The 57320-nt window shown below is 49.1% G+C and overlaps 2 protein-coding genes across 2 annotated transcripts; one reads left to right on the forward strand and one right to left on the reverse strand.

Annotated features, from left to right (window-relative positions):
* Nucleotides 1–5853: 5853 nt before the first annotated feature.
* On the reverse strand, nt 5854–6288 carry LOC117887577 (histone H2B.2-like). The gene has a single exon (XM_034790222.1). The coding sequence runs from the start codon at nt 6286–6288 to the stop codon at nt 5854–5856; it is 435 nt and encodes a 144-aa protein (XP_034646113.1).
* An 11281-nt stretch (nt 6289–17569) lies between these two features.
* ZNF692 (zinc finger protein 692) lies at nt 17570–53206 on the forward strand. The gene is given in 11 exon segments (XM_034789573.1): nt 17570–18094; nt 18598–18629; nt 22308–22802; nt 24255–24306; nt 24694–24828; nt 26347–26475; nt 47747–47809; nt 48727–48805; nt 49552–49666; nt 50460–50559; nt 52367–53206. Coding segments are annotated over 11 exon segments (1770 nt in total). The 5' UTR covers nt 17570–17906; the 3' UTR covers nt 52749–53206.
* Nucleotides 53207–57320: the final 4114 nt, after the last annotated feature.

Consider the following 57320-nt stretch of genomic DNA (forward strand, 5'->3'; position numbering starts at 1 on the left):
CAGTATAAATCTCCTCCTAAGTTGATTTGTACTGAATCTCCTTTCAAAAGTCCAGTATCATCAAATCCTTCATCATGTTCTTCCACCTTTCCCACTAGGCCCATCATGGCTGCCATGCTGCAGCTGAAGAAGTTGTTGGTCTGTGTTCCTTTGACTGCTCTGAATGCACAGCCTTTGTCTTTTTTGGTTGTTTCTGTGGTGAACTGACCCATGTTGATGTAAGCAGAGTCAGAATGAGCTCTACCCTGACATGTGGTGGTGAGCTGTGGAAAAGGACTTCAGGGGCTGATCTTGTTTGCATGGGCTCACCTACCCCACCTAGCATGATGGGACTGCTTGCTCAAATGGTCACTTTGGCTGCTTTGGGATCCCCGGTCTCTTTGTTATTGGGGCAGGAGTAATAAAGTGTTGTTATCCTGGTTATGTGAATAGAGGACACTAGAACTGTACTTGGCATTTTATGATGGAGGAACTCACCCTCAACTGAGTAGCACTCACTAGGCAAGGGACATGGGTTCCAAAACCTAGTGAACTGAGAGAGATTGGGGATATATATGTGTATCTGGCAGTGTAGGGTCCTCTCTGAGGGTCTTAAACACCATTTTGACCCTGCCTTGCTCCACAATGTAATAATAGAGCTAATTTTGACTCCATTAGGAATCCTGTAATATGCTGCAGAGCTGAAATCACTGATCTCTAGGTCTAAACATTAGATCTACATTGGACTAGTGGTTCTGAGTGCATCAGCACTGAGGCTCCCCTGCTAACAGCTAAAATCACAAAGAGCTGAAGTTACTAAAAGCTGAAATCACTGGGTGGGGGGGCTGAATACATATTGGTGAGTGGCTAGTGAAGAAGAGTGGCTAGCAGGATGGCTGGCGCAGAGGCGCGGCCAGCAGGATGGCTGGTGGAGAGGTGTAGCTGGCGGTGAAGCCTGCAGCAGAATCCCATGGAGAGGCGTGGCAATCAGCTGTTGACCGACAGTGGAGCACGTAAGATGCCTCCATACCTCCCCCCACTTCCACCGAGGCTGGGAGGTAAACTCTGCAGATGAACTTCTGAACTCTGGGGGCTGCACTGACCAAGGACAGAAACTGTGGGTGAGGGACTGATGGGTTGGGTTGTTGGGTTCCCTGAGTGGAAAAGGACATTGCCAAACTTACTTGGGGGTGGGTCTTTTGCCCCTAAGGGGTTTTATGACAATGACTTTTGACAATCAAGTGTCTGTTTATAGCTTCTAAACTAGTTTCTGGTTTTTCAAGTTGCTCCTGCCTTTTGTTCTATTGTTTGACTAATTCTGACTGCTTCGTTATCTGTATAGCTCCTGGTAGGGTTAAATCTCTCTTTAGCTGTTGTGAAAGGCTATCAGCTGTTAACCCAATAACCAGGCTGTCTCTGATATTTTCATGTTTTGCAGTTTCAAAATCACAGTTTTCAGCCAATGCATGATGAGCTCTTATAAAACATTCAACATTTCCCCCTGGTTTTTGAATTCTCTGCTGAACACATGCTTTTTCATAAAACACATTTCTTGGCAGTATAAAATATGTATGTATTAAACATAGCCAGAACCCTTTCATAGTCATCTTTGTGACTGTCTTCAGTAAAGTCAAAGGATTTAAAGATATGCTCTGCTTGCTTCCTTATAGCATAAATTAAAGATGACACCTGTATATCTCCAGTTTCTTTGTGCAGCTTGACAGCAATGCCAAATCTTGCAAAATATTGTTTCCAGTCTGTCCATTGTGAAGGTTTGTCAAAGCTGAAATTCTCTGGGGGCATTGAAGAGTGACATGTTGATGAGATCCTACAACCTTCTGTCTGCAACCTTTGTTCCTGTTTTCCTTCTGTTTCTGTTCTTAGTTTACTTCTGACACCATGTCATGTTCTTCAGTACCAGATATAGACTGGCTACAGAACTTGTTTATACACACCAGATGTGTTCATCATAATATCCTTTAATGCTCTGCTAAGTATGGCTGAGGTTAGTTTAAATAAGGTATTTTACACATCATCCCACCTAATGGCTGAACATATAATACAGTTTAGCATTCCATTACAAGTAGATCGCAAAACTCCTTGCTTACTGCCTGGCTGTTTTAGCCAATTAGGCAGATAGGTTGAATTTAAAGAATTATAACAGACTTCAATTGCTCTTTAAAAGTTTAAGGAGATGATATTATATTATTTCCACGTTAATAATGCTGTTTTATTTTATTTTACTATATTGCATTATTTTATTAGTATTTTATGCTATCAATTACTTAGTAGTATTTATTGCATTAATATTTCAATTTAAATGTTATTCATTATTATTAACAATAACATCATTGTTTTTGATGGGCTAAGGTATTCTCTCTTACTTTAGTGTCAATTCAGAGTAATTTAGCTGAAGTCTTTGGAGTTATTGGAGGTTTAAATCCAGAATAACTAAGGGAAGAATTTGGCATATATTTTACTTTATTTTTTGGCATCCATTGCCTTAACAAATCCGTGAGGAACTGTGCTGCATTTTAGGCCTTGCAAATCTATTTATTTGTGATATAAAATATTTCCTTTCAGCTCTCCCTAAACACATATAAATGTAGAACAAGTGCTAATCTCAGAAAATCTCCATCTCTAAAATAAAGACAAGTCACTTTCTGAACCTTCGTGAAGAAACAGCTTAAAATGCGATGAAGAATCCCCATTATAACATACTCAAATGCTTGTGTCTGTTTGAATTATGTCTGATTCTCTTAGAACCCTGTTCTTCAAACACTTACAACCAAGGGAAGTACTTATAACCATGAGTTCTCCACAGAACTCGATAAGACTACAGTTGGTAGGGAGCACTGCATTTGGTAGCAAAAGTTGGAGAGATAGTAGTGTCAGAAAAATTGCTCTTAGAAAGGGAGATATTACCATTTCCCATCAGTAATAACCATCCAAATGCTGGCTTTTACTAACCATGGTGGGCAGCTGTTCATCTTGCAGATGGTTGCTCAAAACTTACCTTGAACACAAGACAACTTTAGTGGCACTGATGGATGATGATGTTTTGCTATCAACGGACAGAGGGCACATATCCATTCTCATCTTTCCTGACCTCTCTGCAGCACTCACCACTGTTAACCATGTGGATGATGGCTGCTGGGACCACTGCTGTCCCACAGCAGAGAGGGGGCAGGGCTATGGTGGAATGAGCTAAAATGGCTTATGTCCTTCCTGGAGGGACGCATCCAATGAGTAGTTATTGGAAACTAGATCCCTCACTTGTGGACTCCCACAAGATCAATTTTCCAGTCTTAGTCAATATCTATATGCAATCAGTAGATGAACTGGTCAGACCATATGGACTCAAGTGCCAGCAATATGCAGATGACACATGGCTCTACCTATCCTTCAGAAGACACAACTATACATAAAATATTATAAAATCATGACAGGTGTGCAGAAAATAAATAAGGAAGTGTTATTTACTCTTTCTCGTAACACAAGAACTAGGGGTCACCCAATCAAATTAATGGGCACAGGTTTAAAATAAACAAAAGGAAGTATTTCTTCACACAATGCACAGTCACCCTGTGGAATCTTTGCCAGAGGATGTTGTGAAGGCCAAGGCTATAACAGGGTTCAAAAAAGAACTATATAAATTCATGTAGGATAGGTCCATCAATGGCGATGAGCCAGGATGTAAGGGGTGGTGTCCCTAGCCTCTGATTGCCAGAAGCTGGGAATGGGCAACAGGGGATGGATCATTTGATGATTATCTGGTCTGTTCATTCCCTCTGGGACACCTGGCATTGGCCACTGGCAGAAGACAGGATACTGAGCTAGATGGACCTTTGGTCTGACTCAGTATGGCCATTTTTATGTTGGTAAGGCACTGGAGAGTGTTGTGAGTGTTCTCTCTGTAGAGGGTGTATGTCCGTTCTTCATCTTAGGGATTATCTACACTACCGCTTAAGTCGATGTAATTTACGTCATTCAGGGGTGTGAAAAAGCCACCCCCCAGGCAATGCAAGTTGTGACGGAGCAGGGAGCGGAGCAGGGAGCGGGGCAGATTTGACCTGGGAATGTTGCAGGGGAGTTGCATTGGGGATGGGGGACTTCCCTTGAAGGAAGCTACCTGAGCTGGAACCTGAGCCAGGAGGAGGGTTGGGAGAAATAACACCTTCTGCCCGGGAGACTGAACAAAGGAGAGGAGGAACAGAGGGGACGGGGAGAAAGCTGCTGGAGGAGTTTTGGTTTAGTTTCAGTTTCGGCTGGGTAGTGCAACGCAGGGAACCCCAAGCTGGGGTCTAAGCTCCCTAAACCCCCCAGAAGGACTTGATTGAGGGGTTCTGGTTGTACCTACACGCTCTGCTTGGTACTGTGTTCCTGTCATCTAATAAACCTTCTGTTTTACTGGCTGGCTGAGAGTCATGGTGAATCTCAGGAAGAGGGGTGCAGGGTCCTGACTCCCCCACACTCCGTGACACAAGTAACATTGACTTAAAGTGCTGTCCACACCACACTATATTAGCAGGAGATGCTCTCCAGCCAACATCGTTTCTACCTCTCATTGAGGTGAAGTAATTATGCGAACGGGAAAGTGCTCTCCTGTCGGCATAATGCATCTTGACCAGATGCAGCACAGTGATGCAGGGGCACCAATGTAGCACGGTAGTGCAGACTAGCCCTGAATGGGTTAAAATCTCATAAAATTTTTTATTTATCTCAGTTCCCAGTGGTGGCCTTTTTACCATCCTGGATTGGATATTTACTTTCAATCTGTGATACGGATCAGGAAAAGTGACTGAAAGGGATGCATGAATTCTCCTCTATTCAAGACAGTAAGAACGCACAATAACAGGCACCGACTTTCTTATTTCCCAGGGGGTGCTTGACCCCCGCTCTGCCCCAGACCCTGTCCCCGCTCCACCCCTTCCCCAAGGTCCCATCCCCACCCATGCCCCGCCTCTTTCCACCCTGTTCTGCCCCCTCCCCTGAGCATGCCCCACCCTCACTCCACCTCTTCCTGCCCCCACTTCTTCCCCTCCTCCCCAGCGCCTCCTGCCCACCACTGAACAGCTGATCATCAGCGGGCAGGAGGCACTGGTAGGGAGGGGGAAGAGCTAATTGGCGGGGCCCACCGGTGGGTGCTTTTTCACCCACTATTTTTTTTCTCTGTCTGCTCCAGCCCCGGAGCACCCACGGAGTTGGCGCCTATGCTTATGATACTACACATTATATTCTGAAGCACAACTCACCCTCCTCATTATTCCCCAATATACATTACAATAAAAAAGTGCTGCTTAAAATCCTGCTTTATTGTAATCACAAGATACCACTTTTCCTCTTAGGAAAATCCCTAATGCAATCCTTTACTTCCTCATGATGGCAAATCTCTCTTCTGAGTCTTTATGGTTCAGAACCTACTATGATGGAAAGTCTCTTGCTCATTTCATCATCAGCGTGAGGGTGTCTTCTGCCCAAATCTTTGTCACTGATCCAGTTTGAAGCAGGATGGCCTCTGCTTTCCAGTGAAAACAGGTCTCGATCGGGTCCAGAAGTGATAGTCTCAATAGAGGTCTGTGTCTCTCACTCACTCAAGGCAGCAATAGGGTGGCCTCTTCTGATTAGTGATGGAAATTCATTTGTACCCATTTGGTATATTCTGTAACTGAGTCTCTTGTAGGAAAAATCAAAGGTTGGTCTCCCTGTGTGGATCGGAGTGCAGGATTGCTAGGCATCTTTAAGGCATTGTCAGATTTTTAATCAGATGGGCTTTGAGGTCTCTCTCAGGCTGGAGTTTGTACCTCTCCCTTCTCCCTTTATTATTCTCTTCTCTTATACCAGCCTATGGAGGGAAGGGAAGGGGGCATTTCCCTACGGAGAATTGCTGTTGATGGAAGTGGCCAAATGCTTGGCCACTTTCTTTGGCATCACCCGCCTCAGGGCAGATTGTAGCTCTTTCGAGCCGATGGTGCAGCAACCGCTGTTCTTCCTGTGGCACTCTGCTGCCGAGGACACCTTGTTGTAGACCTTCCTCACATAGGAAATCATCGCTCCCTTGGCCTTGGCTGACATGGGCACCTTGTCCTGATGCAGCTGCTTTAGCATCTTAGACACATACAAATCATATGGGCGCTTCAGCCCCCGGCCTCGCCTCACCTGCCTCACTGCAGGCTTGTGCCTCACCTTCCTCCCTTCCTTGAGTGGCAGCTTCTTCTGCTTTATCTGTGGCTTCCTACACGTGGCCTTCCTTCGCTGGGGCTTCCTTTTCCTCTGGCCTCTTTTCTTCCCTTTCTGAGTAGCCACCATTGTGCTGTTCCGCTCCCCGTCTCACTTCCTCACCTCACCATCTGCGAATGCCATGAGCCTCCCCTCAGTGGCACCCTTATATAATTGCCAGCATTCAAATGAAGGGTAACCTGAGCCCTGTGATTGGCTGGCTGGGACAATGCCCTGGCTGGTCACATAGCAGTGGTGCGTATAACGACTCCAGAGCCTCACAATGTGGGACTGTGAGCCATTCCCTCCCTCATAGAAACGAAAGGGATCGTAATACCCCACCTGCTTGTTGACACTTGAGAAGAACGAGTTGGAAAATTGGAATGACATGGTGATTTTATGGGGTTATAAAGGACTCCTGCTGCCCCTTATCAGTTTATTAATCATGTTATCATTGCATTTATTATTTATTTCAATGGATTCACTCATCATTCATTTACATTTTTTTCTGTGGCTCTAATTGCCTTAACAAACCCTTAAGGGACTGTGCCAGCTTTTTAGGATTCTTATGAACATTGTTATATGCTGTTAACTAAAAGAGGGCCCAGCATGCCACATGAAACACAAAAAGACTTTTTCCTTGCCCCGAAGGTGTTACAGTCAAACTGGAGCTGTGACACAGTGTGGGAGGGTGACAGAACCATAGGGAGGGTGAATTATTTGGGGGCAGTTCTGTGGACTGTATTATACAGGAGGTCAGACTAGCTGATCCCAATGGTCCCTTCTGGCTTTGGAATCCATTGGTACATCTATAACAGAAAAAAAAATAGCCCACAGCAGCAAGTCTCAGAGCCCAGATCCACTGACTTGGGCTAAAAATAACAGTATAGACATTCGGGCTCGGGCTGGAGCCCAGTCTCTGAAAACCAGCAAGGAAGGAGGGTCTCTCTGACCTTGGCCTCCAACCCGAGTCGGTTTGTCTACACTGCTATTTTTAGCCCTGCAGCATGAGCTCAAGTCAGTTGGCCCAGGCTCCTAGACTGACTGCCATGGGTCTTTTTTTGCTGTGTAGATGTACCCTATGAATTTATAATTGAGCCCAGAAGGAGGAGAACTCTATAAATGTCTGAATGATGAAGAAAATGTTCCCACCTGATTGCTCTCTGCGTACATTTACACATATTTCTAAAACAAAAAAAACTCAGATGTTGAGACTGTGAGATATCTGGGGCTGCAGTATCTGTCAGGAAGCTGTTTCTCAATTCCACTCCTCCTTGTTTTCCCAGGCAGGGATTTTCAAAGGAGTTAGGTGTGTAGGTCCCTCTGATTTTCAATGAGAGTTGGGTGCCTAACACCCTTACCCCAGATTCATTGGCTAGTCGAGAAAGACCATAATTAGATATTTGAGATTTCTTGTATTAGCCTCTGTCAGGGAGAGGATCCCAGACTAGATGGAGCTCCGGTCAGATCCAGGGTTGCAGTTCCCGGATGAAAGTCAACCGTCCTAAACTCAAACCAAGCCAGGTGTTGATAACAAGAAGGGAACACCAGGAGCTTGAGAGGGTACATAACTCTTACTCATACTAAAAGGGTGATGGCCTCCCTGTTACCATGGTTCTAAAAACCCAAAGCTCTTGGTAACTATTACTCTTGGTGAGGCAGTGGCAGGGAATAAATCAATGGAGCCACGTCCGTCTGACTGATAGATGATTGGCCCAAACAGTACACTACAAGAGCCGTTTTACTTTATTTAGTCTGAAGCATTTACACACGTCTGCAACTGGTTAGTAAAACACTCCAAAAATCAATAATTACTGAAGTCTGGAGTGGTCTTCAAGTGGTACAACAACAGCCGTCCAATTGGCCAGTCTTTCAGTTGCCTTTGGGAACCCTATGGTGTGTCCATGAAGTGTTCCTGAAAAATCGCCATACTTTCTCTCCTTATTTATTTGGGTTACTCTAACAATAACATGTCAATAAAAAAAACTTGTTAAGCAAACAATTTCAAAATTTAAGCAAAAGGTCTCCTCAAACCATTAAATAGACAGATTTTTTTTTTTTTTTTGCAGAGTCCATGTCTTGAGGGCCCTGACAAACACATCCCAACTGTTGGGATGGTGCCAAATTGGCGTGGCCATACTGAATGAATGGTGAGACCATAACTTGCCACGACTTAAATATGGCTGAATGGCTGCAAAGGAACCTGGGAGCAAGCTCCCTTTAAGCAGAAGCAAATTTAATAAAAAACTGTCAAAGTCTGCGTTACAATCGATATTGAACCTATTGGTCAGCAAATATGGGCCCATGCAAAAATAAATATCACATGTATAAAGTTCCAGCAAGGAGCACAGGTCAACCTGGTTATAGTGATCTTACAGCAAGAACGTCACACAGAGAGCCAGAGTGAATGATTGATGAGTGAGTAGACATTGGGTGACCTTCGTTCGGTATCATCCCTCCTGCCCCTTCTAAAAATACTAACTAGGTAAAAATTAGTAACCACACACCTACTGGGCATGCTTTTAAGCCATGACTCCTTTGAGGACATATGACTCCTTTGAGGAAAAAGAGCATAAAAATCAAGCAAATTAAATTACTGTTGGGATTCCTTAATTGACGCATAAAGAAGCAATGCTGCTAGCCTAGATGGAGTAACCAAAACTCTGCTCCGTGGGCTCAAGTAGGACTGTGAACCAGAGGGGTCTCAAGGCAACCGAGGCCTTGCTTCGGGGGAATCCGAGACAGACCAGAGGGCTGAGAAGAACAGACCAGGAGAGAAGAAGCAGTCTGTAAAATTGGTAACCACCTTCTCTGTTTGCCAAGCAGGAACTGTGTGAAGCTAGCGCAGGGCCTGTTTGTGTATGTTTGTGAAAGAGAGTCTCGTTAAGGGGAATGTAAAGCTCTTATTAGATTGCTCTTAAAGTCTAACGTAGGAGTTATGTGCTTGATATAAGCCTTTACCGCTTGTGTAATTCCTTCTCAATAAACTGCTGTGTATTGAAAATAATTGCTGTGGACCTTTTTCACTGGTATGACAGTAATCTGCTCCACCTGGAGTCAGTAAAGATCCATTTCAGGGGTAGTAGTGCCCCCTGGTGTCAGCACCAATGGGCAGATATAGATAAGCTCTCTGTTGAAATTGCTGAGGTATGTGTTTTAGACAGAGACCTCAACAGGAAGGACAGAAGGTCAGGCCCTCCACCCCCACCACCCCTGCTGGCTGCTTGCTTAGTTATCCTAAGGCCATTGCAGAGGCCTGTTAAGACCTACTGATTTAGCTGCTTTTGGCAATCAGCATGATAATTAATATTCCAATTATCGCCAGTGGTCCACGTATTTTGCTAGTCCGCCAAGATCTCCCTGTACACACCCTTCATCTCAATAGTTCAGATTCTTAGGATTGTGTGGGAATCTTTACTGAACTTCCATTCCCATGAGGCAATGGTAGCTTGAAGTGCATTTTCTTAGCTTTGGTTGGTAAACCATTTTTAATCAGTGTTAAGAAAATGGACTTAAAAGAGTGATACATAAAAGTCTCTTGGGATAAAACTCTTGGCCCTGCTCTGATGGAAGGAAATATGATGAGTCCTCATCTTTTGTGTTGGATCTCTTTTATCACCTATTTTACAAACCACTACAATGAACTAAAACTTCCATGCTCAGGCTGTGAAGTCAAACCACTCCTTAAAAAGCAATCCTCAAATCAAAACAGAAGGACAGAGATAAATTGTCACCTTCTTGCCTTCTTCACAGTACCTGCCTGTGAAGTGATGGAATGACTTTGATGGACTGGTTCAATATTGACCATAGATGCTAGGATTTTTAATAGGTCTAACTGGTGTACACTCTGGCCATGTTTAATAACTCCTCCCTGGGGCCTTGTCCTGTGATCTTAGACAGGGATGCTAACCATCAAGTGTTTGATTTGGCTGGAGATTATCCATTTGCAGTGCTGGCTCCTAACACGCAAAACTAGCTCTCAATCCACCTCTCCCAATTTTTCGAAATAACCTCATTTTGAATGTGTTATTCACAGAACCTTTTTAGTTTTCCTCCTATTCATTACTTTTCCCTGTATCCCTTTTACCTCTTAAAAAGTTGGATCCTGCAGTCACTTGCTACTAAGCACAGTGCTTACTGTTATAGTTCAGCGCAACAGCACCTGTATTCCCCCTTGTGGTCCACTTAGGCTCCTGGCTCCTAAGCCATCACCCCTCTCTGAGTGGAGACCTGCATCTCTCTCCCTCCTACCAGGGTATTTCCAGATTGCATAGCTCCCAGCAAAGTCAGGCTGCCTAAGCTGACCTGCTTTACTTTTCTTCTCAGTGACAGTAAACAGTGTAATTGCACAGTGAAGCTACCGTATAGCTCTTTCTAACCAAGCACATTTATTCTTAAGGTAAAAGCATTACAGAGAAAACCTATTCAGAACAACAGTAGAACCTACAACATGCTAATAAGTTTACCCGAGCTCACTGCAATTCCAACAAGGGTTCTGGCCAGTGAACTGTCCTTCAAAACCCACCCAGGGGAGTTTCTGTGGTCACGAGTTCATAACAGCTGTTAGCTCAGAACAAGCACCCTCATAAGCAAGGGCTGGTCACACTGGAAATTTACCTCAACACAGCAATATCTCTCAGGGGTATGGGTTTGAAACCCTGAGAGATATGGCTATGTCATCCTAACCCCAAGTCTAGACAGCGTTACGTCAATGGAAGAATTCTTCCATTGACCTAGCTACTGTCTCTTGGGAAGTGGGTTAACTACAGTGACAGGAGAACCCCTCCCATTTTTGTAGTGAGTGTCTACACTGAAGCACTACTGCACTGCAGCTGTGCTGCTGTAGCATTTTAAGTGTAGACATAACCCTAAATCAGCTACTCTGCCATACAGTTTGTCTTTGGACTGTCCTCATGTAACAGGGGATCAGCAGAAATAAGGTCTCTCGTCCCCCTCCGGAATGCAAAGCTTCGAAGGCTGAACCTGTAGGTGGAAGTTTGCAATCCCCTTCTCCCATATACTTCCCAGGAATTCCATTTCACATGTAGTGTCCCAAAAGATCATTTATGCCCACTACATTGGTCAACGTCGTCATTCAAAGCTCACACCACTTCCCCAAGATTGCTTTAATCTGATCTTCCTTCTAAAGAAGTTCCATGCAATCCCACAATAGCACAGAAACATTTGCTTTCTTAATACCCTGAACTCCTAAAATACTTAAAACTTAATTCAATCAGGTTTGTCCAGGATACTGCTGGATATTGCCATGACTGTCACGCTTACTACTTCAAGAAGGCCCATTGACTTCCAAGGGATTAATTCATGGGAGTAAGTACTTGGTAGTAAGCATTTGCAGGGTCAGCACTGGACCCCTAGACTGGTTAAAATTTTAAATTGGGAGGAGGAATATTATGTTTTAATGTATTTCCATATTGTTATAAGGTTATTTATCATCATCATTGCCAGCGTTGGACTACCAACATTAGCTTACACAGTATGCTGAGCATCTCAACAGGGCTGTGCTTTACAAATGTTAATAATAATTTATTCTATACTTATTTTGGGGTAGTCATGGTGATCATTGTGAGAATAATTTTTTTTTTTAACTGTCACACAAACCATTCTATCCTGTAGATTTATCATCATATTTCTGTAATTACCATCTTTGAGTTTAAATGCATTTTAATAACTAAATTATTTATCATTATTATTATAGTAGCATCTAGAGATCCCAACCAGGATTGGAGCCCCATGACTTGATACATTTCATTTTTTTGAAGCATTATTACCAGAGGGGATGCTTGAGGGGGCGGGGGGGCAAGGCTCCCCCCACCCCCAGATTTGCTGCTTGGCTTGGACTGAGCATGCTCACACAGACTGGGCATGCTCAGTAACACTACTGAAGCTGGCTGCCCTCACTGCACTCCTCGCCTCCCCACTATCAGGCACGGGTTGCCTCTGATTATTACTCATCTCAGCTTGCTAATATAAAGGTGGTCATTGTTTATTTCAAACTCCCAGCTATCTAATCATTTGAAAAAAAAATGAGTTATACCAAATTTTACACCAGTGAGAGAAAAACAGACCCATAGGTATAAATTTTCAGAAGCTGGGAATGGGCAACAGGGGATGGATCACTTGACCATTATCTGATCTGTTCATCCATCTGAAGCACCTGGCAATGGTCACTGTCAGAAGACAAGATACTTGGTTAGATGGACCTTTGGTCTGACCCAGTATGGCCATCCTTATGTTCTTATGGACAGTAAGTTTGAGTACATCAATTTTTGGATGCCCAGCTTTGGACAATGTAAAGAGACCTGATTTTCAGGAATCGGGTGCTCAGCACTCTCCTGGAATTCAAGCTCATTTAGGATATCTCAAACTGGGCAACCAAAACCTACAGCACTGAAAAACACTGGTCCCTTTTGAAAATTTAGCTCACAGGCTCCCTCTTATTTTTGTATCTGGATTTACTGCTCCCCTGGGGAGTTTGTTCTCCCGGTCTTCATCAAGAACTTGATCCAAAGCAGCTCCACAGCCTAGAAAAATGGACCTAATGTTCAGACAATTGGAGAAATACCTGCAGAATAATAAATCTACGATAACCACTTCGAACAGTCTTAAGCCATTCTGAGCATGTCTATTTTTATTAAATGCTTATATTATATCTATCAAGGCTTTCATATCACAGTATCTGTGCAGCGTCCTAAATTCCTGAGTTACCCCTTACAACCTTAGATGAACAACAGAGAAAAGGAATTCACAAAGTCAGACAGGGCATTTTAATCTCTTTTATTAAATCACAATTGTTGAGTTGGAAAAGTGATTAGCAATCAAGTCGATTCCTTCCCTTTTGCTCAGTCCTCACTCAGCAGGGATGGGAGGTGGAACAGTCCTTCTTCTGGAGGATTTCCTGTCCTTGGTTTTTTGGGGCTGGAAAAGCAGAGACTTGTTGTTGGCTGCATCCCCACGCTGATAATTGGTGACCCTACCCAGCAGTTTGTTGAGCTCAAAATCATTTCTGATAGCGAGTTTCAGGTGCCATGGGGAAATCTGATGCTTATTGTGGTGTTTGGTGATGGAGCCAGCCCTATCCACAATGTTGAAGATCAGGTATTCAAGAACTGCAGCCACATAAACCAAGGCTGTGGCTCCAATGCCCTTTGCAAAGTTTCCTCTGCAGAGCATCCTATCCATGTGGCTAACAGGGAACAGTAGCCCCGTCCTGGATGAATAGGACACCTTGGCCTTGAAGTGCTTGGAGGTCTCACCAGAATTCATACGCTCACTCATGTCACCAGCTGACAGTGTTCAAGCAATTTGCTTGCCTGGTCTTTCTGGCTTTTCTTTTCCTGTGTTACTTTCTAGCCTGGTCAGATGAAGTCTGGCTTGCCTTGGCTTGGCTCATCTTATCAAGCGGAACTATGAACTAACCTTGCCAGCCCCCTGGCCCTTTGAAAACCTTGGCAGAAGGGGGGAAAAAACCAACACACTTCACTTTCTGATTGATCAGATGCTAACCAATGGAAAGCTACATCCTTTCCCAGCAAAACCAAGTGTGATATGTCATCCGTTCTGTGACATCATGCCCTCTGGCAGTCCTTTTCAGATGTGATTTTTAGCCAATCACAGCTGCCCTTAGAGAAGCTCAATTATAAAATTATTTTAATTTCCCATAGTAATGATCCTTCTTTAAGCCTTTGAAATTATGAAATGCACAAGATGCCCCTTTCCACCATCAACTATTCCCTTCCCCGAAAAGAAACAGCAGAGGCACCAGCTTCAGTCTCCCCGATCTCCCAAAACCAGAGCATCCTGAACTGACTTCTCCTCTCAAAACTTCCCTCAAACAACCAGGGTTCCAAGCCAATCCTACTACCCTCAAAAGACAACAATACATGCTTGTTCACAGTCTAGATGATCATAATGGTCCCTTCTGGCTGTAAAATGTATCATCCAATTACAGGATTGGAGCCTTAGGCTTTGTCTACACTAGAAAAGATTTGCTAACATAACTGTCTTGGCAGACCCTCCTAGTTTACACAGCTTATACTGGCATGGTGCTTTTGCTTGCTACATCAGTAGAATTTTTCTAGTCTAGACAAGGCCTAAGCTACATCTGCAATTCGAGAGTAGACATACTCAGAGAGAGCCATTTATGCTTGCCTGCTCTGTACAGAAGGATTGGTGGCAGTGGGCGGGGGATAGCTGTCTCTTCTGCATCACCTCACCCCTTCCTGGGACCTCACTGAGGCTTCTCTGAAGGTCAAAGGGTCAGGCTCCTGAAAAGGACATGGAAACCAAGACCTTGTTACCGTAATGCCTATTTCTTAGAGAGGCATTTCATCAGTAAACCTCCAAGCGCTTCACAATCTTTCATCCACCTATTCTCACCATACTGCTGTGAGGCAGGGATGTGCTATTATCCCCACTTTCCGATGGGAAACCAAGACACAGAAAAGCTAAGCGACTTGCCCAAGGACACTCAGAAAGCCCATGGCAGAACAAAGATGCAATCTGACCTCTTTTCCTTTACAAGCCAGCACCACAACCAGCCTCTCGCTCCACTGAAGAGAGGGGCTATGGGGAAAGGTATAAGTACAGCAGTGAGGCATGGGGTGTGTTTTTGTTTTTTTGGCTGATGTAGCGATGCCCCTTTAAGTTTTAGATACAGACCAAGCTATAGTTTCATTTCCTTTTTGAGACCAGAAAATCCTCCCCAAATGGAGGAGGATGGGGCCATTGAGCTGCATTTCCAGGCTCTTTAAGGCCTCAGTTCAGGAAGGTACTTAATATTCCTGGGGGAATTCTTTGCCAAAAAAATTAAAAATTCTGTATGTTTTATTTGTCAAAATAATGCAGTATAGTCATGCTGGTTTCAATAATATAGGTAATTTATTTCAACTACAATACAATTTATGGAGAATGGGAGTGGGGAGCATTGGAGGAAATTGCCAAACCCCTTTGTCTAATAGTAATGTAGGTTTGACCCTTTACTTCTAGTTATTAGTCAACAAATACATAAAGTTCATATGCTCAATGTTACATCATAGGCAACTGAAAAGCAAGTGAGCGCTGAGGAATCAAACTCAATTTATATTGGCTACTAACCATCTCCAGAAAGGTCAGTACCAAACAGTTCATGGAGCACATTCTGATAGGAAATTTTTTCAGTCCAAAAATTTAGACCAGTTCTAATCACTCAAGCACCATAAGCATTTATAAGGCCGTACTGTCCTTTACACCACTCTGGCAAAGTAAAGGAGCCTTAAAATGTTTACACCTGTTTTTACTAGGGTGACCAGACAGCAAGTGTGAAAAATCGGGACAGGGGGTGGGGGGTAATAGGAGCCTGTATAAGAAAAAGATCCAAAAATCGGGACTGTCCATATAAAATCGGGACATCTGGTCACCCTAGTTTTTACACTCCTGGGGGAATTCACAAAGACAATGGGAAGAATTCACTAAGCAGCCAGGCTCTTACATTCTGTTCTGTCTGAGGAGACAGTGCCTACCCCATGCCTACCTCCTCAGAAACACCCCAAAGCCCTGCCCTTGCACATCGAGCATATTGCAATAGCGAGTGAGAGGGACAATGTGCGTCTCTCTCTCTCTCACACACACACACACAGAGCTCAGCCCCCTGGAGGTGATTTATGTCTCTACCAGCTGCTCCTGGTGCCCAAACCACCCTGCCTGCACTTCTTCAGAAGGGCATGTGACCACTCTTGCAGCTTCCCTTTGCTTCCCCATCAGAAGTCATTTTTCTGTGACGAAGCAAAGAAATCTGCAGGAGACATGAATTCTGCAGCAGTGATGCAGAACTCCCCCAGGAGTATACTTAAATGCATGCACAGCACCATTGCAATCAAGAGTACTCATGTGTTCCCAGTCAGGCGCAAGTGCTTAAGTCCCTTGCTGAATGGGAGCCTGAGGACTACAGTTCCCACCATGCACCACGGGAACAAGACTACAGCTCCCATCATACATAGGGGTGGCTAGTGACTACAGCTCCCATCATGCATCAGGGTAGGGGGAAAGACGAGAACATCTAACTCCAGCACAGATAAATGGTGTAACTCCCATGATGCCCCTGTGAGAGCTGAGGTGCCCTTCGGCGGTTAGCCGGAGACTCCAAATCCCGTCAGTCCCTGCGCGCAGGACTCCATTTTCCGTGATGCACCGGGCCACACTCCCTCTATCGGCCGGAGGGTATCTGCGGCGCATGCGCGCTCCTCCCGAACTTGTGGAGTTCGGGGTGCGCCGCCATCTTGTCACGGTCTCAGCCAGCGCTGTGTAAGCGATGGGGGAGGAGGGGTCTGTCTCTTAAAGGGGACACGGCCCTAGGGTGGGCCCTCCCCTCCTCGGGGTAAGCTCGGGGAAAGGGGTGGGGGGCTCCGGGTCAGGCTCGGGGGTACGGAGCGGGACCCGGTGCTGCCCCCATCCCGCGCTCTGCCCCGACGGGCCCACTTTAAGGTACCGCGGCGGAAAAAACGCAAGAGGCAGTTGGGGAGGGGGAGAGCCAAGGGGGATTAGCGCGCGCACCCACCTCTCCCCGCACAACGGCCGCTCCTGCCGCGCGCCTCGCTCTAATTGGCCAGAGGCGCCCGGCTGGAAGCGCAGCTTGAGGGAAGGGGAGGGTGATCCGGGCCGTGGGGGAGGTGCCATAGAGGAGAGGGCCCCTCGTGGAAGTGGGCAGGAGCAGGGCTCTGATGGGGTTGAGGGAAAGGGGCGGGGCTATGGTGGTAGGGACGGGGGAGTCTGGGGAAGAGGGGCTATGATGCGGGAGGGGCAGGGTTGAGGAAAATGGGAGGAGCTATGGTGGTAGGGACAGGGGTGGTGGGTGGAGCTGAGGATGGGAGGACCAGGGGTGGTTCTGAGAAGGGGAGGGGCAGGGATAGAGCTGATGAATATTGGAGGGACTATGGTGATGGGTGGGGTTGAGGAAAAGGGGAGGGGCTGTAATGGGAGGGGCAGAGGTGGTCTAAGGAGTAGGGGCGGGGCTATGGTGGGGGAGACAAGGGTGGGGGGCGGAGCTGAGGAGGGGCTTTGGTGGGAGGGGCAGGGCTGAGGGGCCATGGTTGGGGGAGGGCAGGCAGTGTGGGGTGGTAGCTCTAGGGCTGTATGGGTAGCCGAGGCGGTGACTGGCCTGGCCTGGCCCTGAGTTTGTTCAGGGGATGTTACTGGGGCAGGCTGGAGTGGGGCATTGGGTACCACTGTCCCCATGTGGTGAGAAGGGCAGGGCACAGTGGGTCCCAGGGATGCATTGGGGGGAGCAGCAAGTAAAGGGCACTGCACAATGAATGTATAGATCGATTTACTCCTTTGGTGAGGAAGGGGTTGGGTGTTGTTGATGAAANCCCCCCCCCCCCCCGACCCATTTCTTCCTGGGATATTCCCCTTGCCTTCTCCTGACTGACTGATCTCTACTGAGACGTCCCTCTACCTTGTTTGGTCCCTCACCCCACACACTATTTCTTTTGGTGGGTACAGTCTTCACTAGTTGGGTTCTCAGATGCTTTCCTCACCCCCAGTAATGTCCTAGTTGGGCTCACTGCCCCCTGTATCTGTCTCAGTGTGCCTCCCACATCACCACGGACAGGATCTCAGCACCACTCCCTCTGTGTGGCCCCGAGGGGTTTGCAGCTTATGCCCTAGTCTCTCTCTCTCCCCGCTCCCAGGCAGGCAGCATCCTTGGTGGGAGGATGGAGCAGAGGCGGCAGGGCCGCCAGCGGGCCTCTGAGTGCATCCGCAAACAGAAGCGCAAGGAGCTGGACGCCCGGCGCAGCAAGTGCCGCATCCGCATCGGGGGCCACCTGGAGCAGTGGTGCCAGCTCAAGGAGCAGCTGGGCTTCTCCCTGCACTCCCAGCTGGCCAAGTATCTGATCGACAGGTGAGGAGTGACTGGAGAGGGAGGGATGGGAGTATTGGTCCCACAGCAAGTGCCAGGGTATGGGAGATAGGTCCTATGGGAGGAGGGGGAAGTGGCAGGGGCTCTGTAGAATGGACATAGGAGACCCTTGATTTCTTTCACAGCCCACCTCCCACACACCTTCCCCTAACAGGGCCTACCCTCCTCACAGCCCCCATTTCCCTCCCAGATCCTCACAGGTTCCTCCTGTCCCAAGCATCCCAATTTCCCTGACAAGCTCCAGTTTGTCCTTTCCCCTGATTTCCCCCATTGCACCCTAACTGGCGTCTGACCTTGATGCCTGTCCCGTGTGGTGGTTGAGATTTTGGGGTGGGGTGATGGAGGTCATGGAGCAGGTTCCCTTTTCTCTTCCAGGTGGATGGGCTCAGCAAGGGGGTGCAGGAGCTGTGTTTTCAGGGTTCCCTCCCTGCCCCTCGCTGTTCACTCAGTCTCTCACCTTCTGTCCCCACCTCTCTCTGCTGCAGGTATACTTCCCAGGGCTGCGTGCTGAGTGCAGGTAGGCACCTCTCCTGCCCAAATGGGGTCTCTGTGACTCTGCATGCACTTCTCCTTGGGGGGAAGGGTATGCAGCTTTGAGTGTCCTTCTAAAAAGGGAGGTGCAGTGGGGGGACCCCCCCTTTAGTGACAGTCATTTCAGGGAGAAAGATTACATGGTGGGGGTTGACTGTGCTTCAGCCCCAGTGGTGCTGTGTTATATGAGTGGGCATGATGGGGGGGATCGCCTTGTGTTTGTGGCACTAACTCTCTATACCCCTTGTGGCTCAAGTCTGTGGTTTGGCAGTAGTGCCTAGAGGCTCAAGTCTGTGGGTTGGCAGCGCTCCACTTGGTTCTGACCCAGGGCCCTGGGGCTGGTAGTTCAACAGAATCACGAAGTTTGCTCCCTAGGTTTCTTCCTACGGTACCCCCTGCCTCTCCAGAGGCCCAATAGGGGCCTGGTTATTGACTTGCAACACGTACTCAACTGAAAGGGGTCCAGAGGTTCCTCACCCTCACTCTGATGGTGTCTGCTATCTCTCTGATGGTGGCCTGCAGCTCCATATTGAGGTCTGCTTCAGGCAGCATGGAACTCCTGCTGTACCCCTGCAGGAGCTACCAGGGAAGGTCTGCTCCCTTGCACTGACCACCCAGGCTGCGCAGTGCCCTTTCAAGCTCCACATCCATTGTGAGCACACCCAGCAGATGAAGCTGGGCGGAGCCTCCAGGGCCCAGAGCTGCTCCTTAACCCTCTGTTCCCCAGCATAGGGTTTGTACATCCCATCACAGGGGGTTAGAGTTAATTAAGGGGATATTGCAGTGGTCTGCAGGGGTATTCGGTTGTATGGAAGTGGTGCTGTGGCCTCCTGTCATGGAGTTCGGAGTGCAATCCAGATCAGTAAGAGGTTGTGTCCCACTTTCCCTGCAACCCTGGGTGTCCTACAGTGCTTTGCAGCATAGGCGCTGACTCCGTGGGTGCTCCGGGGCTGGAGTACCCACGGGGAAAAATTAGTGGGTGCTCTGCACCCACCGGCAGCCAAGCTCCCCACCCCACCTCCGCCTTCTCCCTGAGCACGCCCGCATCCCCACTCCTTCGCCTACCTCCCAGTGCTTGCTGCCGCAAAACAGCTGTTTCGTGGAATAACAAGCTTCAGGAGGGAGGGGGGAGGAGCGGGAACGTGGGCGTGCTCAGGGAAGGAGGCAGGGGTGGGGATTTGGGGAAGGAGTCGAATAGGGGCAGGGAGGGGGCGGAGTTGGCGCGGGAACTTTGGGGAAGGGGTGGAGTCGGGGCGGGGCCAGGGGCAGAGTGGGGTGGAGCACCCACCGGTGCCAGCAGAACTCGGTGCCTATGCTTTGCAGTGCACAGCCTGGGATGCTCGCAGTCACCCTACAAGCATGCTCTGTAGGAGAAAAAGGGACCCCCTCTGGCCCCTGGTTTGAAGCAGGTGCCCCATCCTTCCTTATGGCATATGAGTGCAGCTCATACGACTAGGTCCGTTTGCTTCTGATCAGCTGCTGACAGACCTCGCTGTGCGTACAGCTCTTTTGATTGCTTCTTGGTGCGCTCAGTATCTGCTTCTTTTCTCCTACTGCCTTTTCTGCTTGTGACTCATCTTTATGCTTTCCTTTGTTCTATTTCCTTTCCCGAAATAAACAGAAAACAGTAAAACTGTAACCTTTCTTTGACTCTCCCCAGCCTTTTCACTTGAAAAATACTTTAAAACTATTCTACTAGTGCTTGGAGTGCAAACCTCAGTTAAAATAGCAAGCTGTGTATAAATCTTATTTCGACTACACCACTGTCAAAGGGTGTTGGGGTGTGATCCAGACCAGTAAGGGGTTGTGTCACTGCTTGCCCTGCAGCCCTGGGTCCTGTACAGTGCTTTGCTGCTGTAGCCCACAGCCTGGGATGCTCACAGCCAGCCTACAAGTATGCAGGTTACACCCTGAGTGTCTGTGTGCTAGACAGCCTGGGTTCAGCAGCTCTGACCCCAGCAGCGAGTCTACAGCACTACTCTGACTTCCACCAGTCTTGGTTACAACCAGCAAGTTGAGCCCAACACTTTCCTAGTCCCGAATTTTCCCCAAACCACATGCTCTGCAATGTCTAGCTCTCTCCTGGACAGTTCAGAGAAATAATATGGTCAGCTTGTTCCTTTGAAGAGTCAAAAGTACGTCATAGTTTATTAACCAGGATAAATACACCTTGCCCTGCAAACAGCACTGAGTTGGTTTATAATAAAAATCAAAGAAGTTTATTAACAGGACATTGGTTAAGTGATACCAAGTGAAAGGAATAAAGTTAGAAAGGGAAACACGCAAATAGAAGTGAAAACACGGATTGAAAAGTCTAAAACTGAATCTAGCAAGGTACAGGCTTCGTTCAAAATGTTTTTTCTCACCAAGCTTCCTTCTTCACAGCCGTGGTTCACTTTCCCTCGGTCAGGACCTTCCACAGAAATACAAGATGTTGGCTTTCCTTGTCTCCCTAGGTGAAAGATCTTTGCCTAAGCAGGTTTCTCGCCTATATTCAGTTTCCAGGGACTTCAACCCCTCCCTTGGTTGAAGGGCCCATCTTTCTTAGCTTGTAAGAGGTCTGTTTCCTTGTGTCTGTCTAATGATGGATGCCAGACATGGCTTCTCTCTTTGCTTATATCTTCTTAAGTTCAATGATTTTGTCTCAAGAGGCAGAGTGACCTCATGCTGTTTTTTCTGTCCTGTGGACTTCCCATTCCCCTGCTGATTTCTATGTAAATAGGGCTTCCATTGTTTTTGGTCACACCTTGCTTAATTTTACTGGAAACAGATAGCTACCTTGTCTCCTGTCTGCGTGGGGACCTGTTTCTCCCTGTTTGACCACCGACTTTAAAGCATAATATCATTCAGTATCCATATTTTCTCATATTGTGTTTATACATACATTTCACAATGATATTACCAGTTTACCAGTGTGTTACTAGCTTTCAGAAAAGACCTCACTCTATGCACTTTTATAATACAGTAATATTGTATACAATCAGTTAATTCAATTGCTTATCACTTGAGGTTCAAACACCCCCACCCCCATCTTTATAGACCAGTAAACTTGGCAATATTTTTTTTTTTTGAAAAGTAAAGCCCAGACCAAGCTTCTCTCTCTTGTTGGGGCATAGACCCCTTGCTGTCTCTTCCCCCACTTGTTAGCTTGATAGCTTTGGGTATTTGATATGTAAATAGACCTTCATTGTCTCTCCCTGACAGCCTGGTCAGAGAAGCAAATACATTCCTTTGTCTAGGGCAGATCTGTTTACAACTCCCCTGACATGTCTCATTTAAACATACTTTAGTCACAATTCTAGTTTATATCCATAACTCTTAACGCACATTGCATCCATACATCACGCAAGATTGATCAGTGAGGTATTAGTTTTCAAATGATACCTCATAAGGCATATGTTGTACAAAGGTTATTCCAGTAGTGTGCAGTGTATGAATACAGGTGTATTTAGAGTCACACGACCATGAAGTTGGGTAATGGGGGAGGAGGGGATGGTGCTGTGGCTCCCCCAGAGGGGTAGGATTATATGGAGAGGTTGGGGTAAATGTTGGGATGGTGCAGTGTCCCCTGTGAGTGCTTCAGTTATAGGCGGGGGTGGACAGGTTATATGGTGCTAGGGGCACACTGTGGTTTACATGTGGTTTCCCTCTCTCCCCCACCCAGGGCAGGGTGGCTCAGATCCCAGCGCTCTCCCCACGGATGCCCTGCAACACCTGGTCGCCCTGTCTCATGTTCACAGCCAGGAATGCCGCTTTATCCCCAATGTGAAGACCCCCTCACCAGGCAACAAGGGGGCCCCAGGGAGTCTAGTGTGGGAGTGCATGGCTGGACACACCTTCTCCTGGGGCCCCTCTGCACCGGAAGAGCAGGGCTGTGCCCCACCGGGAGATAGTTCACAGCCCGGCAAAGCTGCTTCCCGGCGCAAGAAGGAAAGAGGGGCCAGCTCAGGGTCTAGCCCACCACCTTCCCCAGTTACCAGCCGCAGGCGCTCACTCCGCAGGGCAGCGCTTGCCCAGGACTCCTCTGGGACGATGGTTAAGGTGGAGCCCAAACCCCTTGGGGACAGTGGGGTGGTGGAGAGAATGGCAGCTCCATCATCCACCAGCAGCATGGACCATGGCGGAGAACTAGGAGCAGGAAGCTCTGACACTGACGCAGGTGAGGGAGTGAGCAGGACCCCCATGATCCCGGACCCCTATGCAAGCATGGGGTGGCACGATGGATGCAACTGACCAACCTTCCCTTTCTCAGGGACCCACAGCCTTCTCCTGTCCAGCCAAAACTGGGATTTCTCCTCCCTCTCTCCACTGGCCCTTGATTTCTTGTGCCCCTGTTGTCTCCAAATCCCCCATAGCACTCCCAGCCCAGAGTACAGGCTAGCCAGCTCCCCCTGTACATTGGAAATACAAGTTCAGATAACCCTTCCTACACCCCATACCACCCCCTCCCTATCTGAAGGGCATCCACTGGACTCTGTTAAGCAAACGAGCATCCCATGAGTCTTAGCTCCATCCACAGTAATGATAGGGATCCTGTAATAATAACCACCCTCCTCTAAACTAATCCCTGTCCCCCTACATTCGCCCCCACCCTTGGACAGTACAGGAGCCTGACACCAGGCCCTGAGCGTCAGTCAGCAGAGGAAGGGACCCCCCCTTGCCAGACCCCAACACCCAAATGTTCCCATCATGGGCATCCCAGGCCCCATCAAACTGCAGCTTGAGGACTAAGCATCTACCCTAAAACCAGGCTGAGGCCTTGGATGGTTTAGAGATTTAAATCAGTTACAGGGACAAGGGTGGGTCACTGAGTCACAGGGCCCCGCAAGGCTTTCATTAAGTTCCAGGAATGTGGGTAGGTCTCCTCTTTGCTAGGTCTTTTAACTGTGTCGTAACCAACCAGGTCACTGGCTCGGTGATGCTTGAAGTGAGTATGTGGCCTTAGTGAAAGCACCCAGCGTGTCCCTGCTGTTCATGGGGAGAGAGACAGGTCTTTTTAGTGACCAGGGCCCAAGTTCCATGGAGAACTTTTCAGATCGACATCTGTCCTGGGAGTGAATTGGGAGCTAGGGCAGGCATCCTATGCTGTTCACACTGCTGACCTAGTTGGCAGGTGTATCCTGACTTCTGTGAAGCTTTCAAATGCAGCCCCATGTTAGGCATGGGGCAGTGGTCCAGCCGGGAGGTCCCGAGGAGAGGGGTGGTTTTGGGGTCCCCCAGCTATGGAGGAACAAGGGCTGGAACACAGAAACTGCCAGAACAGATCAGACCAGGGTCCATCTAGTCCTTTATCCCTCAGTAACCGGTATCAGGTGCTTCATAGAAGGGGCAAGAGACCCCCTATTGGACAGTTATGGAACAACTTGTTTATAGTTTCTTCCTAGCCCCCTTCCTCTGGCCTGTTAGAGGTTGGTTTATACCCTGAATGAGGATTTAGTTCCCTTCCTCGGGGCCTTCTCACTCTGCATTCCTCTCTCCTCCCAAACCTTCCCTGCACCGTCTCTCCCACCATTGCAGTTGCTCCTTCCTGCCCCGTCCCTTCTCTGCAGATCTCAGCTTCATGGTTCCATCTCACCCTTCAACTGACTTCACCTAGTTTCTCTCCCTACAGCTCCCCTCCCTACAGAGGCAGAGGCTGGCATGGAAGGGATAGAGCCAGAGAGGTGAGTGACGGTGGCTTTTCTCCTCATCTGTCCCTGGTGCTTACCTATCCCCTGCGCGTGTGCTCCTGGGACTAGAGAGGAGCTGTCCCGTATCCCCAGGACTGCGATGACCCAGAGTCACTCCCATCTGACAACATCCGGTGTGAAAATAACAGCTGAGTTCTCAAGCCAGTTCCCAGTGGGGCAGTCTTGCCCCATCCCTATAATTACGCATCAGCCCTGTTGTGAACAGCTTCAGCAGAGAGGCCAGTGACTGACGGGGACAGGTAGGCAGGATGGCCATCAGGCTGTGAGGAGAGATGGTGGGATCAGGAGCCACAGAGCCCTCAGAGACTTCCCCTCAGAGCCATGGCTCCAACCCGCTCTCTTGACATTTGATTCTTGCAGTGCACCAGGATTGGAGGATAAACCAGAGGAGGTGCCTGAGCCCAAAGAGGATGAGGATGAAGACTTCACCGAAGAAGATGACCTCACTTACACTGATGACCTGCGAGATGAGAATTACCACCCCTCGCTGGACAGGTAAGGGAAGCTAGAGCTGGGCTGGGAGGGAGCTGATTGTGCTGCTCTCTGAAGGGCTGCCAGGCTGGACCGAAGTCTGGCACTTTATGAAGAGTCTGTGTAGGTTCTTTCTGACGTAATGCCACGGCCCTGCTCGTCTGTCCCTTCGCCTTCCGTACATTAACAATTAACCTAGGAACCCACAGGGCATATACAGAACAAGGTTTCTCTCTCCATAGCTTTTCCTGGATCCCTGCCTTTTCCCACCCCCTCCCTACTTTGTGGTTGCCAACACTTTGCTGGCATAATTAAAGCCTCACTCTGATTTCACATGCAGCTGTGGTACCCTGGGATGCTCATAAACACCACTGCTGAGAGCATATGCTCCTAATTCTCAGTTGTGTGAGTGAGATCAGAATCCGGCCCTGGAATTGTAAATTCCCCAGGGTATGGATTTTATTTTCATTACTGGTAAGAGGAGGGGAAGGGATTTGCCCACTGCACTGTCAGAGGGTAGATGGCCCTATGAAGGCTCAGGAGCCCAGCCCACATCTGACAGGCTCCACAATGGGGAATGAGGCAGCTCAGGTTCACCCAGGGGTACTGGGAGGCAGTTAATTAGGCAGGGAAGCTCCTGGGCATGATAAAAAAAAATTAAGGACCTCAGTTAGGAGAGTTCCTGAGAAGAAAGGCAGCTGCTAGAGAGCCACCCTCTATAGCAGGCTGGTGAATGGCTAACACTCCAAAGAGAGAGAAGCGGGGCAAGCCTACAGAGGGGGAGAGGCAGGAGGTAGCAGCAAGGGGCTGACAAAGACTGGTTCTGGCTGATCCAAACGGGCCCTGAGCTGAACCCGGTGAGTTGGGCTGGCCTGGGCCCCCCTGCGTACTCCAGCCAGGGGCGTATGGAGAAGAAGGTTCTAAACGCAGGAGACCGAGGGCTGACTAACGCCTACTAGAGCCATGGAACTTCTGACTCCCCATCACCCTGAAGGAGCTAGAGACTGCTGAGGATCTGGACAGGACAAGTCAAGTTGTAACAAGGACTTGACAAACACAGAGTTGGGTGTGATAGCATCAGGGGCTGGAGCCAAGTTGGTGGGATCTGATAGACAAAGCCCCTTATTTCACCCACACAATGAGTCAGTTTCAGAGCTAGGAACAGACCCCAAGTGTTCTTCCACCCAGTGTTGTGCCTTAACCACAATCCCATCCTTCCTCCCAAGCTTCCTTGCGACTTTATCCTGATACTGGGAACGAGAGATCCATTTGTTAAACATACTCTGCAGAGGGAAAGCTGCTCTGACATATCTAACCCTGACTGTTGTGTGACTAAACTCTCAGCTCTAACTTGACGTGAACGTGGAATAATTCATTGATTCCTTTAGCGCTGGCTTGGAAGGGATGCTTTTAGTCTGTATGCCTCTCCCTGGGTGGCATTGGATTGCTTTCCCTCTGTTTCTCATGTCTAGCTTCACCTGCCATTAGAGAGCCTCCTCTCACAGGTTGTAACCAGTTCTTGCGTCCATCTTGTCCATCCAGTGACTCCGAGCTGAAAAGAGAGCAAAGCCAGACCAAGAGCTGCAAGAGACCCATGAAGGCTGCGCAGCTGCCTACTGAGACGAGTCCAGCCAACGGCAGCCCCTCTGAGGAGAAGGTGGTGCAATCCAGGTGAGAGGGGAAGACAGGCAGAGGGCCAATCTAGGTGAGGAGGGGGAGCCTGAGCACATAGGGAGAGGAGAAAGGAAGGCGAGAAGTGGGTGAGTGAAAAGGAAGGGGTTGAGGTCAGTTTGTCTATCTCAGCTCGATCATCCAAGTGGCTCTGGGCCCATCTGAGAAGTGACTGCATTTCCCAACCCCAGAGCTTTCGAATGCTGGCTAACCTAGAGGCCCGAGGGCGTGCGTGGGGCTGTCCTGTGCTCTGTAACTACAGCCCCCGGCAATAGCAGCCAGACCAAACCGCAGCCAATTCCCAGCGCAGAGCTGTCTTCCACACCACACTGGGTGTCTCAGGCCTGGTCCACACTTAAAATGTAGATCGACATGGCTACATCACTCAGGAGTGTGAAAAATGTCTCACCCCTAAGCGCCATAGCTATGCTGACCTAGCCCCTGATTAGATGCAGCCAGGCTGATGGAAGAATGCTTCTGTATACCTAGCCAGTGCTGCTCACGGAGGATGTTTAGCTGCTATGATGGGAGCCATGTGAGGACCTGAGCAAAGCCCATTGACATTAATAGAGATTCTTTCCATTGACTTCAATGGCAATGGAGCCAGTGATGGAACTGGGTAGAAAGAGAGAATATAGTAGGGCTGAAATTTGCCCACATCACAGCTCCATTCAGTACAGGGGGAGCTGTCAGGGAACCAGTAGCAGCTCCCTGATCCTGCACCATCTGCTCTCTGCATAACTTAGGCCTGGTCTACACTACGATTTTAGGTCAAATTTAGCAACGTTACCTCGATTTAAGCCTTGACCCCTCCACACGACGAAGCCCTTTTTTTCGACTTAAAGGGCTTGTAGTGGGGCGACTGCCCCACTCCTAGTGAATTTAGGCTGCAGCAGGCCAGTGGGCCTACACAGACAGGGAGCCAATCAGGGAAGGGCTTATTGGGAGCCAATCGAGGCCCAGATTGGAGGCAGCCAATCAGGGCCAGGTTCAGCCCTGTAAGAAGGCTGCCCAGGAAGGGAGCAGGCAATCTGTCCCAGGCCTTCGACAGGGGAACGTCTGTCTCCAGAGCAAGGAGATTAGCACCTGGGACAGTGCAGTGCTGGGCAGGCCCGGGGGAGCAGCAAGGTAACTCCAGCCCAGTGTCTGCCAGGCTGCAGGCCCTGAGGGGAAGGGCCTAGCCGGTGCGAGGGGCCGAAGGGGAAACGGCCCAGGGATGTGGACAGACGGAGGGAGAGAAGGAGGGCAGGATGGCTGCCACTAGAGGGTCCTTGGGTTGGGACCCAGAGTAGTGGGCAGGCCTGGGTCCCCCACTTGCAGTATACCCAGCCATTGGCCGTAGGGAGCGGCCATTATAGACCATGCCAGATCCCTGACAGGAGGGATTAGACTTTGGGGTGTGTGGTTGACCACGGTGGCTGGAGCATAGAGACTGCTGATCAATCCCCCCTCGGAAGGGGGGTGTGGATGGACTGAGGGGCACTGCCGGAAGGCAGTGGTCCGGAAAAGGATGCCACGAGCTGGTGAGCGACGCGGGTCCACACGCCAACCAAGGATGAGACGACAGACGGGATACCACCAGGAGAGGGCACTCCACTGGACTGAGCTAATTCCCAGAGACAACCAGCAGGAGGTGCCAGGTGGTGCATCCCAGCCCTGTTATAGGGCTCTTTAAATCGATTTCTTTAATCCACCTCCGACAAGGGGATTAGTGCTGAAACTGGCCTTTCTGGGTCGGATTTGGGGTAGTGGGGATGCAATTCAACGGTATTGGCCTCCGGGAGCTATCCTAGAGTGCTCCGTTGTGACCGCTCTGGACAGCACTCTCAACTCAGATGCACTGGCCAGGTAGACAGAAAAAGGCTTGCGAAATTTTGAATTTCATGTTTGCCCAGTGTGGTGGAGAGCTCAGGTGAACACGCAGAGCTCATCAGTACAGGTAACCATGATGGAGTCCCAGGAACACAAAAGAGCTCCAGCATGGACCGAACAGGAGGTACGGGATCTGCTCGTCATATGGGGAGATGAATCAGTGCTAGCTGAACTCTGTAGCAGTAAACGAAATGCTAAAACATTAGAAAAAGTCTCAAAGGCTATGAAGGACAGAGGCCATAACAGGGACGCACAGAAGAGCCGCGTGAAAATTAAGGAGCTTAGGCAAGCCTACCACAAAACCAGAGAGGCAAACGGAAGGTTCGGGGCAGAGCCACAGACATGCCACTTCTACGCAGAACTGCATGCCATGCTAGGGGGTGCAGCCACCACTACCCCAACCCTGTGCTTTGACTCCATCAATGGAGAATCACGAAGCACAGAAGCAGGTTTTGGGGATGAGGAAGATGATGATGAAGACATTGAAGATAGCTCACAGCAAGGAAGCGGAGAAACCGTTTTCCCCAACAGCCAGGAGACGTTTTTCACCCTGGACCTGGAACCAGTAACCCCCGAACCCACCCAAGGCGTGCTCCCAGACCCTGAGGGCACACAAGGGACCTGTGGTGAGTGTACCTTTGTAAATATTACACATGGTTTAAAAGCAAGCGTGTTTAATGATTAATTTGCCCTGACATTCATGGCCAGTACAGCTACTGGAAAAGTCTGTTAATGTGTATGGGGATGGAGCGGAAATCCTCCAGGGACATCTCCAGAAAGCTCTCCTTAATGCACTCCCAAAGCCTTTGCAAAAGGTTTCTGGGGAGGGCTGCCTTATCCCGTCCTCCATGGTAGGACACTTTACCACGCCAGGCCAGTAGCACGTAGTCTGGAATCATTGCATAACAAAGCATGGCAGCGTATGGTCCCGGTGTTCGGTGGCATGCAGACAACATCCATTCCTTATCTGTCTTTGTTATCCTCAGGAGAGTGATATTATTCATGGTCACCTGGTTGAAATAGGGTGATATTATTAAGGGGACGTTCAGAGGTGCCCGTTCCTGCTCTGATGAACCGAAATGTTCCCTGCTGTTAGTGATCATCCCAGAGAATTGGGTGTGGGGGGGAGGGGAAGGGGGTTAGTTGGGTTTGTGCTGCACGTTAACCCGGAAACCGCAGCCCCTCCTTTTAAATTGCAAACCCATTTTAAATGGCCAACCCAACGGCCGCTTTGTATGGGAAATGAGGGCGCTGCTGTTTTAAACCGTTCCCACATGTTATGAAGGTAAAAAAGCCAAAAGACTGTGGCTTACCATGGGTGCCTGCAAGCCGAATTCTGTTGCCTGGCACTGCGTGTGTGATCTCTCACACCAAACCGGCAGGCCCTCAATATAAGAGGAAAAATGTGACCTTGTAACGAAAGCACATGTGCTGTGTAATGTGAACAGCAAGATTTAACGTGAAAGAGTGTACCCATTGTTCTCTAAAATGTGTCTTTTTAACTACCACCTCTCCCTTCTCCTCCACCAGCTGCAAATGTTTCTCCTTTGCAGATGCTAGTGAAGATTAGAAGGCGAAAAAGGTGCACTCGGGATGACATGTTCTCGGAGCTCCAGATGTCCTCCCACACTGACAGAGCACAGCAGAATGCATGGAGGCAGACAATGTCAGAGTGCAGAAAAGCACACTATGAATGTGAGGAGAGGTGGCGGGCTGAAGAGAGCAGGTGGCGGGCTGAAGAGAGCAGGTGGCGGGCTGAAGAGAGCAGGTGGCGTCAGCATGCTGACAGAAGGCAAGAGTCGATGCTCCGGCTGCTGGAGCATCAAACTAATATGCTCCAGCGTATGGTTGAGCTGAAGGAAAAGCAGCAGGAGCACAGACCGCCGCTACAGCCCCTGTGTAACCAACAGACCTCCTCCCCAAGTTCCATAGCATCCTCACCCAGACGCCCAAGAACGCGGTGGGGGGGCCTCCGGCCACCCAGCCACTCCACCCCAGAGGATTGCCCAAGCAACAGAAGGCTGGCCTTCAATAAGTTTTAAAGTGCAGTGTGTCCTTGTCCTTATCACCTCCTCCACCCCACCCGGCATTTCCCTCCTCCTCCACCCCTCCTGGGCTATCTTGGCAGTTATCCCCCTAGTTGTGTGATGAATTAATAAAGAATGCATGAATGTGAAGTAACAATGACTTTATTGCCTCTGCAAGCGGTGATCGAAGGGCAGAGGGAAGGGTGGTTAGCTTACAGGGAAGTAGAGTGAACCATGGTGGTGGTGGAGGGGGTCATCAAGGAGAAACAAACAGAACTTTCACACCGTAGCCTGGCCAGTCATGAAACTGGTTTTCAAAGATTCTCTGATGCGCACCGTGCCCTGCTGTGCTCTTCTAACCGCCCTAGTGTCTGGCTGTGCGTAATCAGCGGCCAGGCGATTTGCCTCAACCTCCCACCCCACCATAAATGTCTCCCCCTTACTCTCACAGATATTGTGGAGCGCACTGCAAGCAGTAATAACAATGGGAATATTGGTTTCGCTGAGGTCTATCCGAGTCAGTAAACTGCGCCAGCGCACCTTTAAACGTCCAAATGCACATTCTACCACCATTCGGCACTTGCTCAGTCTATAGTTGAACAGGTCCTGACTACTGTCCAGGCTGTCTGTGTACGGCTTCATGAGCCATGGCATTAAGGGGTAGGCTGGGTCCCCAAGGATAACGATAGGCATTTCAACATCCCTAACGGTTATTTTCTGGTCTGGGAAGAAAGTCCCTTCCTGCAGCTTTTGAAACAGACCAGAGTTCCTGAAGATGCAAGCATCATGCACGTTTCCTGGCCATCCCATGTTCATGTTCCTTGTGATCCACCAGTGCTTGCAGCAGCATTGAAAAGTACCCCTTGCAGTTTATGTACTCGGTGGCTTGGTACTCCGGTGCCAAGATAGGGATATGGGTTTCGTCTATTGCCCCACCACAGTTTGGGAATCCCATTGCAGCAAAGCCACCACTATGACCTGCACATTTCCCAGAGTCACTACCCTTGATATCAGCAGGTTTTTGATTGCTTTGGCTACTTGGATCACAGCAGCCCCCACAGTAGATTTACCCACTCCAAATTGATTCCCGACTGGCCGGTAGCTGTCTGGCGTTGCAAGCTTCCTCAGGGCTATCGCCACTCGCTTCTCAACTGTGAGGGCTGCTCTCATCTTGGTATTCTTGTGCTTCGGGGCAGGGGAAAGCAAGTCACAAAGTTCCATGAAAGTGCCCTTATGCATGCGAAAGTTTCGCAGCCACTGGGAATCGTCCCACACCTGCAACACGATGCGGTCCCACCAGTCTGTGCTTGTTTCCCTGGCCCAGAATTGGCATTCCACGGCATGAACCTGCCCCACTAACACCATGATGTGCACATTGCTGGGGCCCGTACTTTGTGAGAGGTCTATGTCCATTTCTATTTCCTGATCACTCTCGTCACCGTGCTGCTGTCGCCGCCTCACCTGGTTTTGCCTTGGCAGGTTTTGGTCCTGCATATTCTCCAAGATAATGCGCGTGGTGTTTAAAGTGCTCATAATTGCTGCGGTGATCTGAGCGGGCTCCATGATCCCAGGGCTATGGCGTCTGGGCTGAAAAAAGGCTTGAAACGATTGTCTGCCGTTGCTTTCACGGCAGGGAGGGAGGAAGGGTGGGGCCTGACAACATGTACACAGAATCACCCGCAACACTGTTTTTGCCCCATCAGGCATTGGGATCTCAACCCAGAATTCCAGTGGGCGGCAGAGACTGCGGGATAGCTACCCACAGTGCAACGCTCCGGAAGTCGATGCTAACCTCGGTACTGTGGACGCAGTCCGCCGACTTAATGCACTTAGAGCATTTTGTGTGGGGACACACACAATCGACCTTATAAAAACGATTTCTAAACAACCGACTTCTATAAATTTGACCTCATTTCGTAGTGTAGACATACCCTTAGAGAAGCTCCTCAACGGCTCTAATTTAGACCACTTGCATAAGATTCCTAACATCAATGGAGGATTGATATATGAGAGGTCCCCGCACAGCACCAGAGAGTGCAGGGAGGGTTCCACAGGAGCCATCTCTGCCTGGAGAGAGTTCCACTGGCACAAAGGGATTTCCCCTCTGGCCATATAGGGCCAGAACATGGTCTCTTTGTGTTGCCCAAGTGGTACAACGTGGCTATAGTGTACTGCAGTATCCAGCTCACCAGGGAAGAGGCGAATGGCTAAATAGGGCTTCAGTGTGTAAGTAGTTAATCCTGGGGGAATTTTGCACTAAAATGTTAAATGTTCTGTGCACAATATTTTAAAATTTTGCATATTTTATTTTTCAAAATAATACAGTATAATCACACTAGTTTCAATTATTTTGGTAATTTATTTCAGAATACCTGTCAGCAAGAACGTCTGTAACAATACAGACAACAACAACAAAAAGATTCAGGAAATGTTTTTTGACAAATACATTCTTTACCGGGCATATTAATACAGAACTTTGATAATAATTCATTTAAACTACTATACAGAAATGTATTTTCTGCACCCTTGAGGAGCAGTGCAAAGGCTTGAGGATGACAGGGGTAATGGAGGAGCTGAGGGAGAGGGATTACTCATAGACTCATAGACTTTAAGGTCAGAAGGGACCATTATGATCATCTGGTCTGACCCCCTGCATGCTGCAGGCCATAAAACCGTCCCTACCCCTTCCCTGGACTCTGCTGTTGAAGTCCCCAATCCTGTTTTTAGTGACTTCAATCGGCAGAGACCCTCCTGCTAGAGATCCCTGCCCCATGCTGCGGAGGAAGGCGAAAAACCTCCAGAGGCTCAGCCAATCTGCCCTGGAGGAAAATTCCTTCCCGACCCCAAATGTGGCGATCAGTAAGACCCCGAGCATATAGGCAAGAGTCTCCAGCCCGACCCCGTTAGCCATTATACTATTTACCCACCATTGCTTGGCTTTCCTTGACTACTATGTTTTACCATTAAACCATTCCCTCCATAAACTTATCTAACTTTATCTTAAAACCAGACAGGTCCGTCGCCCCCACCGTTTCCCTCGGTAGGCCGTTCCAATATTTCACCCCTCTGACGGTCAGAAACCTTCGTCTAATTTCAAGTCTGAACTTCCCCACGGCCAGTTTGTATCCATTCGTTCTGGTATCCACGTTAGTACTAAGCTGGAATAATTCTTCTCCCTCCCTTGTATTAATCCCTCTAATATATTTAAAGATAGCAATCATATCCCCTCTCAGCCTTCGCTTTGTCAGACTAAACAACCCAAGCTCCTCTAGTCTCCTTTCGTACGACAGCTTTTCCATTCCTCTGATCATCCTAGTGGCCCTTCTCTGCACCCGTTCCAGTTTGAGTTAATCTTTTTTAAACATGGGAGACCAGAACTGCACACAGTACTCCAAATGAGGTCTCACCAGCGCCTTGTACAACGGAAGCAGGACCTCCTTATCCCTACTAGATATACCTCGCCTAATGCATCCCAAGACAGCATTGGCTTTTTTCACCGCCACATCACATTGTCGACTCATAGTCATCCTGCGGTCTACAAGAACCCCTAGGTCCTTCTCCTTTTCCGTATCTTCTAACCAATGTGTCCCCATCTTGTAACTAAAATTGTTATTAGTCATCCCCAAATGCATCACCTTACACTTTTCACTATTAAATTTCATCTTATTTCTGATACTCCAATTCACAAGCTCATTCAAGTCTCCCTGCAGGATATCCCTGTCCTCCTCCGAATTTACAACGCCTCCCACCTTCGTATCATCCGCAAATTTTATCAGCCCACTCCTGCAATCGGTTCCGAGGTCAGTTATAAATAGATTAAATAAAATGGGTCCCAAAACCGAACCTTGAGGCACTCCACTAGTAACCTCCCTCCAACCTGACAGTTCACCCTTTAATACAACCCGCTGCATTCTCCCCAGTAACCAATTCCTTATCCACTTCTGGATTTTCATATCGATCCCCATGTTTTTCAGTTTAACCAATAATTCCTCATGGGGTACAGTATCAAACGCTTTACTGAAATCCAGGTATATTAGGTCCACCGCATTTCCCTTATCTAATAAATCCGTTACTTTCTCAAAGAAGGAGATCAGATTCGTTTGGCACGATCTGCCCTTCGTAAAACCATGTTGTAATTTATCGCAATTGCCACTACCCTCCAGGTCCTCCACTAGTTTCTCTTTCAGAATTTTCTCTAACACCTTGCACACTACAGATGTTAGACTAACAGGCCTGTAGTTACCCGGATCACTTTTTTTCCCTTTCTTGAAAATAGGAACCACATTAGCTATTCTCCAGTCTAACGGGACCACCCCCGAGTTTACAGATTCATTAAATATTATCGCTAACGGGCCTGCTATTTCCCGCGCCAATTCCTTCAATATTCTCGGATGTAGATCGTCCGGTCCTCCCGACTTAGCCCCATTAAGGCGTTCAAGTTTTGTTTCTACCTCGGATACGGTAATCCCCCATCCCGAGTGCCCCTCTATAGTGGTGCTAGTATCCCTAATACCTTCATTGGTCTCATTAAACACCGATGCAAAATATTCATTAAGATATTGTGCCATGCCTAGATTGTCTTTAATCTCCTCTCCGGCAATAGACTTCAGCGGTCCCACTTCTGCAGGGATCTCAAACTCAAATGACCATGAGGGCTAGTTCATTGGCCCGAAGGCCGCATCACTGACACACACACCCTCGCTGCCCCCGGCCCTGCCCCCACTCCACCCCTTCCATGAGGCCCCGCCTCTTCCCACCCCTTCCCCGACCCCATTCCAACCCCTTCCCTGAAGTCCCCACCCCAACTCCGCCCCCTCCCTGCCCCTATAGGGTGCATGAGGAGTGTGGCTGGGGCTCAGGGCAGGGAGTTGGGGTGCAGCAGTGGGTTGGGGTGAAGGCGGGGGGCTCAGGGTGCAGAAGGGTTGTGGAATGCAGCAGGAGGCTCAGGGCAGGGGTGTGGGGTGCAGCAGGTGGCTCAGGGCAGGGAGTTGGGGTGCAGGAGGGGTGTGGGATGTGGCAGGGGGTTCAGGGCAGGGGCTTGAGGTGCAGGCAGGGGGCTCGGCAGGGGGTTGGGGTGCAGCAGGGGGTTGGGGTGCAGGCAGGGGGCTCATGGCAGGGGATTGGGGTGCAGAAGGGGTGTGGGATGCACCAGGGGGCTCAGGGCAGAGGGTTGGGATGTGGGGTGCAGCAGGGGGCTCAGGGCAGGGGATTGGGGTGCAGAAGGGGTGTGGGATGCAGCTGGGGGCTCAGGGCCGGGGATTAGGGTATGGGTGCAGCAGAGGGCTCAGGGCAGGGGATTGCGGTGCAGAAGGGGTGTGGGATGCAGCTGGGGGCTCAGGGCAGGGAGTTGGGGTGCAGAAGGGGTGTGGGGTACAGCAAGGGGCTCAGTGCAGAGGGTTGTGGTGCAGAAGTGGTCTGGGGTGCAGCAGGGGGCTCAGGGCAGGGAGTTGGGGGGCGGGGTGCAGGAGAGCTTCGGGCTCTGGGGTGGCAGCAGTGCACACCGGGACTGGGGTCAGGGCAGGCTGCCAGCCCTAGCTCTGGCTCCGCTCCGGGAAGTAGCTGGAACCATGTTTCTGTGGCTCCTGGGGGACGGGGCCGCGGGGCTCTGCACGCTGCTTGTCGCTCCTCCAGGTACCTCCCCCGAAACTCCCATTGGCCACGGTTCCCCATTCCTGGCCAATGGGAGCTGTGGGGGGGCGTGCCAGGAAGCCAGGGCAACACACGGACAGAGCCCTCTGCTTCTCCCCGTCCCCCCCTTCACCCTCCCGGCCGCAGGGACGTGATGCCAACCATCTGGTGCGGGGCTCGAGGGGGGAAATCCCGCGGGTGCAGTTTGCCCACCCCTGGCCTGGAGGTAGGCCGGGGGGGGGAGGGGGGGCGAGGCGGGCACGGGCCACTCGATGGGCCGCAAGAAATAGCCCCGCGGGCCGCGTGTTTGAGACCCCTGGATTACTGGGAAGGAGCCTGGGAGTGAATCTGTAGGGTTGCTGGATGTGGGTGGGAGAAGTATGGAACTAGAAACTTACATTTTATCTAAATAAAAGCTAAAATTGTCCTGTGATCACTTGACTCCAGGAGCTGGGGCTTTAAGAAAAACACCAAATATCATGAGACTCTCAATAAAATCACAAGGGCTGACAATGGTGCCTGTGCTTAAACACATGGATAGTCCAATAGAAGTCAATGAGCTTACTCATATGCTTAAAAAGATGTATATGCTTAAGTCTCTTCTTGAACTGCGGCCTTACATAACACCAGGGAATTAATTATAGACTCTAACTCTGTCTTTCCAGACTTTCTAATGTTTTTATTACATAGGGAGGTATAAAAGCATTTCCTTTGGAATTAGCTGAATTAAGTGTGAACAGTCTTTCATCCTCAACTATCTCTTCATGATGATATTTTTTTGTGAGGGTTATGGGAGAAAGAAACCCCAAAATATACACCCAAACACATACCAAGTAAGTATTAACATGCACAGTCACGGCTCTTCTGCCTTTTTCATTTCTAGATGTTTTTATGACTTCAATTCTATACTGAAAGTCTATTAATGTCTGTTTTACAGGGGCTGCTGAAACTAAGTAACAATTTGCTACCAGCGGAGAACAAGTTCTGGAGGCATTAATCAAAGCACAGCAGAAAATAATGGTAAATTATATATTTAATTTGCACTCCCCCTTCCTCTCCCTGCACCATTTTAATTTTACCATTAGAGGGACACCATCTACTCAAAAATCATGCTTGTGTCTGAAAACTTTCTACCTACAAGTAATCTCTAAAATCACTGGAACTAAAAAGATTATTTCCCTCTAAATCTTTTTTTTTCCTTCAGTTTCTTTACTTTATGCATTTGAGAGCACTCTGTTAATAGTCATTTAGGGCCAGATTTTCAAAGGTGTGTAAGTGTGTAGTGTGATTTTCAAAAGTGGCTAACTAAGTCATATATATATCAGACTTCCATTGAAATCAAAGAACCTTCCACTCATTTTAAAGATTAACTGAACTTGTTGATGGTGTCCCTTTAAGGTTTAAAGGAAGTAATGGTTTTGATCAAATAAGTTACACATTGATGTGTGGTTTTTGCTGTAGCCATTATGATACCAGCAGCTAGGGAGATGGAGACGGGAAAAAAAAAAATCAAAGGAGCAAGAGAAAGCATTAAGAGGACATCACATACTGGAGTGTGTGTTCCTTCGCAGACGACTCTCATCTCCTTCTGTAAGTACCGTCATCCCAATCTGATGACAATACATGTGTGCAATATACAGTATTGCAAAGTGTTGAGCAGCCTCAACTTGCACTTGCAAAGTAAGCTGCATAGCCTACATCTTACATAATGGAAATGGCAGCTCGTCAGTGATTTTTAACATCTATTTCCTCACCAAAATGACAATTTTGCTATTTTCTAATTTCTTTTTCTTTTCAGGACATTCCATCACAGACCAACAACAATAAAAGTGAAGCGGCTGCAAGATTTACGTTGGAAGGTGGATAATGCAGACAGAACATTTTAAATTAGATCAAACTTAAGTGTATGTGACCAAACATTCTCTGTGTTTAAAAATATTAGATTAATGTGATTATGACTGTATACTTTTTTCTTAACTGTATTATACCTTTTTGCAATACAGTGTGTTGAAAGATTTTTTATTGTTGGTAAATAATAAAATGTAATCATGTTTGTAACATAGGATAATTGTATTTATTCACACGATAAATGATGTCAACCTGTAGTTATTTTGTGCGGTGAGGAGTAGGTATTTAAGATAACTGTCAAACAGTACAGAAAGAAAATCATTTTCTCTCTTATTTAATGACCAGAGTGGATTTTTCTAAAGGTTTTTAATGCTCTTTATTTTTGTCATGCAAACAATGGACTTATTCGAGAGCAGCTTGGTTCTACTGACCTAGCCAAGTTTTATTATCATTTCATTATTATTTGTATTATCGTAGTGCCTTGGAACCCTAGGATGACCACATTCAGGGAGTGTCTTACCAAATACGTCCACACTGCATTGTAGGTCTTAAATTTTCTGTTTACATCTTTATTACAAGCCATCAGAGCTTTGAAATTGTAGAGTGATGCTTTCTCCTTCGGTCTTATTGTTTTGTCCATCTTTTTACTTTAATTAAAAATTGGGAAATTTGACACCAAAAAAGCGATTAGGAGAATGGTATTGGTCGCACGGTTATGGCCAACTGTTCAAAATGTTTATCAGGGGCTCGGGAGCTGCTGAGTCCTCGTGAAAAACTGACCACTAAGGCCTAAATTTATGAAGCACTGAGCACTTGAGATTCTAGTTGAAATTCAGGAGAGCAGACTGTGCTCCTCTCCTCTAGAAAGCCATGACCACAAGTGCTCAGAAGTCAAGCAAATGTTAAAGGATGCACATGTAACCTTAACTTTGCCCTCTTGTGCAACTATTTTCCAATGTAGTCTATTAACTGTATGAACACATGCTATTTCAATATATAGTGTTGTACAATTTCTTTTTCCTTGCCATGTTAGACACACACATGTAGGATCTTGCGGTGTGTAATAGTTTTTGTATGCCAGACAAACTGAAGTTACTTATATGGAAACATGAGCACAGAGACCCAACAACTGTAACATTGTACAAGTTGTCCTCTGCTAGCTTGCTATCTGGTGAGTCTTGGAGCCTCTCACGGGGCAGGAAGGCATTGAGCTCAGCTGTATCTAGCACACCTGCTGTATATTTAGGCTTGGAAAGATTAGATTTTTATTGTTCAATGTCAATAAACATCCATTTCATCATACATACTCACAGACAGATGAAAAAAGTATCCATTGAAAATTTACAGAAAGGTAAACCACGAAAAATGCTGCCCAACCACTCCCAGTCTCTATTCAAGCCCAAGTTAATGGTATCTAGTTTGCATATTAATTCAAGTTCATAGAGACTAGGAGTGGCTGGGTCATTACACAAATTGAGTCTATTTCCCCATGATAAGTATCCTCACACCTTCTTGTCAACTGTCTGAAATGGGCCATCTTGATTATCACTACAAAAGTTTTTTTTCTCCTGCTGATAATAGCTCATCTTAATTAATTAGCTTCTTAGAGTTGGTATGGCAACTTCCACCTTTTCATATTCTCTCTGTGTATATATATCTTCTTACTATATGTTCCATTCTATGCATCTGATGAAGTGGCCTGTAGCCCACGAAAGCTTATGCTCCAATAAATTTGTTAGTCTCTAAGATGCCACAAGTACCCCTGTTCTTTTTGCGGATACAGACTAACATGGCTGCTACTCTGAAACGTGTTTTTATAGTTACAGTAGAACCTCAAAGTTATGAACACTGGAGTTATGAACTGACCAGTCACCTCATTTGGAAGTACTCAATCACGCCGCAGTAGAGGCAACAACAAAAAAAGGAAATACAGTACGGTACTGTGTTAAACATAAACTGTTTAAAAAATAAATGGAAAGCAGCATTTTTCTTCTCCATAGTAAAGTTAAGTCAATGTTCACTTGTAAACTTTTGAAAGAACCATAACGTTTTGTTCAGAGTTACGAACATTTCAGAGTTGCGTACAGCCTCTGTTCCCGAGGTGTTCGTAACTTTCAGGTTCTACTATGTAAAGCTTTAACTTTTGAACCCTTGTGACTCCAGCAGCCTGGGGGTGAGCTGGAGAGAGTCCTGTATCCTTTTGGCAGGGGTACTCTTTATCAGAAAGATGGGGAGGGTGTATCCAGCCTACAACTAAGGCCTAGCAGTCCATGGAAACACTCAGGCCCCGATCCTCAAAGATGTTTAGGTGCCTATCTCCCATTGATTTCAATGGGCCTTAGGCATTTAAAGATCTTTGAGGATCTGAGCACTGGCCTCTACACCGTCCTGACCTTCAAGACACGAAATTTGTAGTGCTGGGCCAAACTTGAGCTCTTCCTGGTGCCTGGGAGGCGTCACTGTGTCCATGTGGGTGTCAGTGAGGCTTGGAGGTCCAGGAAGATATCAGAGCAATTTTAGTGTGATCACCCTGAATTCTCCTTTGACCAGGGTTTGCTTTGGGTCCTCGAGATCGGGGGCAGACCAGAGCTATCCTGCCCTCTTGGATTCAGAGGTGCTTGGAATGAAACCCTGTCACTCAGTGCCACAGCCTCAGTGGCTTTTTGGCAGGATTGACCAGACTTCCCTGGGTGCCCAGGGATGCTCTCATTTGGGGCAATTTGGAGCTTTAGCAGGAAGTCTGATCTCATAGGGAGAATCACAGAATATCAGGGTTGGAAGGGACCTCAAGAGGTCATCTAGTCCAACCCCCTGCTCAAAGCAGGACCAATTCCCAACTAAATCATCCCAGCCAGGGCTTTGTCAAGCCGGGCCTTAAAAACCTCCAAGGAAGGAGACTCCACCACCTCCCTAGGTAACGCATTCCAGTGTTTCACCACCCTCCTAGTGAAATAGTTTTTCCTAATATCCAACCTGGACCTCCCCCACTGCAACTTGAGACCATTGCTCCTTGTTCTGTCATCTGCCACTACTGAGAACAACCGAGCTCCATCCTCTTTGGAAGCCCCCTTCAGGTAGTTGAAGGCTGCTATCAAATCCCCCCTCATTCTTCTCTTCTGGAGACTAAACAATCCCAGTTCCCTCAGCCTCTCCTCATAAGTCACGTGCTCCAGACCCCTAATCATTTTTGTTGCCCTCCGTTGGACTCTTTCCAATTTTTCCACATCCTTCTTGTAGTGTGGGGCCCAAAACTGGACACAGTATTCCAGATGAGGCCTCACCAATGTCGAATAAAGGGGAACGATCACGTTCCTCGATCTGCTGGCAAAGCCCCTACTTATACAGCCCAAAATGCCGTTAGCCTTCTTGGCAACGAGAGCACACTGTTGACTCATATCCAGCTTCTCGTCCACTGTGACCCCTAGGTCCTTTTCTGCAGAACTGCTACCTAGCCATTCGGTCCCTAGTCTGTAGCAGTGCATGGGATTCTTCCGTCCTAAGTGCAGCACTCTGCATTTGTCCTTGTTGAACCTCATCAGGTTTTTTTTGGCCCAATCCTCTAATTTGTCTAGGTCCCTCTGTATCCGATCCCTACCCTCTAGTGTATCTACCACGCCTCCCAGTTTAGTGTCATCTGCAAACTTGCTGAGAGTGCAGTCCACACCATCCTCCGGATCATTAATAAAGCTATTAAACAAAACCGGCCCCAGGACCGACCCTTGGGGCACTCTGCTTGAAACCGGCTGCCAACTAGACATGGAGCCATTGATCACTACCTGTTGAGCCCGACGATCTAGCCAGCTTTCTATCCACCTTACAGTCCATTCATCCAGCCCATACTTCTTTAACTTGGCGGCAAGAATACTGTGGGAGACCGTATCAAAAGCTTTGCTAAAGTCAAGGAATAACACATCCACTGCTTTCCCCTCATCCACAGAGCCAGTTATCTCATCATAGAAGGCAATTAGATTAGTCAGGCACGACTTCCCCTTCGTGAATCCATGCTGACTGTTCCTGATCACTTTCCTCTCCTCTAAGAGCTTCAGAATTGATTCCTTGAGGACCTGCTCCATGATTTTTCCAGGGATTGAGGTGAGGCTGACTGGCCTGTAGTTCCCCGGATCCTCCTTCTTCCCTTTTTTAAAAATGGGCACTACATTATCCTTTTTTCAGTCATCCGGGACCTCACGCAATTGCCATGAGTTTCCAAAGATAATGGCCAATGGCTCTGCAATCACATCCGCCAACTCCTTTAGCACCCTCGGATGCGGCGCATCCGGCCCCATGGACTTGTGCTCGTCCAGTTTTTCTAAATAGTCTCCCGAACCACTTCTTTCTCCACAGAGGGCTGGTCACCTTCTCCCCATACTGTACTGCCCAGTGCAGCAATCTGGGAGCTGACCTTGTTCGTGAAGACAGAGGCAAAAAAATCATTGAGTACATTAGCTTTTTCCACATCCTCGGTCACTAGGTTGCCTCCCTCATTCAGTAAGGGGCCCACACTTTCCTTGATTTTCTTCTTGTTGCTAACATACCTGAAGAAACCCTTCTTGTTACTCTTAACATCTCTTGCTAACTGCAACTCCAAGTGTGATTTGGCCTTCCTGATTTCACTCTTGCATGCCTGAGCAATATTTTTATACTCCTCCCTGGTCATTTGTCCAATCTTCCACTTCTTGTAAGCTTCTTTTTTGCGTTTAAGATCAGCAAGGATTTCACTGTTTAGCCAAGCTGGTCGCCTGCCATATTTACTATTCTTTCTACACATCGGGATGGTTTGTTCCTGCAACCGCAATAAGGATTCTTTAAAATACAGCCAGCTCTCCTGGACCCCTTTGCCCTTCATGTTATTCTCCCAGGGGATCCTGCCCATCTGTTCCCTGAGGGAGTCAAAATCTGCTTTTCTGAAGTCCAGGGTCCATATTCTGCTGCTCTCCTTTCTTCCTTGTGTCAGGATCCTGAACTCGACCATCTCATGGTCACTGCCTCCCAGGTTCCCATCCACTTTTGCTTCCCCAACTAATTCTTCCCTGTTTGTGAGCAGCAGGTCAAGAAAAGCTTTGCCCCTAGTTGGTTCCTCCAGCACTTGCACCAGGAAATTGTCCCCTACACTTTCCAAAAACTTCCTGGATTGTCTGTGCACCGCTGTATTGCTCTCCCAGCAGATATCAGGGTGATTAAAGTCTCCCATGAGAACCAGGGCCTGCGATCTAGCAACTTCTGCTAGTTGCCAGAAGAAAGCCTCGTCCACCTCATCCCCCTGGTCTGGTGGTCTATAGCAGACTCCAACCACGACATCACCCTTGTTGCTCACACTTCTCAACTTTATCCAGAGACTCTCAGGTTCTTCTGCAGTTTCATACCGGAGCTCTGAGCAGTCATACTCCTCTCTTACATACAACGCAACTCCCCCACCTTTTCTGCCCTGCCTGTCCTTCCTGAACAGTTTATATCCATCCATGACAGTACTCCAGTCATGTGAGTTATCCCACCAAGTCTCTGTTATTCCAATCGCATCATAGTTCCCTGACTGTGCCAGGACTTCCAGTTCTCCCTGCTTGTTTCCCAGGCTTCTTGCATTTGTGTATAGGCACTTAAGATAACTCATCGATTGTCCCTCTTTCTCAGTATGAGACAGGAGTCCTCCCCTCTTGCGCTCTCCTGCTCGTGCTTCCTCGCAGGATCCCATTTCCCCACTTACCTCAGGGCTTTGGTCTCCTTCCCCCGGTGAACCTAGTTTAAAGCCCTCTTCACTAGGTTAGCCAGCCTGCTGGCGAAGATGCTCTTCCCTCTCTTCGTTAGGTGGAGCCCATCTCTGCCTAGCACTCCTCCTTCTTGGAACACCATCCCATGGTCGAAGAATCCAAAGCCGCCTCTTCAATACCACCTGCGTAGCCATTCATTGACTTCCACGATTCGACGGTCTCTACCCCGGCCTTTTCCTTGCACAGGGAGGATGGACGAGAACACCACTTGCGCCTCAAACTCCTTTATCCTTCTTCCCAGAGCCACGTAGTCTGCAGTGATCCGCTCAAGGTCATTCTTGGCAGTATCATTGGTGCCCACGTGGAGAAGCAGGAAAGGGTAGCGATCCGAGGGCTTGATGAGTCTCGGCAGTCTTTCCGTCACATCGTGTATCCTAGCTCCTGGCAAGCAGCAGACCTCTCGGTTCTCCTGGTCGGGGCGGCAGATAGATGATTCAGTCCCCCTGAGGAGGGAGTCCCCAACCACCACCACCCTCCTCCTCCTCTTGGGAGTGGTGGTCCTGGAACCCCCATCCCTAGGACAGTGCATCTTTTGCCTTCCAATCGGTGGAGTCTCCTTCTGCTCCCTTCCCTCAGATGGGTCATCTAGTCCACTCTCCGCATTAGTACCTGTAGAGAGAACATGGAAACGATTGCTCACCTGTATCTCCATTGCTGGTGCATGGACGCTCCTCTTTCTCCTTCTGGAGGTCACATGCTGCCAAGCCTCTTCACAATCCTTCTGTCCCTGCTGCGCCTGCTCTGAATCTTCAGAACATTGTGGCCATAAAAGCATCTCCTGACGTCTGTCCAGGAAATCTTCATTTTCCCTTATGCAACGCAGAGTCGATACTCGTTTCTCCAGCCCTCGAACCTTCTCTTCCAATATGGAGACCAGCTTGCACTTTGTACAGACGAAGTCGCTTCTGTCCTGTGGAAGAAAGACAAACATGGCACAACCTGTGCAGGTTACAACAACTGATCGCTCACCTTCCATATCACCGTCCTCTTAAGAACTTCCTCAACTGTTGCAGGAACTACTCAGAGAAACCTGCAGATGAAAGCCTCAGTGCGCTCTCCCCAAGCGAACTCCCAGACAAACTCCCGCTGTTAGCCTCTGCTGTTCGCCACTCAGCTGGTTCACTGCTGACTGCCCTTATATACCAGTCAGGCCCACTCAAGGCCCACCTGGAACAAAGCACTCCCAATTCACACTTTTCAAACAAACAAGCAAGCAATCAAGCACACGGTCAAACTGACCAACTGTCCCAGCAGCAGACACCCAGATACTCACCAACACAGCCCCCCTAATGCAGCACTTAGCGTACCTCCTCTTGGACAGCTCCCAGGCAAACTCCTGCTGTTAGCCTCTGCTGTTCGCAGAGGGGACTTGGGTGTCTGAGGTGAACAAAGGGGGAAAGACTCCTGGTGTCTCTCTGGAGGGCATTGAGCTGGCCGAATGCTCTGGATCCATTTCCAACCCTCATCTGGTGCTTGCTAGAAAAAGGACTCGGGAACTATAGAAAAATGAGGGAGTTAGTTAAACAGAATTTAAAAGGTACAGTGACTAAAGTGAAATCCCTGCAAGCTGCATGGGCGCTTTTTAAAGACACCATAATAGAGGCCCAACTGAAATGTATACCCCAAATTAAGAAACATGGTAAAAGAACTAAAGAAGAGCCACCGTGGCTTAACCACCATGTTAAAGAAGCAGTGAGAGATAAAAAGACTTCCTTTAAAAAGTGAAAGTCAAATCCTAGTGAGGCAAATAGAAAGGAGCATAAATACTGCCAAATTGAGTGCAAAAATGTAATAAGAAAAGCCAAAAAGGAGTTTGAAGAACGGCTAGCCAAAAACTCCAAAGGTAATAACAAAATGTTTTTTAAGTACATCAGAAGCAGGAAGCCTGCTAAACAACCAGTGGGGCCCCTGGATAATCGAGATACAAAAGGAGCGCTTAAAGACAATAATGTCATTGCGGAGAAACTAAATGAATTCTTTGCTTCAGTCTTCACGGCTGAGGATGTTAGGGAGATTCCCAAACCTGAGCCGGCTTTTGTAGGCGACAAATCTGAGGAACTGTCACAGATTGAAGTGTCACTAGAGGAGGTTTTGGAATTAATTGATAAACTTAACATTAACAAGTCACCGGGACCAGATGGCATTCACCCAAGAGTTCTGAAAGAACTCAAATGTGAAGTTGCGGAACTATTAACTAGGGTTTGTAACCTGTCCTTTAAATCGGCGTCTGTACCCAATGACTGGAAGTTAGCTAATGTAACGCCAATATTTAAAAAGGGCTCTAGAAGTGATCCCGGCAATTACAGACCGGTAAGTCTAACGTCGGTACTGGGCAAATTAGTTGAAACAATAGTAAAGAATAAAATTGTCAGACACATAGAAGAACATAAACTGTAGAACAATAGTCAACATGGTTTCTGTAAAGGGAATTCGTGTCTTACTAATCTGTTAGAGTTCTTTGAAGGGGTCAACAAACATGTGGACAAGGGGGATCCAGGGGACATAGTGTACTTAGATTTCCAGAAAGCCTTTGACAAGGTCCCTCACCAAAGGCTCTTACGTAAATTAAGCTGTCATGGGATAAAAGGGAAGGTCCTTTCATGGATTGAGAACTGGTTAAAAGAGAGGGAACAAAGGGTAGGAATTAATGGTAAATTCTCAGAATGGAGAGGGGTAACTAGTGGTGTTCCCCAAAGGTCAGTCCTCTGACCAGTCCTATTCAACTTATTCATAAATGATCTGGAGAAAGGGGTAAACAGTGAGGTGGCAAAGTTTGCAGATAATACTAAACTACTCAAGATAGTTAAGACCAAGGCAGACTGTGAAGAACTTCAAAAAGATCTCACAAAACTAAGTGATTGGGCAACAAAATGGCAAATGAAATTTAATGTGGATAAATGTAAAGTAATGCACATTGGAAAAAATAACCCCAACTATACATATAATATGATGGGGGCTAATTTAGCTACAAGAAGTCAGGAAAAAGATCTTGGAGTCATCGTGGATAGTTCTCTGAAGATGTCCATGCAGTGTGCAGAGGCGGTCAAAAAGCAAACAGGTTGTTAGGAATCATTAAAAAGGGGATAGAGAATAAGATGGAGAATATATTTTTGCCTTTATATAAATAGATGGTACGCCCACATCCGAATACTGCGTACAGATGTGGTCTCCTCATCGCAAAAAAGATATACTGGCACTAGAAAAGATTCTGAAAAGGGCAACTAAAATAATTAGGGGTTTGGAACAGGTCCCATATGAGGAGAAATTAAAGAGGCTAGGACTCTTCAGCTTGGAAAAGAGGAGACTTAGGGGGGATACGATAGAGGTATATAAAATCATGAGTGATGTGGAGAAAGTGGATAAGGAAAAGTTATTTACTTGTTCCCATAATACAAGAACTAGGGGTCACCAAATGAAATTAATAGGCAGTAGGTTTAAAACAAATAAAAGAAAGTTCTTCTTCATGCAGCGCACAGTCAACTTGTGGAACTCCTTACCTGAGGAGGTTGTGAAGGCTAGGACTATAACAGTGTTTAAAAGAGAACTGGATAAATTCATGGTGGTTAAGTCCATTAATGGCTATTAGCCAGGATGGGTAAGGAATGGTGTCCCTAGCCTCTGTTTGTCAGAGGGTGGAGATGGATGGCAGGAGAGAGATCACTTGATCATTGCCTGTTAGGTTCACTCCCTCTGGGGCACCTGGCATTGGCCACTGTCGGTAGACAGGATACTGGGCTAAATGGACCTTTGGTCTGACCCAGTACGGCTGTTCTTATGTTCTCATGTATTTATGGGACCCTTCGTCTTCCTGTAATGAGGCCACATGAGTCCTCAGAAGGGGCTATTGGGCACCCTTGGATTCTGCCAGCTACATGAGACTTGGCACCAGAAGCCCTTCCTGTAAGAGGCTGGTAGCTGGAGATCCCTGCCCCAGAGAAGGCCAGGCAGCCTTCATCTCCTATGCCTTCTCGCAGTGAGGGGATGAGGGAGATGTTCGTAGTGGAGATGGGGAAGGGTGTATAGAAAAGGAAAACACAGGCCAGGGGAAAGGGAGACAACATGGGGAGAAAGGAGGAGGAGAGACACGCCTCTCTCCGGGAGCACCCAATCAGTGTGTTTCTTCCTTTGCAGCCGCAAGAAGCGGGGACAGCCAAGCAACAAGGATGTGGCCCAGATCGGCCGCAAGAGAATCAGGTAGGAACCTGGCCTGGAACCCTGGCCATGACTCTGCTGGCTGCCCTGCCCTAGAGCCCTTATGATAGCAGAGCTCGGCTGCAAACCAGTCCCTCGTATCCCTGCTCCCCACCGCTGGACTCCTCACTCCACTGAGCGACCGGTGGTGCCTCCTGCAAAGGGGAGTACTTGGAGAGGGGCGGGATCTCCCTCTCTGTCTGGATTGGCCTCTTGGTGCGGGTGGCAGCGCCATTTCAGTTGGACTTAGAGGGGAGGAAAAGCCCCATTAGCCCCAGAGCCACACACCAGGGGCTGCTTCCCACAGCCCGTTACCTACCGTACTTTTCAATGGCCCCAGTGATGGGCAATCCTCTTGCCATTTGGTCTCATGTCCATTCCCCCTTGCAACCACCCCTCTCTGTCCCTGCATATGCTCACAACCTAGTGATACTCCCTGGCGTTTCTTGCATCCCCACCACACCCATCAGTTGGCGTCTTCCACAGGGCGTGCGACCCACCCGTTAGCGCCTCCACCCACACACCTTCCCCGTTTCCAATGTTGTGCTTTGTCCAATCTGTCCACCATCCCACCCCCAATACTTTACACAGCTAACCGAGAGACCAGAGCAGATGGGCACAGATGGGAGAAAAGAGGTTGGAAAGGAGATGGAGAGCCGGTGAGGCAGGGAGATGAAGGGGGCTTTATCCAGACATCACAAGCCACAGAGGAGAGGTGACGAAGGCAGCTGGTGAGCAGGGAAAGATCCAGGGAGGTGGCTGCAGAGCAGAGGACACGGCTCTTGGCTCCGCAGCGGGGAGATGAAGAGGAGAGGACAGAGGGAAGGTCCACGAGGGAGGGTTTGAGAACTGAGGGGCTGCTGAACTGCATCCTGGCTCCATCAATAACCTGCGAGATCCTCACCCCCTCCTCTCTGCAGGAAGGCAACCAAGCGCGAGATGCTCCTGTGCGACTTCGAGGGCTGCGGCAAGATCTTCTCCAACCGCCAGTACCTGAATGTGAGTGACACGGTGACCTGTGGGGAGGGGCACCTGACCCGCCCCCAGGCATCGCCTGGTATGCATTGGGATACATGGCCCAATACCATTATGGTCCTGGTATCAGCCCAGCTATGGGCTTGACAAGCAGTTCAGTGTGACCTACCGGTGAATGTATGTTACAGGTCCCTCTCTGTGCCTGATCCACAGAGAATATGAGTCTGCGATGGTTTTACCATAGTTCAAGCTGTAGCTACTCATGCTTTTAATTCTGGACATCCCCGTTTCAATCCCTTGCCCAAATGGGAGCTGTCACATATGCCCCAGTCGCTCCCATCTGACTGGCTGTTCAGTGAAATGAGTCCGTGTGTCCTCAGTTCCCAGCAGGACAAGATTCTATATCAGGGCTAAGGCCCTGACCCAGAGCCGATCGACATCCATGGTGAGATTCTCACTGATTGCAGTCGACTTTGGAACATGATCCAGTCGGCCATCTGTGCTGCAGCCTCCACAGAAAGGCTGGGGGCGGAATGGGCCATAGAGATATGGCTTCCCTCTGCCATCCCACAGAGAGAGCCGAGTGGCACCAGGGAGCCCCCCTGTTTTGAAGCTGCTGGTCCAGCCCCAAAGCCAAATCAAGCATTCCCTCTGACTCCCAGTTCTATGGGAGGGCGCTCAGTTAGGTATGAACCAGGGAGGACGGACTTCATGGTCTGTGGGCGGCAGCTGACCCTACCCTCTGCTTCCCCTCCACCGCCAAACGGCAGTACCACAGGAAATACCAGCACGTGCACCAGAAGACCTTCACCTGCTCCGAGCCCAGCTGCGGCAAGTCCTTCAACTTCAAGAAACATCTGAAGGAGCACGAGAAGCTGCACAGCGGTCAGTGTGCCTGAGCACAGGGGCTAAAGCCTAAAAGCACCTGCCTTCTACAGTTCTGGGCTCCCCATCAACTCAACACTCACACAGCTCTCTGAGGGCCCCTCAGTACGGATCCGCAGTCCCAGCCCATGGCTCCCAAACACTCACACACACACACGTGCCAGCCCTCGGCCAGGGCCCCTCAATCCAGCCCCACAGCTCCCCTTCAGTCCCAATTCTGGGCTCCTACACAATCAGCTGCCAAATGCCCCTCAATTCCAGCCCCACAATCACACAGGTGTGCCAATGCATCTCAATCCCAACCCACAGGCCCCCTGGTATTGCAGCCCTGGGTTGGGCCCCCTCCCCCTTTACACCTTTGCTGATGTCCCTCAGTCCTGATCCACAGCCCCCACTACTCTTCTAGCCCTGGGATTCCCTCCCACCCAACCCCAGCTCTGCAGGTGCCTCTCAGTCATGACCTGCAATCAGCGCTGTTATTCTAGCCTCTGGAGCCCCACACAGTGCTGCTAATGCATCTCAGTCTGGACCCACAGAATTCTCTGCTGTTCTGGTTCTGAGCTCCCCCTACACACACAGTTCTGCCAGTGCCCCTCAATCCCAACCTGCAGGTCCCACTGTCATTCCAGCTGTGGACTCACTATCAATATCTGCTCTACCACCCCTTTGCTTTTCGACCCCTGGACCTACTGCCCTTCTCTCGTCCTTACCTTTGCTTCCGACTGTGTAAAATGCCCTGCCCTACATCCCGCTAGCCAGTACGGCCAGTAACCCACTCTTCTTCCCCCTGCAGACAAACGGGATTACATCTGTGAGTACTGCGCCCGCCCCTTCCGCACCAGCAGCAACTTGATCATCCACAGACGCATCCACACGGGGGAGAAACCCATACAGTAAGTAGCAAACCCAGCTGGCTCGTTCTGTGACTTAGGGTCTCTTCCTCTGTGTCCCTAAGAATCGCAGTACTGAGAAGCCAAAGGTGCAAATGGCTGATTAGGTGCCATCGATCCAGTTCTGAAGGATGCAGTCCTAGCTCTGCCCGGGCCCTCTTCCTAACTACACCCGAGACGAGGCCTCTCCCCCTCACCCTCTTGATGTATACACCCATTAGATACTTGTAGATCAGAGGTCCCCAAAGTGTGGGGTGTGCCCCCCTAGGGAGGTGTGGAGAAATGTCTGGGAGGGCACAGCAGGGCCCAGGCCAGCTCCAACTCCTGCCCCCAGCTCTGCTTCGGTCCCGTCTCGAGCCACGTCCCCAGCTCCAGGCCACGTGCCTGGCCCCATCCCCAGCCTCAACACAGCGCTGCTCCCCGTCCCGCATCAGTCCCCAGCCTCAGCCCCTGGCTGCAGCTCTGTTCCCAGCCCAGGGCCAAGGCTGGGAGCGACGGCAGGAGCAGAGCTGCACCTGTTTGCGGGCCCGGGTGCTGGCCCCACCGCAGCTCAGCTGCGGGTCTGCTCCCGCACCTGTCCCCAACCTCGACCCTTGGCCACAGCCCTGCTCCCAGCCCCAACCCCAGCCTCGGCCCCCTTCTGTTGTCCATGCCACTTCCCACCCTCCCCAAGCCACAGCACCACTCCAACCCAGACTCCGTGGAGGACATAGTGGGGTGGTGCGGACAGAGGTAAGGGGGAGCATGATCCTCAAAAGTTTGGGGGAGTACTGAATTAGCCTGTTGAACTCATTGCCATAGGAAGTTGCTGAGGCCAAAGATTTAGACCGGTGGCACCTTAAAGACTAACAGATTTATTTGGGCATAAGCTTTTGTGGGCTGTATAAGTAGGGGCATTGCCAGCAGATCGAGGGACGTGATCATTCCCCTCTATTCGACATTGGTGAGGCCTCATCTGGAGTACTGTTTCCAATTTTGGGCCCCACACTACAAGAAGGATGTGAAAAAATTGGAAAGAGTCCAGCGGAGGGCAACAAAAATGATTAGGGGGCTGGAGCACATGACTTATGAGGAGAGGCTGAGGGAACTGGGATTGTTTAGTCTGCAGAAGAGACGAGTGAGGGGGGATTTGATTCAACTACCTGAAAGGGGGTTCCAAAGAGGATGGATCTAGACTGTTCTCAGTGGTAGCAGATGACAGAACAAGGAGTAATGGTCTCAAGTTGCAGCGGGGGAGATTTAGGTTGGATATTAGGAAAAACTATTTCACTAGGAGGGTGGTGAAGCACTGGAATGGGTTACCTAGGGAGGTGGTGGAATCTCCTTCCTTAGAGGTTTTTAAGCCCCGGCTTGACAAAGCCCTGGCTGGGATGATTTAGTTGGGAATTGGTCCTGCTTTGAGCAGGGGGTTGGACTAGGTGACCTCCTGAGGTCCCTTCCAACCCTGATATTCTAGGATTTATGTGGAAACAAGAATATTTAGAATGACCATAATGAACAATAGCAATTTTGGAAGGGAGATTAGGTTTTAAGCCAGTTCTGTAACCATTAGAGCCCAGGACCAGACCTAACGTGTGGGCCAGATTAGCCCACATTAGCCACTGCAAGATTCTTACACCTTCTCTGAAGCATCTTGTGCTGAGCTCTGTCAGAGACAGGATAATGGGCCAGATGGGCCTTGAGTCTGATCCAACCTGGCAATTCCTGTGTCCCTCTATCCTCTGTGCATCCCTCTCTGAGTTTTCTCTCGCTCTGATTCCCTGCCCCGCTTTTTCCACACTCTCCTCTTGATCCCCTTCCCCACCCATAGGTGTGTGATCTGCGGCTTCACCTGCCGTCAGAAGGCCTCCCTCAACTGGCACATGAAGAAGCATGACGCTGATTCCTTCTACCAGTTCTCCTGCGACATCTGCGGCAAGAAGTTTGAGAAGAAGGACAACGTCACCGCACACAAGAGCAAGAGCCATCCGGTGGCTGCCGGCCCAGCCCAGCCCACGCCGGAAATGCCAGAACCTGGGCACCAGGACACCCCATCCCCGCTCCCCACCCTTGCTGAGGAGACATCAACCGAGGACCACCCAGATGTGCCGTGCCCACTTGCCACTGAGCAGCTGTAGATCCCTGCTCTGAGCCATTGCAAGATGGAGAAGGCGGAAGGGCCGGTGTCCCCCATCGCAGCCTCCGCCGAGTAACGGGCCACACCGAGCAGGATCTGGGTCTGACCAGCGCTTGGGGGCTGAGCCACGGGGGATGTCGGCAGAGATGATCCCAGCAGGATCCTGCCTTCCAGCTGGACTCTGCTGAGAGTGGGGCATAAAGCACTTAGCAGAAGGGCGGGGATAATGACTGAACCATGGTGGGAGACTGTAGCGGCAGATCTGAAATCCTGCCCAGGCACTGAGAGTATGGAAACAGGGAGGCAAACCCCTGCGGCCATGAGCAGCCTCCCCACCCCACAGTCAGTAGAGCGCAGACCCTCTGTGGGCCAAGAGGACTGTGATACCAGGCAAAGGGCCTCACCTTCTCTGGGGCAGGGGGACTCTGAAGAGAGATGCTGAGGTTCACCCTCCCCAGGAACAGGCCTCGGTTTTGCTACTCTCAGCTTCAGGGTTTTGGACAATTCTTCAGTAAAGAATTATTTTGTGTAATGGCTGGGGCGGGGAGAGCGTCTTCTCTCATGGCGGTGCTGGTTCTGCCAGCCTTGGTGGGGCAGGCTGAGGGTAGGTGAGCCTGCCTTCATCCCAATGGCCACAGCTCCTGCTGCTGTTTCCCCGCCATTTTCCTGTGAAATTACCACCATCCCCACTGGTTGGTGCAGCTCCTGTGACTGCAGGATCAGCAGCCACCCCCCGTCCAGCTGTGGAAAAGCCTGGCAGTGTCATGGTCTTTGTATTTGAGCAGAACCTTGGCGTCCTAACGGAGATTGTGAGCCCATAGTGCTGAGAGCTGCATGCATGCACTGTGAGAAAGTCTCTATCCTGAAGAGCTCCCAGTGTAAATAGACCAAACAGACAATAAGGATTCTGACCCCCTCTTTTTACATGGGAGATCGTATCAGAAAGAGATTAAGGGCCAGATCTTCAAGCGTATTTAGACTCCTACAGTCTGTGGATTTCAATGGGAGTTAGGTGCCAATCTGGGCCTCGGTCCCGCTGAACATCAATGTCTCCTAAGTCACTTAGACCTAGATTCTCAAAGGTATTTAGGCTCCTAACTTCCATTGAAATCATGCGAGTTAGGAGCCTAAATACGTCTGAAGTCTGAGTCTTAGGCATGTTTGAAAACTTTACCCCAGGGGACTTGCTCAAAGATTGCGCATTAGGAAAGGGATAGATAATAAGACAGAAAATATCATATTGCCTATCTATAAATCCATGGTCACCCACACCTTGAATACTGCATGCAGATGTGGTCTCCCACTCTCAAAAAAGATATATTGGAATTGGAAAAGGTACAGAAAAGGGCAACAAAAATGATTGGGGTATGGAACCGATTTCGTATGAGGAGAGATTAATAAGACTGGGACTTTTCAGCTTGGAAAAGAGACAACTAAGAGGGGACGTGATAGAGGTCTGTAAAATCATGATGGGTGTGGAGAAAGTAAATAAGAGTGTTATTTACTTCTCCTAACACAAGAACTAGGGGTCACCAAATGAAATTAATAGGCAGCAGGTTTAAACCAAACAAAAGGAAGTATTTCTTCACACAACGCACAGTCAATCTGTGGAACTCTTTGCCAGAGAATGTTGTAAAGGCCAAGACTATAACAGGGCTCAAAAAAGAACTAGATAAGGTTGTCAAGGCTGCTTCCCCACTTTGAACTTTAGGGTACAAATGTGGGGGCCTGCTTGAAAACTTCTAAGCTTAACTATCAGCTTAGATCTGGTCCGCTGCCACCATCCCAAAGCTAATTCCCTTCCCTGGATAGCCTTGAGAGACTCTCCACCAATTCCCTGGTGGATACAGATCCAAACCCCTTGGATCTTAAAACAAAGAGAAATTAACCATCCCCCTCCTTTCTCCCAACAACTCCTGGTGGATCAAGATCCAACCCCCTTGGATCTATAAACAAGGAAAAATCAATCAGGTTCTTAAAAAGAAGGCTTTTAATTAAAGAAAAAGGTAAAAATCCTCTCTGTAAAATCAGGATGGAAAAATAACTTTACAGGGTAATCAAACTTAAAGAGCTCAGAGGATCCCCCTCTAGCCTTAGGTTCAAAGTACAGCAAACAGAGATAAACACTCTAGTAAAAGGTACATTTACAAGTTGAGAAAACAAAGATAAACTAACACGCCTTGTCTGACTGTTTACTTACAAGTTTGAAATATGAGAGATTTGTTCAGAAAGATTTGGAGAACCTGGATCGATGTCTGGTCCCGCTCAGTCCCAAGAGTGAACAACTTCCCAAACAAAGAGCACAAACAAGAGCCTTCCCCCACCAAGATTTGAAAGTATCTTGTCCCCTTATTGGTCCTTTGGGTCAGATGCCAGCCAGGTTACCTGAGCTTCTTAACCCTTTACAGGTAAAAGGATTTTGGAGTCTCTGGCCGGGAGGGATTTTATAGTACTGTACACCGGAGAGCTGTTACCCTTCCCTTTATAGTTATGACAAAGGTAATGGAGGATAAGTCCCGCAAATGGCTATTAGCCAGGATGGGCAGGGATGGTGTCCCTAGCTTGTGTTTGCCAGAAGCTGGGAATGGGTGACAGGGGATGGATCACTTGGTGATGCCCATTCAGGTATTCTCTCTGAAGCACCTGGCATTGGCCACTGTTGGAAGACAGGATACTGGGATAGATGGACCTTTGGTCTGACCCAGTCTGGCTGTTCTTATATACAGAGAGTCTGTGACCGAGCCAGGAATTGAAATCAGATCTTGCCACTCGCCTTCTGTTAACCACAAGGCCCTTTTGTTTTCTTCCTGGATCATCTTCACTTATGTCACGGGAGATGATTTCAAGTGATGGAGCCCAGCTCCTCCAAGGTGTTTAGGCGCCTAACTCCCAATGGGATTACTGCCTTGCATAGTAAGCAGGTTTTCGTTATGTGGAATCAGGGAAAGCTCTGACCCCTCTTCTCAGCAAGATACCGGTCCCTGGAGATGTGAGCCAGAGGGAAGGGAAGATTTTCCCAGAAAACGAAGCCTGAAAGTTGAAGATCTGACCTCGGTGTCTGCGTTGTAAAATGTCACCTCCTCTCAGTCATAGCCAGATGCACCCCGATCTCCCCTGGGCTCTCATTCAAGGCCAGAGGGGTGTGCGGGGAGCTGAGAGCCCAGTACTGCCCTCGGTACAGCCCCACTGTCCAGATCCCTCCTCTGGCTTGACACTGAACTCCCCATTCCCCCTCACTGTCTCCCTGTCACCCCTATGGCCCAGCCATCCCAATCACCGACCTCCACCTCCCGGTAGCGACTCCCCTTGGAGCCCAGAACACAAGTATGAGTCAAATCTCTTGGGGATCTCAGGCAGGCTCTGCCTTGTGTTTCCTCAACGCATGGTCTTCTAGTCCTCGGAGAGGACGAGTTTGGGGTGGGCTGTCTGTGGACAGTCACTTCCCCCCGAGAGAGAGACATACATTAGCACCCAGGGCCTGTTCATTTCATGGAGAGGAAACCATTCTTCTTCGAGTGCTGTCCCTGTGAGTGCTCCACTCCAGATGACGGTGCATCCCAGTGCCATTGATCAGAGATCTTCAGTAGCAGTGCCTGGCAATGATGCACGCTCTCAGCTGCTGTCTCGCAGTCTCGTTAGAATCTGCCTGAGCGCACGTGTCCTATGCCCCGCTCAGTTCCTTCTCAACCATCTGTGGCTGAAGACGGGACTCGAGGCAGTCTCTGGCTGCAGGGCCGGCTTTAGGCCAATTCAACCAATTCCCCTGAATCGGGCCCCGCACTTAAGGGAGCCCCGCGCCCAAGCCCCGGTACAGCGTACCAGCAAGAGCCGGTGTGCCATTCTGGGGTGGCCCAGCTTCCCCAGGGGGCAATTTAAAGGGCCCAGGCCCTTTAAATTGCCACCAGAGCCCCACTGCTGGAGCCCTGGGGTAGGGCTGCGGGGCTCTGGGGGCTATTTAAAAAGTCTGGGACCGGAGCCCCGCCACTTGCCCAGGGCTCCCTCGGCTATTTAAAGGGCCGGGGCGGTAGAATCAGGGGAGCCCCGGGCCCTTTAAATAGCCCCCAGAGCCCTGGGATAGCGGGGGGCTCGGGGGCTATTTAAAGGGCTGGGGCTCCAGCTGCCTCTGCTGCACCCTGTACCCGCACCAGTCCCGCACCCTCTGCCCTGCCCGCAGCCAGCCCGTCTCTAGCCAGCCCTGCAGCCCCTGCCCGCAGCCAGCCCCTGCTGCACCCTGTGCCCTACCCCCCCTGCCCGCACCAGCCCCACACCCCCTGCCCTGCCCGCAGCCAGCCCCTGTCTCCAGCCAGCCCTGCACCCCCTGCCTGCAGCCAGCCCCTGCTGCACCCCTGCCCTATCTCCAGCCCCGCACCCCCTGCCCTGTCTCCAGCCAACCCCTGCCGCCCCCCCCGCCTGAAGCCAGCCAGTCCCGCACTCCTCTGTCTCCAGCCCTGCCAACCCCTGCCGCACCCCCTTGCAGCCCTGCCTGAAGCCAGCCAGCCCACCCCACACACCCCTGTCTCTAGCCAGCCCCACACACCCCTTGCCCTGCCTGCAGCCAGACCCTACCTCCAGTCATCCCCTGTCCTGCATCCAGCCAGCCCCATGTCCACTGGTGCCCTGCAGTTCCCAGGGCAGTAACCCTGCACAC

The sequence above is a fragment of the Trachemys scripta genome, chromosome 14, assembly GCF_013100865.1.
Source record: "Trachemys scripta elegans isolate TJP31775 chromosome 14, CAS_Tse_1.0, whole genome shotgun sequence".
Classification (NCBI taxonomy): domain Eukaryota; kingdom Metazoa; phylum Chordata; order Testudines; family Emydidae; genus Trachemys; species Trachemys scripta.

Excerpts from the sequence above, each read along its gene's own strand:
- LOC117887577 (XM_034790222.1), bottom strand. The coding sequence starts at position 6,288 with ATGGTGGCTACTCAGAAAGGGAAGAAAAGAGGCCAGAGGAAAAGGAAG.